This window comes from Petromyzon marinus, chromosome 58, assembly GCF_048934315.1.
Source record: "Petromyzon marinus isolate PM22_M1 ecotype Great Lakes invasive population chromosome 58, UKy_Petmar_22M1.pri1.0, whole genome shotgun sequence".
NCBI classification, from domain to species: Eukaryota; Metazoa; Chordata; class Hyperoartia; order Petromyzontiformes; family Petromyzontidae; genus Petromyzon; species Petromyzon marinus.
Genome location: NC_133724.1, coordinates 7,372,590 through 7,444,678, shown reverse-complemented (window position 1 = coordinate 7,444,678; position 72,089 = coordinate 7,372,590). Strand labels below are relative to the sequence as shown.

General features: G+C 49.8%; 3 protein-coding genes across 5 annotated transcripts in view; all 3 read right to left on the bottom strand.

Annotated features, from left to right (window-relative positions):
- Positions 1-2,450: 2,450 nt before the first annotated feature.
- LOC142905740 (uncharacterized) lies at positions 2,451-9,365 on the bottom strand. Of its 2 annotated transcripts, none has more exons than XM_076052893.1 (3): positions 8,614-9,365; positions 3,864-4,123; positions 2,451-2,877 (listed from the first exon to the last, which is right to left on the bottom strand). In XM_076052893.1, exons 1-3 carry the CDS (start codon positions 8,795-8,797, stop codon positions 2,560-2,562), a joined length of 762 nt encoding a protein of 253 aa, XP_075909008.1. In that variant the 5' UTR covers positions 8,798-9,365; the 3' UTR covers positions 2,451-2,559. The 2 variants fall into 2 exon arrangements, with proteins under 2 accessions (XP_075909008.1, XP_075909009.1); XM_076052894.1 differs by lacking the exon at positions 8,614-9,365 and adding an exon at positions 6,385-7,632.
- A 22,678-nt stretch (positions 9,366-32,043) lies between these two features.
- EIF3D (eukaryotic translation initiation factor 3 subunit D) lies at positions 32,044-55,048 on the bottom strand. The gene is made up of 15 exons (XM_076052891.1): positions 54,780-55,048; positions 52,004-52,049; positions 50,724-50,860; positions 49,681-49,772; positions 49,400-49,469; positions 47,699-47,814; positions 46,169-46,301; positions 45,172-45,319; positions 44,078-44,208; positions 41,481-41,566; positions 39,934-40,063; positions 37,536-37,678; positions 35,631-35,823; positions 34,242-34,341; positions 32,044-32,568 (listed from the first exon to the last, which is right to left on the bottom strand). Exons 1-15 carry the CDS (start codon positions 54,900-54,902, stop codon positions 32,543-32,545), a joined length of 1,674 nt encoding a protein of 557 aa, XP_075909006.1. The 5' UTR covers positions 54,903-55,048; the 3' UTR covers positions 32,044-32,542.
- A 7,710-nt stretch (positions 55,049-62,758) lies between these two features.
- LOC116955108 (ankyrin repeat domain-containing protein 40-like) overlaps positions 62,759-72,089 on the bottom strand; it is a 25,592-nt gene continuing 16,261 nt past the window's right edge. For both annotated transcript variants that reach the window (XM_032976091.2, XM_032976090.2), the window contains exons 3-7: positions 71,072-71,220; positions 67,486-67,703; positions 66,657-66,783; positions 65,882-66,075; positions 62,759-65,099 (exon numbers count right to left, since the gene is read on the bottom strand). In XM_032976091.2, coding sequence (XP_032831982.2) covers positions 64,941-65,099; positions 65,882-66,075; positions 66,657-66,783; positions 67,486-67,703; positions 71,072-71,220 — 847 coding nt within the window. In that variant the 3' untranslated portion in view covers positions 62,759-64,940. The remainder of the gene's footprint in view (positions 65,100-65,881; positions 66,076-66,656; positions 66,784-67,485; positions 67,704-71,071; positions 71,221-72,089) is intronic.

Below are 72,089 nucleotides of genomic sequence, written 5' to 3'. Positions count from 1 at the left end.
GGATCAAATACTTTTTTTCCCTCACTGTACATGTCAAATTTTTAGGTCACAACACATCTGGACCACGCTGCAAGATGCTGCCGTGGTTTAGCGCGCAGCCTCCCACGTCGTACTCACTCGCACGGCTTCGCTCCGCATGCGCTCTGAAGAAGGGCTATTGCCTGAAACGTCGCCTATTACATTGTTGTCATTTCGAGGCCAAGCACACACAGGGGGCTCAAGAGAGAAACGTTCAGGAAGTACAACATAAAATACTACACAAAGTACTACATAAAGTACTACACAAAGTAGAACATAAAGTAGAACATAAAGTAGAACATAAAGTACTACATAAAGTAGAACATAAAGTAGAACATAAAGTACTACACAAAGTACTACATAAAGTACTACACAAAGTAGAACATAAAGTACTACATAAAGTAGAACATAAAGTAGAACATAAAGCACTACATAAAGTAGAACATAAAGTAGAACATAAAGTACTACACAAAGTACTACATAAAGTACTACATAAAATAGAACATAAAGTAGAACATTAATTACTACATAAAGTACAACATAAAGTACTACATAAAGTAGAACATAAAGTACTACATAAGTACTACGTAAAGTAGAACATAAAGTACTACATAAAGTACAACATAAAGTAGAACATAAAGTAGAACATAAAGTGTTACATAAAGTAGAACATAAAGTACTACACAAAGTACTACATAAAGTACTACATAAAGTAGAACATAAAGTACTACATAAAGTACTACATAAAGTCGAACATCAAGTAGAACATAAAGTAGAACATAAAGTACTACACAAAGTACTACACAAAGTACTACACAAATTACTACATAAAATAGAACATAAAGTAGAACATAAAGTACTACACAAAGAACTACATAAAGTACTACATAAAATAGAACATAAAGTAGAACATAAAGTAGAACATAAAGTAGAACATAAAGTACTACACAAAGTACTACATAAAATAGAACATAAAGCAGAACATAAAGTACTACACAAAGAACTACATAAAGTACTACATAAAATAGAACATAAGGTAGAACATAAAGTAGAACATAAAGCACAACATAAAGTAGAACATAAAGTACTACATAAAGTACTACATAAAGTAGAACATCAAGTAGAACATAAAGTACTACACAAAGTACTACATAAAGTACTACATAAAGTACTACATAAAGTAGTACATAAAGTATTACATAAAGTAGAACATGAAGTAGAACATTAATTACTACATAAAGTACTACATAAAGTAGAACATAAAGTACTACATAAAGTAGAACATAAAGTACTACATAAAGTAGAACATAAAGTACTACATAAAGTAGTACATAAAGTATTACATAAAGTAGAACATGAATTAGAACATTACTTACTACATAAAGTACAACATAAAGTACTACATAAAGTAGAACATAAAGTACTACATAAAGTACTACATAAAGTACTACATAAAGTAGAACATAAAGTACTACATAAAGTACTACATAAAGTACTACATAAAGTAGAACATAAAGTACTACACAAAGTACTACATAAAGTACTATACAAAGCACTACATAAAGTACTACATAAAGTAGAACATAAAGTAGAACATAAAATACTATATAAAGTAGAACATAAAGTACTACACAAAGTACTACATAAAGTACTACACAAAGTACTACATAAAGTAGAACATAAAGTAGAACATAAAGTAGAACATAAAGTACTACACAAAGTACTACATAAAGTACTACATAAAGTAGAACATAAAGTACTACATAAAGTAGAACATAAAGTACTACATAAAGTAGAACATAAAGTACTACATAAAGTACTACATAAAGTACAACATAAAGTAGAACATAAAGTAGAACATAAAGTAGAACATAAAGTACTACACAAAGTACTACATAAAGTACTACATAAAGTAGAACATAAAGTACTACATAAAGTAGAACATAAAGTACTACATAAAGTAGAACATAAAGTACTACATAAAGTACTACATAAAGTACAACATAAAGTAGAACATAAAGTAGAACATAAAGTGGAACATAAAGTACTACAGGCATTGAGATAACGAAGAGCAGCTGGCCGGATGTACAGACGTTTGGTGGTGGAGAGCACAACCTAACGCAGGGCGCGGGGAGAGTAAAGGAGACGGGGGGGGGGAGAGGTCACCGGGGGGGGGGGAGAGGTCACCAGTCAGGGGGGGGGAGAGAGGTCACCAGTCAGGGGGGGGGAGAGGTCACCAGTCGGGGGGGAGAGGTCACCAGTCAGGGGGGGGGGAGAGGTCACCAGTCAGGGGGGAGAGGTCACCAGTCAGGGGGGGGAGAGGTCACCAGTCAGGGGGGAGAGGTCACCAGTCAGGGGGGGGGGAGAGGTCACCGGGGGGGGGGAGAGGTCACCAGTCAGGGGAGGGGAGAGGTCACCAGTCAGGGGGGGGGGAGAGGTCACCAGTCAGGGGGGGGGGGAGAGACTCGCATGGAGGAGGAGGAGGATTGTGAAACCTCCCGCACGCCGCTTTGTGCAGCGCCCCAACGCCCGTGCTGGGAGCTACGTCGGCAGCGCCACATTCGCCAGGGCGCACAGACTCACGAGGAACGCGTCAGAACGACGACGGCGACCCCCGCCGCCGCCGCCACCGCCGCCGCCATCATCGTCATCACCGAGTTGACGCCTCTTACTTTCGTCCGAAAATTTCCCCAAGGAATTGCCGCCGAGCGCAGTATCCGTGACGGCGTCTTCGTCTTCGTCGCCGCCATCACGCCCACCGCCACCACCACCGCCACCGCCACCACCGCCATCGTCGTCATCGTCGTCGTCTTCTGCGTATGGCGACGAGCGGGAGCTCGTGTCAGACGTGCCAACATTCTGCGTGAGAGAGAGAGAGTGGATTGGCGAGGTCACGATTCACACGCCTGGCGCGATTCACACGGGCGGCCCGGGGCTGGCCACCAAGATTAAGGCACCCAGGGCCAGTCACCACAGGCCGGGACTGGCCACAGCGGACCGAGGCCTCTGTGGGGAGGAACAATCTCGACAAAACGACTCGCTTCTCAATCTTTTGCAGTCATTTGTGTATTACTTTAGTATAAATACGTGCAAAATGTTGATTCATGTTGGTTTTTTCTGACTTTACGTGAACGAAAAGGGACAAATTCGCCCGTTTCCTCATGGAAATTTGGTAAAATTAAAAAATGTCGCTGTCCTGGTCACAAGAGCAAAGTTTGTAGGGAATAACTTCCATTTTATATACTTTAGAGGCATAAGCAATTAGTAAATAACACTTACTACCCAGGAACCACAAAAATTATGTTACATAGTCTGATCAAATTGATGATGCTGATATGATGATGCCGCTGATGATATTGATGACGATGCTCAAATGATGCTACTGATATTAATATTGATGATGATGATGTTAATATTGGTGATGATGCTGCTGCTGATATTAATATTGATGATGATGCTGATGATATTAATATTGATGATGATGTTAATATTGTGATGCTGATGATGTTAATATTGGTGATGATGATATTAATATTAGTGATGATGATGTTAATATTGGTGATGATGATGATGATGTTAATATTGGTGATGATGATATTAATATTGGTGATGATGATAATATTGGTAATGCTGATGATGTTAATATTTGTGATGATGATGCTGATGATATTAATATTGGTGATGATGATGATGTTGATGTTAATATTGGTGATGATGCTGATTATATCAATATTGATGAGGATGATGATGTTAATATTGGTGATGATGATGCTGCTGATGATGATGTTAATATTGGTGATGATGATGTCAATATTGGTGATGCTGCTGCGGAATGATGCCATCACCTCCATCCTCCGCACCAGGTCCTTCACCTTGCGGTCCAGGGTGTCCACACCCTCCATCCTCCCAGCACCACCACCACCACCACCCCTCTCTTCACACTTCCTCAGCTTCTCCAGAAGCTCCCTGACCGTGCTCTGCAGGTCCACGATGGCCTGCTCCTGCCTCCGCGCGGTGTCCCTCGACGCCTGGGCTTGCGCCTGCACTTTGGCAGGAGTCCCTCCGCCCGGAGAGCAGCTCCGGGCGGAGGGGAACGCCGCTGCTCCTGCGGAAGATCGAAATTCCAAATCGTCGGTTCGCATCGGGGCCAAAACGGCGGCGGCGGTGGGGGGGGGGGGGGGTGGCACAGGTTCGGTGCCCGAATCGTCGCCCATTCGCGTGCGGGTTGTTAGTGACGACGTCATCAGTTACCAGCTCGGGCGGGGGGGGGGGGGGTGACGGTGGGGCAATCGGGTTGAGGTGGGGGACCACAGTATTTGATCTCTTAGCACGGTGGTCGTCAATGGGGGCGGGACCCCCTGCCTGGCCCCACCGAGCACTGCGCCACTGCGGGAGGTCGGGACGAGCTCTCCCGCAGTGGCGTACAGAGAGCCGGGAGCGGCGTGCGAGCACCCAGCCAGCGACGACGCAAACTCGGTCCCGAACTCGATCCCAAGCTCGATCCCGAACTCGATCACGATCCCAAGTCCCGAGCTCGATCCCGATCCCAAGTCCCGAGCTTGATCCCGAACTCGATCCCGATCTCGAATTCAATCCCGATCCCGAGTCCCGAACTCGATCCCGAACTCGATCCCGATCCCGAGTCCCGAGCTCGATCCCGAACTCGCGGCCGACGCCTGTGAATGTTTGTAACGCACCGCGGGTTTCCCCGTGGTGGACCGGGCCATCACAACGCGGCGCGTGGTGAACACCGTCACTGGGGGGAGAGAGACAAAGGCGGCCGGGCGTGGTGGTGGTGCTGGTAGTGCTGGTGGGGGTGGTGGTGGTGCTGCTGGTGGTCATGCTGGTGGAGGGGTGGTGGTGATGCTGGTGGTGGTGCTGGTGGTGGTGCTGGTGGAGGCGTGGTGGTGCTGGTGGGTCTGCTGGTAGTGGTGCTGGTGGTGGTGCTGGTGGTGGTGCTGGTGGTGGTGGTGGTGCTGCTGGTGGTGGTAGTGCTGCTGGTGGTGGTGCTGGTGGTGGTAGTGGTGCTGGTGGTGGTGCTGGTGGTGCTGGTGCTGGTGGTAGTGGTGGTGCTGGTGGAGGGGGTGGTGGTGCTGGTGGTGGTGCTGGTGCTGGTGGTAGTAGTGGTGGTGGTAGTGGTGGTGGTGCTGATGGTGGTGGTGGTGCTGGTGGTGGTAGTGGTGCTGGTGGCGGTAGTGGTGGTGGTGATAGTGGTGGTGATAGTGCTGGTGATAGTGGTGGTGATAGTGGTGCTGGTGGTGGTAGTGGTGCTGGTGGTGATAGTGGTGGTGGTAGTGGTGCTGGTGGTGATAGTAGTGATAGTGGTGGTAGTGGTGGTGGTGGTGATAGTGGTGGTGGTGCTGGTGGTGGTAGTGGTGGTGGTAGTGGTGGTGGTTGTGGTGGTGGTGGTGGTGGTGCTGGTGGTGGTGGTGCCACCCCCGTCGTGTACCCTGCCGGCCTTCGCAGGTGCTGCTCGCTGACAGCTCTTGCCCCCCCCCCCCCCCCGCAGTCTGTTAGAAGGCTACCCGGGGGGTCTTTGTCTTTTGTGAGCTCTCCGGTTTCCTCCCAGAGATAATTAAAACAACTACACCCCACTAAAGACAAAGATCCCCCGTGTAGCCTGTAACAGACTGCAGGGGCAAGTGCTGTTAGCGAGCAGCAGCGCCTACGAAGGCCGGCACCGTGGCACACGTGGGGGCGGGTGGCCAGCAACCACACCCGGCCGCCTTTGTCTCCCCCCAGTGGCGATGTTTACCACACAACGCACCGGGTACTCGTTTGAGGCTGAGTCGACCTAGGGGAGGCCCACGACCGGTTCAGATAGTCGCCCGGTTCGTAGCGCACCACCACGGCTCCCTAGCGAGATCCACTTTGATCCTCAATCGTTAAAACGAACGTAAGAATGTTAATGAGCACGTAGGGGGTTGATGAAACGTGGCCCGTGTGCTTCATCTGCGTTGTCGATGATTCACCGTCTGAACAAAATCAATTCCGCCCGTGTCTCGCTACCACCCCCACCCCCCCCCCCCAGAAAGGGAATCTCGCAGCGCCAGGCGGTGCGAGATGCACCCCCAGGTGAAGAAGAAGAAACACTACAGTCTACGGAACGAGTTCAGACGCGGAGAGATGGAACCATCTGGGATTTGGCGTTTAGAACTTCCAGAGGAAAAAAAAAACAGTTTTGTTGAGCAAGAGTTTGACCGTCTAGAATACGCGTCGGAACTTCTACTGTGAAGGGTTAAGAAGATCCCCCACTGCTCCAGAGGGTGCTGAACAACATCAGGCATCTCGCACCTCCAGGCTAAGAACCACCACTCCAACTGGTACCGGCTCGAACATCCACAATGTTGAAAAAACAAAACTGACCTCGCTCATTACTCGACTGTGGATGGCACAAAGGAGCGGCAGCAGCAGCAACATCGCCCCCTCTTGATGCGAAAATGTGGCAAGGACCTTCCTGCACACCGTGTCCACCCATACGGTGTAACCCGTATTCTTGTACACTACACTATACACTACACTACTATACACTACACTACTATACACTACACTATACACTACACTACTATACACTACTATACACTACACTACTATACACTACACTATTATACACTACACTATACACTACACTATACACTACACTATACACTACACTATACACTACACTACTATACACTACACTACTATACACTACACTACTATACACTACACTACTACACACTACACTACTATACACTACTACACTCTAGACTACTATACACTACACTATACACTACACTACTATACACTACACTATACACTACACTACTATACACTACACTATACACTATACTATACACTACACTACTATACACTACACTATACACTACACTACTATACACTACACTACTATACACTACACTACTATACACTACTACACTCTAGACTACTATACACTACACTATACACTACACTACCATACACTACACTACTATACACTACACTACTATACACTACATTATACACTACACTATACACTACACTACTATATACTACACTATACACTACACTACTATACACTACACTACTATACACTACAGTAATATACACTACACTATACACTACACTACTATACACTACATTACTATACACAACACTACTATACACTACACTACTATACACTACACTACTATACACTACACTACTATACACTACACTACTATACACTACTATACACTCCACTACTATACACTACAGTAATATACACTACACTATACACTACATTACTATACACTCCACTACTATACACTACACTACTATACACTACACTATACACTACACTACTATACACTACACTACTATACACTGCTGCGATGGGCAAATCCCTCGCGCGAGTCCTCTTGCACGGTGGGCCCACCACACTGCCACACATCGGCCCCCTCGCTGCAATTGGCGCGTGCTTGCGGAGACCTTTGACCTCCCCCCGCGTGGAGCAAAAGGCACCAAGTTAATGACGTCACGCGATTTTGTACGATTTTTTGATCCGCCCCTCCCCACCTCTCTCTCTCGTCACGCGGCGTCACAAAAAGTCAGACCCCCACCCCTCTCAAATATGACGTCACAAAGCTCTGCTCCCCCCCCCCACCCCTCAAAACCATATTTCCATTCAAATCGCTTTAAACTATTGTCATTGTAGTGCGTATTTAATGTGGCACTGATGTTGTAGGAGAAAACATTTATTAAAAAGTATATTTAATTAAGTAGAACGTGTTGTCTGTATTTATTTAAAGTTGCGCGTTTTGATGTGACGTCACATTTCTCAAACCCCCCCCCCCCCACCTCGTCACACATCGTCACAAATATCTGACCCCCCCCTCCCCCCAGGTGCGTGACGTCATTTATGGACGGCCCTTAACACGACAGGGGTCAATACCAACAGTGCGAATAACCAGGGCGGCCTACTGCCATTGAACTGCAAAACTTCTGCGCGACAAGTGGAGGATACCCCCCCTCCCCCCCACCACTGCCACGACGTCGTTCAGCACCGTCGCAGTGCATCGTCGGCCCCGTAACCATCGCCACCACCACCACCATCGCCACCACCGCCACCACCACCATCGCCACCACCGCCACCACCACCACCATCGCCACCACCACCACCACCATCGCCACCACCGACACCACCACCATCGCCACCACCACCAACGCCACCACCACCGCCGCCACCATCGCCACCACCGACACCACCACCATCGCCACCACCACCAACGCCACCACCACCGCCGCCACCATCGCCACCACCGCCACCCCCACCACCACAATCGCCACCACCGCCGCCACCATCGCCGCCACCACCGCCACCACCACCGCCACCACCGCCGCCACCACCGCCACCACCATCGCCGCCACCACCGCCACCACCATTGCCACCTCCACCGCCGCCACCACCGCCACCACCACCGCCACCACCACCATCGCCACCACCGCCACCACCATCGCCACCACCGCCGCCACCACCGCCACCACCACCATCGCCACCACCGCCACCACCATCGCCACCACCGCCGCCACCATCGCCACCACCGCCGCCACCACCGCCGCCACCGCCGCCATCACCTTCATTTTCTTCTGCCGAGACGCAGACGAGACGCAGGTTTCCTTGAGAGAACTGCGCGCTCACACTGACGGCGGTCATGCTGGCGGCGACGATGGCGGCGGTGATGACGGCGGTGGCGGCGGTGGTGACGTTGCTCCTCCGTGACGATGGCGATGGTCGGGCAGCGGTTTCCGCGGCCCCCATCGTCAGCCGCGTTCCCTGCCGCGTGCCGACGTGTCAGAAGTTCTGCAAGCGCGGAGATTGTGTCAAAGAGGAGGCCCCCTCTCCAGCGGAGACAACGTCCACCAGCAGTGTCGCGAGCGAGCAGTTGCAGGGCTGCGCCTTCACCTGTCAACTCTGCCACAGCAATGGACTTGCCGTGAAGGTTTAACGTCACATTCACTCCACTGATTTTTTAATCGCGAAACAAAACAGCAAATACGAGAATATCTATCGTTGGCGAAGACTATCGACTGGACATCCCGAACGGATGGACTCCAAATTGTAAATTCCCCGTTTATTGTTCAGATGCTGACAATGAATGATCATCAACCCCCAACACTCCCAATGGGTCTTCACAGAACCGCGTGCAACCAGTCCAGCAGTGCCTACCTACTGATAGCGTTAACTATACCACTACTACCGGCACCGTTAAAAAGTAATAGTACTGCTGGTACTGTTCAAAAGTAGTACTACCACTGGTACTGTTCAAAAGTAGCAATACTACTGGTACTATATTCTTGGTTCTTTCGGTAAAAGTCACGTAGAAGGGAAACAATAAGATAATAATTTTTTTTTTATATAAAACAACAAAATTCTCACGTTTCGAGTGCAACACAAGCAATCATCATCAGGTGTGAAAACTGGTACTGTTCAAAAGTAGTACTACAACTGGTACTGTTCAAAGTACTACTACCACTGGCACTGTTCAAAAGTAGTAATACCACTGGTACTGTTCAAAAGTAGTACTACCACTGGTACTAAATTATTGGTTCTTTCGGTAAAAGTCACGTAGAAGGGAACAATAAAATAAAAATATAAAACAATAAAATTCTCACGACGTTTCGACTGCAACACAAGCAATCATCATCAGGTGTGAAAACTGGTACTGTTTAAAAGTAGTACTACCACTGGTACTGTTCAAAAGTAGTACTACTACTGGTACTGTTCAAAAGTAGTAATACTACTGGTACTATATTCTTGGTTCTTTCGGTAAAAGTCACGTAGAAGGGAAACAATAAGATAATAAAAAATTTTTATATAAAACAACAAAATTCTCACGTTTCGAGTGCAACACAAGCAATCATCATCAGGTGTGAAAACTGGTACTGTTCAAAAGTAGTACTACAACTGGTACTGTTCAAAGTACTACTACCACTGGCACTGTTCAAAAGTAGTAATACCACTGGTACTGTTCAAAAGTAGTACTACCACTGGTACTAAATTATTGGTTCTTTCGGTAAAAGTCACGTAGAAGGGAACAATAAAATAAAAATATAAAACAATAAAATTCTCACGACGTTTCGACTGCAACACAAGCAATCATCATCAGGTGTGACAACTGGTACTGTTTAAAAGTAGTACTACCACTGGTACTGTTCAAAAGTAGTACTACCACTGGTACTGTTCAAAAGTAGTAATACTACTGGTACTATATTCTTGGTTCTTTCGGTAAAAGTCACGTAGAAGGGAAACAAAATAATAAAAAAATAAAAATATAAAATAATACAATTCTCACGATGTTTCGACTGCAACACAAGCAATCATCAGGTGTGAAAACTGGTACTGTTCAAAAGTAGTACTACCACTGGTACTGTTCAAAAGTAGTACTACCACTGGTACTGTTCAAAAGTAATACTACCACTGATACTGTTCAAAAGTAGTACTACCACTGGTACTGTTCAAAAGTAATACTACCACTGGTACTGTTCAAAAGTAGTACTACTACTGGTACTGTTCAAAAGTAGTACTACCACTGGTACTGTTCAAAAGTAGTACTACTACTGGTACTGTTCAAAAGTAGTACTACCACTGGTACTGTTTAAAAGTAGTACAACCACTGGTACTGTTCAAAAGTAGTACTACCACTGGTACTGTTCAAAAGTAGTAATACCACTGGTACTGTTCAAAAGTAGTACTACCACTGGTACTGTTCAAAAGTAGTACTACCACTGGTACTGTTCAAAAGTAGTACTACCACTGGTACTGTTCAAAAGTAGTACTACCACTGGTACTGTTCAAAAGTAGTACTACCACTGGTACTGTTCAAAAGTAGTACTACCACTGGTACTGTTCAAAAGTAGTACTACTACTGGTACTGTTCAAAAGTAGTAATACCACTGGTACTGTTCAAAAGTAGTACTACCACTGGTACTGTTCAAAAGTAGTACTACCACTGGTACTATATTCTTGGTTCTTTCGGAAAAAGTCACGTAGAAGGGAAACAATAAAATAATAAAAAATATAAAACAATAAAATTCTCACGACGTTTCGACTGCAACACAAGCAATCATCATCTGGTGTGAAAACTGGTACTGTTCAAAAGTAGAACTTCCACTGGTACTGTTCAAAAGTAGTACTACCACTGGTACTGTTCAAAAGTAGTACTACCACTGGTACTGTTCAAAAGCAGTAATACTACTGGTACTATATTCTTGGTTCTTTCGGTAAAAGTCACGTAGAAGGGAACAATAAAATAAAAAAATATAAAACAATTAAATTCTCACGACGTTTCGACTGCAACACAAGCAATCATCATCAGGTGTGAAAACTGGTACTGTTCAAAAGTAGTACTACCACTGGTACTGTTCAAAAGTAGTACTACCACTGGTACTGTTCCAAAGTAGCAATACTACTGGTACTGTTCAAAAGTAGCAATACTACTGGTACTGTTCAAAAATAGTACTACCACTGGTACTGTTCAAAAATAGTACTACCACTGGTACTGTTCAAAGTAGTACTACCACTGGTACTGTTCAAAAGTAATAGTACTACTGGTACTGTTCAAAAGTAGTACTACCACTAGCTGGCTGTACGCCTCTGGATACCAGTAATACATTAATGATGGATTAATTGGTAGCAAATGAACAATTATACTCTGTAGGAACCTCCTGGTTACTACACCAGCAGCCCACAGGGGATCATTGTGTCCGTCTGTCCGTCGTGCATCCAAAAATGGAAGGGGTGGGGCTGGGTGGAGAGGGGAGGGTGGGGAGGGAGGGGAGGGGCTGGGTGGGGAGGGGCTGGGTGGGGAGGGTGGGGCTGGGTGGGGGGGTGGGGAGGGAGGGGCTGGGTGGGGAGGGGCTGGTCACCCCGTGGTGCCCTTATAAAACTCAACGTTTAACCTACTCACGCCGGCTTGTGCCCGCCCTCACAGTCGGCCATATTGTGCTGAATGCACCACGTGGTGGTGCCGCCGTTGTTGACCCTGGCCATTGACCGAGCCACCAAACGTTCCTACTACCAGCTCCCTCCGCAGGAACGTGTTCACTGCTATTTCATTGCCACTCTCGTGCTTTCTGTTGTTGTCGTGACGTTCGCAGCGTTGTTGTTGTTGTTGTTCTGAGCGAGCACCGGGGGTGGCTTCCGATGTTGAACAATGGCCGCCGCTGTGGGCGGGGGGGGGGGGGTTTGTGTCGCCTTGTGGAGGCTCCGCTTGAATGAGAGTCACGTTTTGTGTTTTGGGGCCGTCCATAAATGACGTCACACAATTTTGAACGATTTTTGACCCCCCCCCCCCCTCATCACACGGCGTCACAAAGTCAGACCCCTCCCCCCTCAAATATGACGTCACAAAGCTCTACCCCCGCCTCCCAAAAAAATAAAACACGCTTCAAATCGCTTTAAACTATTGTTGTCATTGTAATGCGTATTTAATGTGGCGCTGCACTCTGATGTTGTAGGAGAATACATTTATTAAAAAGTCTATTTAATTAAGTAGAACGTGTTGTCTATATTTATTTAAAGTTGCGCGTTTTGATGTGACGTCACATTTCTCAAACCCCCCTCCCCCCCTAGGTGCGTGACGTCATTTATGGTCGGCCCCTTAGTTTACGCGAATGAAGCAATAAAGTGAAGCAAACGAGACGAGGCGTTGTACGCACCGGATGAACCACACGTGGCAAGCTAACAGTGACATCGTCGCCTGATGATGCTCGGTGTAATTACTGGCGAAACGTCGGACTAGTACACTAGACTGTACACTACACTATACACTACACTATACACTACACTATACACTACTATTTACTACACTATACACTACACTACACACTACAGTATACACCACACTATACACTACACACTACACTATACACCACACTATACACTACACTACACACTACACTACACTATACACTACATTATACACTACACTACACACCACACTATACACTACACTATACAATAAACTATACACTACTATGTACTACACTATACACTACACTATACACTACACTATACACTACATACCACACTACACACTACACTATACACTACACTATACACTACTACACACTAGACTATACACTACACTATTATTGTAAATGTTGCAGTGGTTTTACTCTCCAACACACAACCAGGGTGTGTGCTAAACTAGTATACTACACTATACACTACACTATACACTCCACTATACACTACACACTACACTATACACTACACTATACACTCCACTACACACTACACTATACACTACACACTACACTATACACTACACTATACTATACACTACACTATACACTACACTATACACTATACTATACACTACACTATACACTACACTATACTATACACTACACCATACACCACACTATACACTATACAATACACTACACTATACCCCACAATATACACTACACTATACATTACACTATACACTACACTATACTTCATGCTACACTATACACTACACTACTATACACTACACTATACACTACACTATACACTACACTATATACTAGACTACACTATACACTACACTATACATTACACTACACTATACACTACAATATGCACTATACACTACAATCTGCACTACACTATACACTACACCATACACTACACTATACACTACACTATACACTACAATATGCACTATACACTACACTATACACTACACTATACACCACACTACACACTACACTATACACTACACTATACACTACAATATGCACTATACACTACACTATACACTACACTATACACTACACACTACACTATAGACTACACTATACACTACAATATGCACTATACACTACACTAGGCCCTACACTACACACTACACTATACACTACACTATACACTACACTATACACTACACTACACACTACACTATGCACTACACTACACACTACACTATACACTACACTATACACTACACACTATACTACACTATACACTACTACACACTAGAGTATACACTACACACTACACTATACACTACACTATACTACACACTACACTATACACTACACTACACTATACACTATACTACACTATACACTACACACTACACTACACTATACACCACACTATACACTACACACTACACTACACTATACACTACACTATACACTACACTATACACTACACTATACACTACACTATAATTGTAAATGTTGTAGTGGGTTTACTCTCCAACACACAGCCGGCGTGGTGCTCTGCTACTAAGCAGTTGGTCACGTGTTGTTGACGCGACAATCCCCTTACTGATTGGCTGTGTCGGGTGGTGGCAGCCTTTACGACACATTTATATTTTACGCGATCTAACTCATCAACATCATCAACATCATCATCACGACCTTCGTTATTGAAACCACCGCCACCACCACCATCGTCATAATCGATGTCCGATATCTTTAACAGGGACGATGTATTTTGTTATTAATTTCTCGAGATTTTGACAAGTCACGTCGGCGATTTTGCTTGAGCAGTTAACACCTGATGGCGGATGCTTGTGTCGCTACCGAAACGTCGCGTCATTTAAATTAGTTGTTTTATTTACGTTATATTTTATTTCGTTTTCACCCACGTGACTTCACCGAACTAAATCAAGGAGTATTCATTTACCGCAGCAGCTCTCTCAAATTTCTCTCCCCCCCCCCGCCGCCCCCCCAGGACCTTCCTCGACTCTCTGTTGTTTCTATTTTGTTGTTGTGATTGTTGTTGTGGTGGTGGTTAATCCCATCCACAAAAAAAATCCGCGGATTTTTGCTCTTCCACGTCCACGCCTAAACGCCTTTTCCGACTGCTGGCGAATTTTCACTCGGGGAAAACCCTACCCCCATAACGCCATCGATAGTGGTCTCGTCTCTTTCCCCAGACTCCCTCTTCATCCCCGACAGCGAGACGCCGTCACGGGATGAGTGACGAGCGCGCTGAACATTGATCCTGGGCTGTGACAGGCTGCAGGGGCAAGTCGCTGCAGTACCCTGTGAAGACTGTCGGCACTGTGGCACACGAAGGGGGGTGGGTGGCCAGCGCCACGCCCGGCCGCCTTTGTCTCCCCCAGTGCTAGCGATGTTTACTGCACACCGCACCAGGTACTCGTTTTGAGGCTGAGTCGACCTAGGGGAGGCCCACGACCGGTTCGGATAATCGTCACCTGGTGTTGGCCGTGAGCGGGGAATCGAACTGGGGTCGCCAGGTTCATAGCGCGGCGCGCTAACCACTACACCACCACTCCCCCCACACACACGCAGACACATACACAGACACACACAGACACTCACACGCAGACACACACAGATACACACACACAGACACACACAGATACACAACAACAACAGCCATTCGCCACTAAGTGGCGGTGACGTCACCACGACGCTTGTGCCAGGCTATGTGCACCCTGAGGCCACGTGAAGTGTCGAACGCCCGCTGGCAGGAGGTCACGGGGCAGACCCAAGTGCCACGGGTCGACTGACTGAGATGACTGGCTGGTGCACCACCTGTGCACCCTACTGTGCCAACCTGCTGTGCTTTAGCCACCCAGCGCTCCGTTCGTTGTTGTGAGCGTCGCTCCTCCGCCCTCCGTTGTTGTTGGAGGGCGACTACCTCCAACTGCCCAGTAGCGTCCTTCACGAGCCTCCTCCAAAGAGGCCGATCTTGACACCGCTGGTATCAGTCATCAGCAAGTCCACTCAGCTCCACGTCCTCCTGTACCACATCACTCCATCTCTTCTCTAGCCCGTGCCGCGCCCGCCTAGCCCCCTCAATCCGGCCGAACAAAAGCTGTTTCGGCATGCGGTGGCTGGGCATGCGGGCTACATGACCCAGCCAACGCAGCCTTGCCTGCCGGAGGAGCTCACCGATGGGACCTTGCCCAGATCTTTCAAGGATTTGTGAGCTCCTCACACAATCCAGCCTGGTTAAACCCAGGATGGATCGCAGGCAGGCTAACCTAAATGTTTCTAACCGGCGAAGATGTTCCATTAGGGGGGTCCACATTTCGCATGCGTAGAGAAGGGAGGGAATGACCGTGGCCGAGAAGACTTGAAGCTTAGTGCGGAGCGACAGACCAGGTAGCTTCCACACAGCGTTACGCAACCGATGAAAAGATATTGCCGCTCGACTGATTCGGAGTGAGACCTCTGCTGTTAAGCAGGAGCCGGTCATAAGCACACTGCCCAGGAATGGGAAACTCTCCACTCTGTCCACAACTGCCCCATCACCGATTGGGAGTTGTGGAGTGTCCGATGGTACAAAATACCCAGGCAGGTGCTTAGTTTTGGTGGGCCTGATGGTAAGGCCCCACCTCTTAGTGGCACGCTCCAGTTTCAACAGCAGCGTCTCCAACTCCTCCTCTGAATGAGCAGCTATTACCAAATCATCGACATACATAACGTGGTTGAGCAATAGGGAGCCATCCCTTGACCGCACCCGGGCATCGATCAGCCTCCCATTATATCTGTACCATATGGAGATTCCCCCGGTACAGCTCTTGAAGGCTTCACGAACTACGTGGTCAAAATAGATGTTAAATAATGTGGGAGCCAGAGGACATCCCTGTCGCACCCCAAGGTGTACAGGAAATGGCTCTGACTCCCGGCCACGTAGTTTTACCCGGGCCCGCTCACCATCATGAAGGTCCTTAATGATCGTGAGCAGGGGGTCAGGGACTCCAAAAGCACGAAGAACAACCCAGAGCCCGGGCCTACTGATGGTATCATAGGCCTTGACCAGGTCAATAAAGCAGAGATGTTGGTCTAGTTGGAATTCCCTACACCTCTGCTGTAGCAGACGGACAGAAAATGTGGCATCTGTGCAGGACCGCCCTTTCCTGAAACCGCATTGGGGCTCCGCAAGCCTCTCCTCAGCGTGCCTGGCAAGTCGATGTTGAATAATCCTTGCCAGGACCTTTCCCAGCACACTGAGGGGTGAGATGCCCCTGTAGTTGTTATAGTCTGTGCGGTCCCCCTTCTTAAAGAGGGGGACCACAAGTAGTGTGTGCAGTGTGTGTGTGTGGTCTGTGTGTAGTGTGTGTGTAGTGTGTGTGCAGTGTGTGTGTAGTGTGTGTAGTGTGTGTGTGTAGTGTGTGTAGTGTGTGTGTGTAGTGTGTGTGTAGTGTGTGTAGCGTGTGTGTGTAGTATGTGTGTGGTCTGTGTGTAGTGTGTGTGTAGTGTGTGTGTGTAGTGTGTGTAGTGTGTGTGTGTAGTGTGTGTGTAGTGTGTGTAGTGTGTGTAGTGTAGTGTGTGTGGTGTGTGTAGTGTGTGTAGTGTGGTGTGTGGGTAGTGTGTGTGTAGTGTAGTGTGTATGTAGTGTGTGTGTAGTGTGTGTGTGTAGTGTGTGTAGTGTGTGTGTAGTGTGTGTAGTGTGTGTGTAGTGTGTGTAGTGTGTGTGTAGTGTGTGTAGTGTGTGTGTAGTGTGTGTGTAGTGTGGTGTGTGTGTTGCTCAACCACGTTATGTATGCTGATGATTTGGTAATAGCTGATCAGTCAGAGGAGGAGTTGGAGACGCTGCTGCTGAGACTGGAGCGTGCCACTAAGAGATGGGGCCTTACCATCAGCCCCACCAAAACTAAGCACCTGCCTGGGTATTTTGTACCATCGGACACTCCACCCCCACAACTCCCGATCGGTGATGGGGCAGTTGTGGAGAGAGTGGAGAGTTTCCCGTACCTGGGCAGTGTGCTTATGACTGGCTCCAGTTTAACAGCAGAGGTCTCACTCCGAATCAGTCGAGCGGCAATATCTTTTCATCGGTTGCGTAACGCTGTGTGGAAGCTATCTGGTCTGTCGCTTCAGGTCTTCTCGGCCACGGTCATTCCCTACCTTCTCTACGCTTGCGAAACGTGGACCCCCCTAATGGAATATCTTCGCCGGTTAGAAACATTTAGGCTGGCCTGCCTACGATCCATCCTGGGTTTAACCAGACTGGATTGTGTGAGGAGCTCACAAATCCTTGAAAGATCTGGGCAAGGTCCCATCGGTGAGCTCCTCCGGCGGGCAAGGCTGCGATGGCTGGATCATGTAGCCCGCATGCCCAGCCACCGCATGCCGAAACAGCTTTTGTTCGGCCGGATTGAGGGGGCTAAGCGGACGCGGCACGGGCTAGAGAAGAGATGGAGTGATGTGGTACAGGAGGACGTGGAGCTGAGTGGACTTGCCGATGACTGGTACCAGCGGTGTCAAGATCGGCCTCTGTGGAGGAGGCTCGTGAAGGACGCTACTGGACAGTTGGAGGTAGTCGCCCTCCAACAACAACGGAGGGCGGAGGAGCGACGCTCACAACAACGAGCGGAGCGCCGGGTGGCTAAAGCACAGCGGGTTGGCACAGTAGGGGGCACAGGTGGTGCATCAGCCAGTCATCTCAGTCAGTCGACCCGTGGCACCTGGGTCTGCCCCGTGACCTCCTGCCAGCGGGCGTTCGACACTTCACGTGGCCTCAGGGTGCACATAGCCTGGCACAAGCGTCGTGGTGACGTCACCGCCACTTAGTGGCGAATGGCGGTTGTTGTTGTTGTGTGTGGTGTGTGTGTAGTGTGTGTAGTGTAGTGTGTGTAATGTGTGTGTAGTGTGTGTAGTGTGTGTGTAGAGTGTGTGTGTAGTGTGTGTGTGTAGTGTGTGTAGTGTGTGTGTAGTGTATGTGTAGTGTGTGTAGTGTGTGTGTGTAGTGTGTGTGTAGTGTGTGTAGTGTGTGTGTGTAGTGTGTGTGTAGTGTGTGTGTGTAGTGTGTGTGTGTAGCGTGTATGTGTAGTGTGTGGGTAGTGTGTGTAGTGTCTGTGTGTAGTGTGTGTGTAGTGTGTGTGTGTAGTGTGTGGTGTGTGTAGTGTGTGTGTGTAGTGTGTGTGTAGTGTGTGTAGTGTTTGTAGTGTGTGTATGTAGTGTGTGTGTAGTGTGTGTCTAGTGTGTGTGTAGTGTGTGTAGTGTGTGTGTGTAGTGTGTGTAGTGTGTGTGTGTAGTGTGTGTAGAGTGTGTGTGTAGTGTGTGTGTGTAGTGTGTGTGTAGTGTGTGTGTAGTATGTGTGTAGTGTGTGTAGAGTGTGTAGTGTGTGTAATGTGTGTAATGTGTGTGTAGTGTGCGTGTGTGTGTAGTGTGTGTGTGGTGTGTGTGTGTAGTGTGTGTGTGTAGTGTGTGTAGTGTGTGTAGTGTAGTGTGTGTAGTGTGTGTGTAGTGTGTGTAGTGTGTGTGTAGTGTGTGCGTAATGTGTGTGTGTAGCGTGTGTGTGTAGTGTGTGTGTAGTGTGTGTAGTGGCTGTGTGTAGTGTGTGTAGTGTGTGTAGTGTGTGTAGTGTAGTGTGTGTAGTGTGTGCGTGTAGTGTGTGTGTAGTGTGTGTAGTGTGTGTGTGTAGTGTGTGTATGTAGTGTGTGTAGTGTAGTGTGTGTGTAGTGTGTGTGTAGTGTGTCCCCAGCAGACTTGCCTGAGTTGAAGCGAGACAAACGGGGTGGGTGGGGGGGGGCTTTGCCCGATGCGTCGACTTTTGTCGACTTTAGATCCCGGAGGGGACCGCTGCCGACGCTGGGAGCCCTGCGGTGGAACTGTCCGATGGTCTCACGACGGCCCCGAGAGGGGGTTGATGCGACACGAGGTGATGGGGGGGGGTACCCAGTTCCACCCCTCAGTATCATCATCCTCCAGCCCAGCCACGGCAAGGCGATATCCCGCACGAGAATCTCATTAAAATTTCACGAAAGGCGTTTCAATAATTCACGACTTTTAAAAATAAAAATAATAAGAAGAAGCAAGTCCGTAGCCATTGTAGTCAACATTGGGGGGAGGGGGAGATAATTTTCAAGGGGGTCCCCCCCCCCCAGAAAAAAATCTAAATTTGAAAACGGATTTCCTGTCATTTCCTGATTTCCTGCCTAAAATATTTAAAAATTCACGAACCCATGGGATGTATTATTGTATTACATCGCTCTGTTTTTTTTTACTTTTCTTGCTTCGTTGTATGTAATGACAGAGATTAGGGATTAATAATGAAGTACAACCATAACCACAATCATATAAGCAGATATCTCTTTTATAGCGATATATGGGGGGGGGGGGGGCATTTTTAGCAAATTTGAATATTGGGGAGGAATGTGTCCCCCCCAATATCTCCATAAATATAAAAGGCAAAGTTGTGATTGTGTGTCTGTGCAAAATGTTTCGCGTACTTCCCGACATGCAACAAACTGGAAATTTGCCATGCGGGTACTTTCCAGACTGTACATCATGCAAACATTATAAAAATACACTTTTGGGTTTTTTTTGGGGTGGGGGGGGGTAGCTTAGTAATGAATTTATTTTTAGCACGGGAAGAGAGCTGTGACGTCACATCTGTCACGTGACCCGCGCATGTGGAAGCGTAACGCATGGTAGTGTAGTGGTTAGCGCGCTGTCTGTGTGTGTGTATCTGTGTGTGTATCTGTCTGTGTGTGTGTGTGGGGGGAGTGGTAGTGTAGTGGTTAGCGCGTTGTCTGTGTGTGTCTGTGTGTGTGTGTCTGCGTGTGTGTCTGTGTGGAAGCTACATGGTCTGTCGCTCCGCACTAAGCTTCAGGTCTTCTCGGCCACGGTCATTCCCTCCCTTCTCTACGCTTGCAAAACGCGGACTCCCCTAATGGAACATCTTCGCTGGTTAGAAATATTTAGACTGGCCTGCCTACGATCCATCCTGGGTTTAACCGGGCTGGATTGTGTGAGGGGCTCACAAATCCTTGAAAGATCTGGGCAAGGTCCCATCGGTGAGCTCCTCCGGCAGGCAAGGCTGCGTTGGCTGGGTCATGTAGCTCGCATGCCCAGCCACCGCATGCCGAAACAGCAAAACAACCCCCTACCTCCTCGCGGTGCCGGACGGGCAACTCTGTCGTGGACAGTGCTGTGGGGGGAGGGCCAATTTCGATTGGCTCCTCCCCTCATGGCATCTGTGTCCACCATAGGGGCTAAACGGGGGCTCTGGATGGGTGCGAGGGGCTGGTAACCCCTCCACCTTCAATTAATTACCACTAAACTATGACAGAAAAATATATCTAATAAGGTTGTGCCAGAGGCCCCGGGGGGCCAGGCGTCTATGACGTCTCCTGGCCAAACCCCAATTGGCGGAGCGAGGAGATTGAATATCTACCCTCGGGGCTCCTCCAGAAACAACGAAAAACCACTACGGGTGGCCACGTGGAATGTTCGAACGCTCACTGTGGAGGAGAGGCTGCCACTCCTCTGTCGGGAGCTGGACCGCTACCGCCTGGATCTATTTGGCATTCAGGAGGTCCGGTGGACTGGTTCTGGCTCCTGCCACCATGAGGGGTGGACAGTCCTCTACTCGGGGCAGCAGACTGCCAAACAACAGGGTGTGGCTCTTCTTTTGAACAAAAGAATGAAGGGGGCGTGGGAGCGTGGCGGTGAGGTGTGGGAAGCTGTAAGCCCCAGGCTACTTTGGGCTTACCTTCCCATCAACCGGAGGCGAGGAATGGTGGTCGTGGTTACTTATGCCCCCCCTAAAGATGAACATCCGTGGAGGGATGCAGGCAAAGCCGATGAGTCAGATGCCTTCTATGACCTCCTGTCACAGGTGCTGGCTAAAGTGGCCCCTCGGGATAGAGTCATCATGTTGGGTGACTTCAATTCCCGAGTTGGTCATGATGCTGGCACGTGGTCTGGAGTGATTGGAGGGCATGGGCCAGATCAGCTCAATAACAACGGTAGGAGGCTGCTAGATTTTTGTGCAGCCCATGGGCTTGTAATTACCAACACGCTGTTCCGACATCGGCGCATCCACACAACATCATGGATGCATGCCGGGTCCAAGCAAGAACATCTGCTGAACTACATAGTGACGGACCAGCGGATGCGAGCCCATGTCCTTGACACCAGGACCTACCGTGGAGCTGATCTGCCCTCTGATCATCGACTAGTCATCTGTAAGATGCGCCTGCCATTCTTCCACTCCGGTGGTGGGTGTACACCCAGGACCCCATTCCGACCTAAAGTGGCCTGGTCTCAGTTATCTGATGAAAGTTGCAAGCGAGAATTTCATCATCGCTTGCGGCTGGGTTTGGCATCGTCCCCGACTCCTCCTGATGTCGAGGGTAAATGGGCGAGGTTTAGGACTGTGACTCATGCAGCTGCAATGGCTGCTTTGGGTTTTCGGTCCAGACCTCCCCAGATACCCTGGCTGACAGAGGAGGTGTTCAGGATGGTTGAGAAAAGCGACAGGCCCACTGTCATCGGCTACAGAATCCCACGTCAGAGAATGAGGAGGCTTACCGCAGCCTTCGCTCGGAGGTTCGGAGAGCCGTGAGGCGCTGCAAGGATGGGTGGTGGTCGCGGGTTGCTGAGGAGATGGAGTCTGCCTCAGTGGCCCGTGATCACAAATCTCTATTTAACTTCATCAAAAAAGTAACCTGCAGCGCCACACCTATTACCATCATTAGGGGAAAAAACGGTGATCCAATCTCCGACCCCCAGGAACAGGTTTGCAGATTTGCTGAGCATTTCTGTGAGGTCCTGGGGGAAGGAAAATCCCTCAGCCAGGAAAACATCGTGGCACAAAGTGAGGATGACCCTGCTGAGGCTGCGGTGCCTCAAATATTGGAAGAAGTCACCCCCTGTGAGTGGCTGGCTGAGGTGCCATCTGTTGAGGAAGTACTGAAGGTGATCCAGAGTCTGAGACCAGGAAAGGCACCGGGCAGCGAGGATCTCCCAAGCGAAATGCTGAGGGAGAGTGGCGTTTGTGCACAGACTGCCCTATATGACATCATAACAACAGTCTGGACCACTGGACGGTCCGCAGGATTGTAAGGATGCCCTGGTGATCCCCCAATTTGAGAAGGGGGACCGCACAGACTGTAACAACTACAGGGGCATCTCACTCCTCAGTGTGCCGGGAAAGGTCCTGGCACGGATTATTCAACTTCTCCTCGCCAGGCACGCTGAGGAGAGGCTTGCGGAGCCCCAATGCGGTTTCAGGAAAGGGCGGTCCTGCACAGATGCCATATTTTCTTTCCGTCTGCTACAGCAGAGGTGTAGGGAATTCCAACATGACCTACATCTCTGCTTTATTGACCTGGTCAAGGCCTATGATACCATCAGTAGGCCTGGGCTCTGGGTTGTTCTTCGTGCTTTTGGAGTCCCTGACCCTCTGCTCACGATCATTAAGGACCTTCATGATGGTGAGCGGACCCGGGTAAAACTACGTGGCCGGGAGTCAAAGCCATTCCCTGTACACCTTGGGGTGCGACAGGGATGTGCTCTGGCTCCCACATTATTTAACATCTATTTTGACCACGTAGTTCGTGAAGCCTTCAATAGCTGTACCAGGGAAATTTCCATTTGGTACAGATATAATGGGAAGCTGATCGATGCCCGGGTGCGGTCAAGGGATGGCTCCTTATTGGTAAACCATGTTATGTATGCTGATGATTTGGTAATAGCTGTTCATTCAGAGGGAGGAGTTGGCGGCGCTGTTGCTGAGACTGGAGCGTGCCACTAAGTGATGGGGCCTTACCATCAGCCCCACCAAAACTAAGCACCTAATAAAGTATTAAAGCTTTCGTGACTGCATAAAATGACTCGTTTTTTTCGGTAAAGTCACGTATGTAGAAATACAATAAGAGGTGGTCCTTTTTTGAGCTGCCCCCTCTCTCTCTCTCTGCCTCCCTGTCCGTCTTTCCTCCCTCCTTACCTCTTGGTGGACTTGTATATGTATTTCTACTGACCGTGTACCTCGTATTTTTCATTCTATCTATGCAGGTATGTGCAATCCAAAGGTTGAACACGAAATTTAACACTCTTCTGAAATTCGTTGTCCGCCAGGTAGTGTCTGTGTTGTTGGCCTGACTGGATATGCTTTGTTGAATTCTCGTCTCTCATCTTTTTGTTGTATTTACCTCCGTGATTTGTTCTTGACACCTGATGAAGATCGCTTGCGTTGTGATCGAAACGTCGTGATTGTTTTTTGTTTTAATAAAATTTTATTGTATTTCTACATACGTGACTTTACCGAAAAAAACAATGAGTAACTAAGCACCTGCCTGGGTATTTTGTACCATCGGACACTCCACCCCCACAACTCCCAATCGGTGATGGGGCAGTTGTGGAGAGAGTGGAGAGTTTCCCATACCTGGGCAGTGTGCTTATGACCGGCTCCAGTTTAACAGCAGAGGTTTCACTCCGAATCAGTCGAGCGGCAATATCTTTTCATAAGTTGCGTAACGCTGTGTGGAAGCTACCTGGTCTGTCGCTCCGCACTAAGCTTCAGGTCTTCTCGGCCACGGTCATTCCCTCCCTTCTCTACGCTTGCGAAACGTGGACCCCCTTAATGGAGCATCTTCGCCGGTTAGAAACATTTAGGCTGGCCTTCCTACGATCCATCCTGGGTTTAACCGGGCTGGATTGTGTGAGGAGCTCACAAATCCTTGAAAGATCTGGGCAAGGTCCCATCGGTGAGCTCCTCCGGCAGACAAGGCTGCGATGGCTGGGTCATGTAGCCCGCATGCCCAGCCACCGCATGCCGAAACAGCTTTTGTTCGGCCGGATCGAGGGGGCTAAACGGGCGCGGTATGGGCTAGAGAAGAGATGGAGTGATGTGGTACAGGAGGACGTGGAGCTGAGTGGACTTGCCGATGACTGGTAGCAGCGGTGTCAAGATCGGCCTCTGTGGAGGAGGCTCGTGAAGGACGCTGCTGGGCAGTTGGAGGCAGTCGCCCTCCAACAACAACGGAGGGCGGAGGAGCGACGCTCACAACAAGGAGTGGAGCGCCGGGTGGCTAAAGCACAGCAGGTTGGCACAGTAGGGGGCACAGGTGGTGCATCACCCAGTCATCTCAGTCATCTCAGTCAGTCGACCCGTGGCACCTGGGTCTGCCCCGTGACCTCCTGCCCGCGGGCGTTCGACACTTCACGTGGCCTCAAGGTGCACATGGCCTGGCACAAGCGTCGTGGTGACGTCACCGCCACTTAGTGGCGAATGGAGGTTGTTGTGTGTGTGTGTCTGTGTGTGTGGAGGGAGTGGTAGTGTAGTGGTTAGCGCGTTGTCTGTGTGTGTGTGTCTGTGTGTAACGCATTGTAGTGTAGCGGTTAGCGCTACGCCGCGCTATGAACCCGGCGACCCGAGTTCGATTCCCGCTCAGGGGCCACCACCGGTGACGATTATTTCAACCGCTCCTGGGCCTCCCCTAGGTCGACTCAGCCTCAAACAAGTAACTGCTGCGGTGTGTGAACATCGCCACTGGGGAGACAAAGGCGGCCGCGCGTGGTGGATCCCAGTCCTGGGCGAAGCCGGCTAGTACAGCTAGTACAGCTAGCGGCGCCTTCCCGCCCGCACCCACTAGGACACTCTCACCAGGCTCACCACGCTCACCACGGGCTCACCGCTCTCACCACACACTCACCACACACTCACCACACACTCACCACACTCTCACCACACGCTCACCACGGGCTCACCGCTCTCACCACACGCTCACCACGGGCTCAACCACGCTCACCACGGGCTCACCACGGGCTCGCGCTGCCCGTGAATATATAAAAAAGAACATTCTCAAATCGACGTCGAATGAACTCCACGCTAGAGGGTTTTTTTGGAGGGGAGGGGGGTGGGGGGTGAGATCGCGTAAATATATAAATATATTATTGTGCCGTTAAACCCCGCCACCACCCGATACAGCCAATCAGTAAGGTCTGTCACGTGACCACAACGTGCCAATTCGTTACTAATACAGTAGTATAGTGTGTAGTGTATAGTAGTGTAGTGTGTAGTAGTAGTGTAGTGTATAGTGTAGTAGTGTGTAGTAGTGTAGTGTGTAATAGTGTAGTAGTGTGTAGTACTGTAGTGTGTAGTAGTGTATAGTTGTATAGTAGTGTAGTGTATAGTGTAGTGTAGTAGTGTAGTGTTAGTCGTGTAGTGTATAGTAGTGTAGTGTATATGTATTGTATAGTAGTGTGGTGTTAGTGTATAGTAGTAGTGTATAGTAGTAGTGTAGTTTATATTGTAGTGTATAATGTAGTGTATAATGTAGTGTTTAGTGTAGTGTATAGTATTTAATAGTCTATAGTAGTGTAATGTATAGTGTAATATACTAGTACAGCACAACATTTACAATCTGAGTACGACGTTTCGCCAGCAATTACAACTAGCTTCACGTGACAATCCTTACTAATTGGCTGTGTCGGGTGGTGGCAGGGTTTAACGACACAATACTTATGGATGTAATGTGCACCGATACACTACTTTAGCAAGGGCGATATTGGCAAGTAATATAAACACGGATTGAGTGAGTTATGGATGATAGTAATTGCTTGATGCCCAAATGAGCATTGATGCATTGGTGCTTATCCGCCTAGAGCCCTAGACTGACTGATCCAGCGGTGGAAATTCCACATTCTTTTGACGGCGGCGAGTCTATCCATCACAGGACTTCCCCTACCCCCCCCCCCCCCCCAGAAACATTGTCGCGATTTCATCGACCCCCCCAGAGAGAGGGACGGCGTGAGCCACTCGCTCGTTCGTGTGAATGTCGGGGTTAGCGTTAACCCTCGTGGTGAGGCTGAGTGGAGGTTTAGTGTGAATGTCGGGGTTAGCGTTAACCCTGGTGGTGAAGCTGGGTAGGGGTTTAGTGTGAATGTCGGGGTTAGTGTTAACACTCGTGGTGAGGCTGGGTAGGGGTTTAGTGTGAATGTCGGGGTTAGTGTTAACACTCGTGGTGAGGCTGGGTGGGGGTTTAGTGTGAATGTCGGGGTTAGTGTTAACACTCGTGGTGAGGCTGAGTGGAGGTTTAGTGTGAATGTCGGGGTTAGCGTTAACCCTCGTGGTGAGGCTGGGTGGGGGTTTAGAGTGAATGTCGGGGTTAGTGTTAACACTCGTGGTGAGGCTGGGTGGGGGTTTAGAGTGAATGTCGGGGTTAGTGTTAACCCTCGTGGTGAGGCTGGGTGGAGGTTTAGTGTGAATGTCGGGGTTAGTGTTAACGCTCGTGGTGAGGCTGGGTAGGGGTTTAGTGTGAATGTCGGGGTTAGTGTTAACACTCGTGGTGAGGCTGGGTAGGGGTTTAGTGTGAATGTCGGGGTTAGTGTTAACACTCGTGGTGAGGCTGGGTGGAGGTTTAGTGTGAATGTCGGGGTTAGTGTTAACACTCGTGGTGAGGCTGGGTAGGGGTTTAGTGTGAATGTCGGGGTTAGTGTTAACACTCGTGGTGAGGCTGGGTGGAGGTTTAGTGTGAATGTCGGGGTTAGTGTTAACACTCGTGGTGAGGCTGGGTAGGGGTTTAGTGTGAATGTCGGGGTTAGTGTTAACACTCGTGGTGAGGCTGGGTAGGGGTTTAGTGTGAATGTCGGGGTTAGTGTTAACACTCGTGGTGAGGCCGGGTAGGGGTTTAGTGTGAATGTCGGGGTTAGCGTTAACACTCGTGGTGAGGCTGGGTAGGGGTTTAGTGTGAATGTCGGGGTTAGTGTTAACCCTCGTGGTGAGGCTGGGTAGGGGTTTAGTGTGAATGTCGGGGTTAGTGTTAACACTTGTGGTGAGGCTGGGTAGGGGTTTAGTGTGAATGTCGGGGTTAGTGTTAACCCTCGTGGTGAGGCTGGGTAGGGGTTTAGTGTGAATGTCGGGGTTAGTGTTAACACTTGTGGTGAGGCCGGGTAGGGGTTTAGTGTGAATGTCGGGGTTAGCGTTAACACTCGTGGTGAGGCTGGGTAGGGGTTTAGTGTGAATGTCGGGGTTAGTGTTAACACTCGTGGTGAGGCTGGGTAGGGGTTTAGTGTGAATGTCGGGGTTAGTGTTAACACTCGTGTAGAAGCTGGGTAGGGGTTTAGTGTGAATGTCGGGGTTAGTGTTAACACTCGTGGTGAGGCTGGGTAGGGGTTTAGTGTGAATGTCGGGGTTAGCGTTAACACTCGTGGTGAGGCTGGGTAGGGGTTTAGAGTGAATGTCGGGGTTAGTGTTAACACTCGTGTAGAGGCTGGGTAGGGGTTTAGTGTGAATGTCGGGGTTAGTGTTAACCCTCGTGGTGAGGCTGGGTGGGGGTTTAGAGTGAATGTCGGGGTTAGTGTTAACACTCGTGGTGAGGCTGGGTGGAGGTTTAGTGTGAATGTCGGGGTTAGTGTTAACACTCGTGGTGAGGCTGGGTAGGGGTTTAGTGTGAATGTCGGGGTTAGCGTTAACACTCGTGGTGAGGCTGGGTGGGGGTTCAGTGTGAATGTCGGGGTTAGTGTTATCACTCGTGGTTAGGCTGGGTGGAGGTTTAGTGTGAAAGTCGGGGTTAGCGTTAACACTCGTGGTGAGGCTGGGTGGGGGTTTAGTCTGAATGTCGGGGTTAGCGTTAACACTCGTGGTGAGGCTGGGTGGGGGTTTAGTGTGAATGTCGGGGTTAGTGTTAACACTCGTGGTGAGGCTGGGTGGGGGTTCAGTGTGAATGTCGGGGTTAGTGTTAACACTCGTGGTGAGGCTGGGTGGGGGTTCAGTGTGAATGTCGGGGTTAGCGTTAACACTCGTGGTGAGGCTGGGTAGGGGTTTAGTGTGAATGTCGGGGTTAGCGTTAACACTCGTGGTGAGGCTGGGTGGGGGTTCAGTGTGAATGTCGGGGTTAGCGTTAACACTCGTGGTGAGGCTGGGTGGGGGTTCAGTGTGAATGTCGGGGTGCCGTTAACCGAGGGTGCGAACGTTCGGGCTGCAGACGCGGAACTGCCAACCGGAGAGCCGCCGAGCAATGGCTGAGCGTGGCGGTTCTCGAGTTGTCAAAGTGCAGCGCGGACCTGGGATGCAACATGAGCAGATTGTACACTTAAAACTTGCGGAACGTATCCAGTATCGCCAACGCACGCACACATACACACATGCACACACGCACGCACGCACCCACACACACACGCACGCACACACGCACGCACACGCACACGCACACACACACTACACACACACTACACACACTACACACACACACTACACACACACACTCACACAATGCACACACACACACTACACACACACTGCACACACACTACACACACTACACACACACTACACACACTGGCCCAGAGTTGATCACTGGCCAGAGTTGATCAGAGTTGGCGCTGATGGTGGTTGTGAGAATGATTGGCACTGTAGGGGGCACAGGGGGAGCATCGGCCAGTAGTCATCTCAAGTCAGTCGACCCGTGGTACCTGCTGGGTCTGCCCCGTGACCTCCTGCACCTAGCCTGGCACAGGTGGAGCATCGGCCAGTCGTCATCTCAGTCGGTCGACCCGTGGCACCTGCTGGGTCTGCCCCGTGACCTCCCTGCCAGCGGGCGTTCGACACTTCACGTGGCCTCGACGTGCACGCAGCCTGGCACAAGCCATTTGGTGACGAGTGGCGGCTGCTGTTGTTGTTAATGATTGGTGGTGGTGGTGATGGGTGGTGGTGGTGGGTGGTGGGTGGTGGATACCGTTATGCTTGTTGATTTTCATCCCACCGTGATGGTTGATTCAAGAGAACAACAAAAAAATACTTGACTGAGAAATATTTTAGTCACAAATTAAGTTACAAAAAACAAAACTGAACCCTGGACCCAAGACTCGGAACCATTGAATGACCACGTTTTAGGCCGAGTGGACCTACAGGAGGCCCGTGCCAGACACCAATTTCAGTCTGAGCGGACCTAGGGGGGAGGGAACACCCATTCAGAACGGGTAACCTGAAGCTCATTCAGTTTAATTTCCATTGATTGAATTGCGGAGAAAGGTGAATAATTAATCACACCGGCCGGGTGGAACTCGAAAGAAATACGCGGATCCCAAACAGAAATTCTGGAATGTCGTACGGGGGCCATCCATTGAGCAGTTACGCAAAAATCTGTAAAACTTGACCCTTCCCACCCCTCTCCCTGTACGCACGCGGACTTTTTACACCTCCCCACCTGCGTACGTACAGCCTGACGCCCCCCCCCCCGAATCCTATAGAACGGCCGATATTTAACTCACGCAGAAACGATTCAAGGATTAATAATATGAACGTGTTCAAGCAAACAGATAGCCAGCCCACCGCCGGCCGCATTGGAGAATGAAGTCGTGGACCGTGGCCACTGATGTTTGCCGAGCTGGGTGATAGCTGCAGTCAGGCGCACGGTGGGACACACGTGACACCTCACCCACAGTTCCACTTCTCCCGGCAGTACTTGTTGTGACGACACTGAACTGTGGCTCATTTGAAGGCCAATGTAGATAATTTATTATCGAGGCTTCACCCCCCCCCCGCCTTTCCTATGCGCATTGTCAGTAGACCCCCCCATACGCAACCTACGCATTTGGGTTAACCACCCCTCCCCCCCTCCATGCGTACGGACTAAATGGATGGCCCCTATGGGCAGGGTGGACCCGAAAGAAATCCGCGGATCTCTTTCCGAAATACGTGGAACCATTTAGATAATTCTAATGATCTGTGGCAGCTACACAATGAGATCATGATCGGTGTTTATTTTAAAAAAAAGCGCAGTTAGTGAACACCGCCTCTTTGGGGCTTTCGGTAAAGTCACGAAGATAGAAAAATAATAAATGATTTTTAAAAATTCTTTTTCTATTTACGCGAGCATGAATTCCTGCAGTCACGAAAGCTTTATTATAAGTGAAGATTTAGTGAGCACCTATTAAGGCTGAGGAAGGGGGTATGGCTAGCACCATGTTAGGCCTCCTTTGTATCCCCAGTGCTATTTACACACTGCAACAGTCGTTTAAGGCCGAGTGGACCTAGAGAAGGCCCAGGACGGTTCAGATATCGCTCCACTACTGGGTCGGATGTTGAAAGCAATGCGCTAGCCACTGCTCCTCCACTTCCTACACACAAAGTTCCCCCGTGTAGCCTTTAAGGCTTGTTGGGGCAAATGCTGTTAGCGAGTGGCACCTATGAAGGCCGGAACAGCACACGAAGGGGGTGGGTGGCCAGCACCACGCCCGGCCGCCTTTGTCTCCCCAGTGGCGATGTCTACTACACACCGCTACACCAGGTACCCATTTGAGGCCGAGTCGACCTAGGGGATGCCCGGGACCGGTTCAGATGATCGTCACCGGTGTTGGCCCTGAGCGGGAGTCGAACCCGGGTCGCCGGGTTCATAGCGCAGCGAAGCGCTAACCGCTTACACCACCGCTCCCCAGACACATTGACGCCCACACACACACACATCCACCTATACAGATGCACACCCCCAGGCACGAACAAAAAAAAAGCACGCACAAAATCACGCACAAAATCACGGGGGAGTAGGACCACTTTTCCTTTTTATTGATTTTAGTTTTTTTTTATGTAAGGAAAATGTCAAATGTCGCTGTTCACAACCGAGCTCCATCGCAGCGCGTCATTGGAAAGGTTCTGCTTTGGTAGAGAGAAATGTTCTGGATTAGGCCTCAGTGTTGGATGAGACGGGGATTTTGTATCGGAGGAGAAGAGGGGTTTTCCGTACTGGATTATTGTAAAGTTAAACTATTCATATTTGTATTTCACCGGGCAGGTGTGTGTGGGCCCCCACTGAGCTAAGTAGAATTTTTTTGTTTCAGATGCGACCTGGCCACAAATGAGAGCTCAACGAAGCGGCTTATATCATCACGTGGACATTTATAGCGGCCAAATACTTTTAAAACGCGTGCCGTCGATTCTATCCAAATGTGGAGGGGGAGAAACTGCAGGACCCGGAGAAAAATCCACGCGACCACCAGGGGGAGAGAGGGAGAGACACGAAAACTTAAAATAGAGAGGGCGTCAGGGTCGGGATCGAACCCACGACCCCCCTCCCCTGTACACCGGGCGAGGTAGTCAACATCTCACCAAATGTACGCCCTTCATTCCCCACCAAATTTACAGGGTGCTTAAAAAAAACAATGTGAACGCTTCCGCTAACTTGCCAACTTGCCGCGTCCGGGGGGGTCTGGAGACCACCTGGCGAAGACCCCAGGCCACGTGCGGCCAACAAGTGGGGGAGAGACTCTTTGATTTGTTGAAGCTGTTGACCTGAACATTTGTTACCATGTTGACAGCGGATCATCCCTTATTTTCCCATTAAAGGCGATAGTCCCGTGTAAGCGCCAGCATTTATTTTTTTAAGCACCCTGCATTATTAATCCACCGGCCACCACCGTAGGGGGGAGAGATCGCCGCGCGTTAACGGGATTGCTCCGTAAGCGACTCGTAGCTTGGGGCATCACAAAAACAGTACGGAGATTAAATTTTGATTGAAAGCTTTCGTGACTGCAGGGATTCATATTCTTGGTTCTTTCGGTAAAGGCACCACCAAGTAGAAGGGAAACAATAAAATAATTAAAAAAATATATAAAACAATAAAATTCTCACGACGTTTCGACTGCAACACAAGGAGTCGTCATCAGGTGCGAAAACCGCAGCAAGAAAATTGTCTATTTTTATTATTTTATTGTTTCCCTTCTACGTGGTGACTTTACCGAAAGAACCAAGAACAGTACGGAGATTACATCGTGACGATGCTGACGACGATGACGACGACGCTGCGGGCACAAGAGGTGACGCGGTGCCGGAGTCGGACCGTGACATTACCACCTTGGTCTAGGTAGTAGCGGCGGCGTCCTCCCCTGCAATGGCAGCAAACACAAACGACGTTTAACACGCGAGAGGGCCCCCTCCCTCGCAGACACGCGTCACCCATCGTTGAATTTCGAGTTTTTTTATTGGGCCATACTGCCGCCGGGGCCGAGCGCCAGGGTGCGTCGGACAAACCCCCCCCCCCACCGCCCCCCCTCTTCCGTCGCCGCCCGACGTCCGGTTAAACCAAGCGGTCACGTGATCAATGCAACACAAGCGCGTCGCGCCCCGGTCACCACGCTGTCCGTGACTGACCGTGCTCGGGCGGAGGAGGGCGCTCGGCACAAACGCCGGCATTGTGGCCGCACGCGCGGCGGATCCCAGCCCCGAAAAACTAAAACTAAAAAAAATAATCGACGACCGGCGGCAAACTCTCAAACACGACACAAACGCGTCGGCGAGTTGCCGCGGTTCACCTCTCCTTGGGTCGGGCCGCCGCGTAGCGACCGCACGTAATGTGTGTGTGTCGATAAGACACCCCCCCCCACCGCCCCCCGCTCCCACCGCCCCTCCTCCCCCTCTCCTCCCACCGCCCGACGCAGCCACGCAGGTTCAACGCAGAGCCTTCGAGGGCGCGGCAGTCGTTGAGCGTGTCAGCCTAGCCTCTCACCGGCGAATTGGAAGGGCGACTGTCGCAAACGAGTTTTGCAATCAGACTCTCACAACGGCGGCGGCGGGCGATGGTTTCGTGGCGATGGCGGTGAAGGCGTGTTAGTGGTGACTTGGCGGTGCGGGGTGACGGCGGTGGTGATGATCGCGGTGAAGACGGCGGCGGTGATGATTGCGGTGAAGACGGCGGCGGTGGTGATTGTGGTGGCAAGTCGACTCGTAATCAAATGATTACCCGGTGCGATGCGTAAACATCGCCGGGCGTGGTGCTGGCCACCCAACCCCCTCGTGTCCCGCGCCGGCCTTCATAGGTACCACTCGCTAACAGCACTTGCCCCGACAGTCTGTTCAAGGCTATACGGGGGATCTTTGTCTTTAGTAGTAGCGGTGGCAGTGGTCGTGATGGAGGTGGTGTTTTTGGTTGCGGTGTCGATGGCCGTGTGGGCCATGACGTTAATTATGACGGTGTGATGACGGTGATGATGACGGTGTGATGGTGGTGTGATGATGACGGTGTGATGGTGGTGTGATGATGACGGTGTGATGGTGGTGTGATGACGGTGTGATGGTGGTGTGATGATGATGACGGTGTGATGATGACGGTGTGATGATGACGGTGTGATGATGACGATGATGATGACGATGATGATGACGATGTGATGATGACGGTGTGATGATGACGGTGTGATGACGGTGTGATGATGACGATGATAATGACGGTGTGATGGTGGTGTGATGATGACGGTGTGATGATGACGATGATGATGACGGTGTGATGGTGGTGTGATGATGACGGTGTGATGACGATGATCATGACGGTGTGATGATGACGATGAGGGTGTGATGGTGGTGTGATGATGACGGTGTGATGATGACGATGATGATGACTGTGTGATGACGGTGTGATGATGACGATGATGATGACGGTGTGATGGTGGTGTGATGATGACGACGATGATGATGACGGTGGCGGCAACGACCCTAATAATAATGCTGCTGCTGGAGGTGGCGATGACGACAATGCTGATGACGATGGGGATGATGAGGACCTCACCGGCTTCTTCTTCCTCCTCATCCAAGTCATCGTCGTCCTCCTCGTCCTCCTCCTCAGAGCTGAAGGTCCCATCAGGGAGCGAGTAGACGCGGATCACTTGCTGCGAGACGAAATCAACATCGGCACCGCCGTCGTCAACATCAGCGCACCACCACCGTCGACCCGACCACTAACATGACAAGCGCCACCATCGCCACGGTCATCACCACCGACGACGTCACCACTAACACCCATCAACAACGTCACCGCTGCATCGGCACGATCACCGCTGCATCGGCGAGGGAGCGCATAAGGGGGGGGAGAGCATCACGCTCATAGCACATAGAGAGAAACGTTAAACTGGCACGGAGGCAAACACAACAGGAAGATGAGAGACGAAAACTCAACAAACTTAAGAAAATTAACGTGATGTAAAAATCACGTGATGTTGGCCGGCTGGTTTTGCATCACGTTAATTTTCTTAAGTTTGTTGAGTTTTCGTCTCTCATCTTCCTGTTGCGTTTGCCTCCGTGCCAGTTTAACGTTTCTCTATGTGCTATGAGCGTGATGAACCCCCCTATGTGCTCCCTCGCTATTGGCGTAATAACCTGATGATGATGATGATGATCGCTTGTGTTGCGTTCTAAACGTGCATGATTTATTTTAATAGAATTTATTTAGTTACATTTTATTTTATTTCTACATTCGTGACAAAACCAATGAGTAATCCTGATACTACCCGACAGTAGAAATAACAATCAAAAGCATCGCCGTGGCAGAACATAAATAACCAAATAAACAAGCTGACAATGCATGACCCATCGCTCCTCCACAGCCCCATCTCTATACAGGCGTTCCCCCCGGTTTACGACAGTCGCGATTTACGCCGTTTGTATGCCACCAAATATAACAGCGCGCACATAAACCCTATCGGCTGTAGGGCCTTCTACGCTGGAAACCACCGACGGCGACGGGGAGGTAGAGGGAGGGAGTGGCCAAGAGAGGGAGGCAGGCAGGCAGGGAGGCAGAGAGGGAGGGAGGGAGGCAGGGAGGCAGGGAGGGAGGCAGGGAGGGAGGGAGGGAGGCAGAGAGGGAGGGAGGCAGGGAGGGAGGCAGGGAGAGAGGGAGGGAGGCAGAGAGGGAGGGAGGCAGGGAGGGAGGGAGGCAGGCAGGGAGGGAGGCAGGGAGAGAGGCAGGGAGGGAGGCAGAGGGAGGGAGAGAGGCAGGCAGGGAGGGAGGGAGGCAGAGAGGGAGGCAGGGAGGGAGGCAGGGAGGGAGGCAGGGAGGGAGGCAGGGAGGGAGGCAGGGAGGGAGGGAGGCAGGGAGGGAGGGAGGCAGGCAGGGAGGGAGGGAGGGAGGCAGGGAGGGAGGGAGGCAGGGAGGGAGGGAGGGGCAGGGAGGGAGTCCCACCTTGTTGGGGTCCTTGAGGATGAGGTACTTCCCCTCAGGCAGCTTCATGCAGGTGTCGACGATGCATCGCAGGATGCCCCAAGCGTTCTCCAGGTTCAGGTTGATCTGGCTGGCGAACTCGCCCGGCTTGAACTGCTGCGTGCCCAGCACCACGTGGCGCGCCGAGTCCTTCACGTGGTAGCGCGACACGTAGCTGCGGTGGCGGGGGTCAGGGTCGGAGGGGTTGAGGCGCAGCTGGATTATTTCAAAGACTCCAAAGCCTACCCTTTAAAACAGGACCGTCACGGTTGGCGTCGGCTGTTTGCGAGCACCTACGAAGGCGGGCACGGCGCACGCCATGACGAAGGGCCTACACCGGTCCCGGCCGTCTTCGTCTTCCCAGTGTCGGAGCTTTACACGCGCCGTACGAGGCGCTCAATTAAGGTCGGCCTCGGAGAGGGAAGACCCAGGAATGGTTCGCACATTCGCCATCGTCACCGGCCGTGAGCGGGGGAATCAAACTCGGGTTGCTAGCGCGGTGCACTGGACCGCATGTTAAAAAACACCAAACTCGGGTTGCTAGCGCGGTGCACTGGACCGCATGTGTTAAAAAACACCAAACTGAAACCTTTTGCGAGGAGTCATGTCTGCATTGACCACACGCACTTGTGGTGAACTTGCAAATAAAAAACCAGAGACGGCTTTCTTTAGAGCCTGGTCTCAAACGGTGTTAGACCAGAGGACGACGCCAAAAGGCGCAGTAGCATCGTCAACCATGAGCAGCAGAATTAGTCAGTAACATCGCTACCTGTAGCAGTACCATCAACAACACCACCACCGGCAGTAGTAGCACTGTGTCACCACCGGCAATTATTATAAAAGCAAACAGCACAAAGACAATGCTACTATCAGGACACTAGCCAGTATGCAATCACTTTGCATACCGGTGGTCAAGCCAAGAAAACCGTGTCAGGAGCACCGGGGTAGTCGTGTATCATCGCTACTACTCCGCTGTGGATTGGGCAGCGAGTTGTTACATGCTGTACGACCTGTACAACACGTAACCACAGGTCACATCAATTCATCATAATCAGCCACGGTCAATCCACTGCTAGACGGAAGGTCACCACGATAACCCGCCCAGCGCCCGCATCACGCGCCGCCCCGCCGATTGCCGCCGTGCCGTGAAACAAAACCGACATCTTGGCACGAATCCTGCAAGCAACCGCATCCGCCGGGCCCTGGATGAGAGAACGAGAGAGCGAAAGGGAGAGAGAGGGAGAGAGAGGGAGAGAGAGGGAGAGAGAGCGAGAGGGGGAGAGAGCGGGAGAGAGGTAAAGAGAGAGCGAGCGAGAGAGAGCAAGAGGGAGAGAGAGGGAGAGAGCGGGAGAGAGAGGGAGATTGAGAGAGCGAGAGAGGGCGAGAGGGAGAAAGAGGGAGAGAGAGGGCGAGAGGGGGAGAGAGGGCGAGAGGGGAAGAGGGAGAGAGGGAGAGAGAGGAAGAGAGAGGGAGAGAGAGGGAGAGAGAGGGAGAGCGGGCGAGAGGGCGAGAGAGGGAGAGAGAGGGAGAGAGGGCGAGAGGGAGAGAGGGAGAGAGAACGAGAGAGAGCGAGAGAGAGCGAGAGAGAGCGAGAGGGAGAGAGAAGGAGAGAGAGCGAGAGGGAGAGAGAGCGAGAGGGGGAGAGAGAGCGAGAGGGGGAGAGAGGGAGAGAGGGAGAGAGAGGGAGAGAGGGAGGGAGAGAGGGAGCGAGGGGGAGAGGGGGAGAGAGGGAGAGGGGGAGAGAGAGAGGGGGAGAGAGAGAGAGCGAGAGGGGGAGAGAGGGAGAGGGGGAGAGAGGGAGAGAGCGAGAGGGAGAGAGAGCGAGAGGGGGAGAGGGAGAGAGCGAGAGTGAGGGGGAGAGGACGTTCCACAGGGCGAGCCACTGACCCGAGCTTGAGGTACTCGGAGCTGGAGAGGAGGGCGCAGCAGGTCCACTTGGCGAGCTTGTACGAGTTGTTCTTGAGCTCCGTGGCGAGAACCGCGCCCCTCTGAGAGTCCAGCTTCTGACGCCACTCGACGCCGTTACAGAACTAGCAAGGCGGGGATGACAACAGATACACCACACGCGGATTATAGGGAGATATAGATACACACCGATATATAGACACAGATACATGCACACAAAGAGAGATATAGACACAGATACAAACGCAGCTTCTGACACCACTCCCCGTTACAGATCTAGCGAGGCAGAGATGACAACAGATACACCACACGCGGATTATAGAGAGATATATATATACAACAACCGCCATTCGCCACTACGTGGCAGTGACGTCACCACGACGCTTGTACCAAGCCATGTATATACACACCGATACAGACACACACACAGATTATAGATAGCTCAAGCTAGCTAAAGATAACACCGATATATGCACAGATACAAACACAGATTATAGTTGATATAGATAACACCGATATACACACACAGATACCCACACACAGATTATAGACATAGATAACACGCCGATATACACACACAGATACACACAGCTTGTGACGCCAGTCGACCCCCCCACCCCCGTTACACAACTTGCGAGGCGGGAGGGGGGGACGATGGGGAGACACAGATTATGTGCGCCGCGGTGGAGAGATGTTAACTCCCTCGCCAGGTATACAGGAGGTCGTGGATTCGATCCCGACAGTGACGCCTGCTGTATGTTTGGAGTTTGCGTGTTCTCCCCGTGGTAGCGTGGATTTCTCTCCGGCTCTTCCGGTTATTCCCTCCACGTTGAGAATCAACGTGCGTTTAAGAGTACCTGGCTGCTATAAATTCCCACGTGATGAACCACTTTGTTGAGCTGTCCTTTGTGGCCAGGCCGCCTCTGAAAAAGAGCTACTACAAAGAGACAAAGCTTCTGAAGCCACTCGACCCCATTACAGAACGAACAAGGAGTGATGTTAGCGATACACATCTATAAATACAAAGAGATACACAGATAGACAGAGACAAATATACACAAACACAGCTCCTGACGACACTCCGCCCCGTTGCAGAGCTAGCTAGGGAGGGAAAGATGGGGAGACACAGATTATACATGCATAGAGATATAGACACACACCGATATGCACAACAGATACTGACGACGCTTGACCCTGTTACAGAACAAGGAGGAGATGATAGAGATACCCACGCAGCTATAGATACACAAAACACATTCTCCTGCGGAGGGAGCTGGTAGTAGGAACGTTGGGTTGCTCGGTCAATGGCCAGGGTCAACGGCGGCACCACCACGTGGTGCATTCCGCACAATATGCCCGACTGTGAGGGCGGGCACAAGCCGGCGTGAGTAGGTTAAACGTTGAGTTTTATAAGGGCAGAGTTTTATAAGGGCACCACGGGGTGACCAGCCCCACCCCTCCCACCCCCCACCCAGCCCCACCTTCCCCACCCAGCCCCACCCCACCCAGCCCCTCCCCACCCTCCCCACCCAGCCCCTCCCCACCCAGCACCACCCTCTGCTCCCTCCCCTCTCCACCCATCCCCACCCATTTTTGGATGCACGACGGACGGACACAATCATCTCCCGTGGGCTGGTGTAACCAGAGGTTCCTACCAGTATTAACGGATAGACATTACACAACTAACAAGACCCTCGTTAATTCTGTAACAGAGAGATAGATACACACACAGCTGTAGATACAAATGTAGCGGGTTCACTGAGAGACACACACCAACTCAGGAGGCAACACGTTTTTTCTATGGACCACAACGGGATAACGACATAAACCGGGTCAGGATAGTCGGCACCACTGCCTGACCCACAATGCCGAGCACTAAGACCCAGGGGAAGACGCAGCACGGAGGACTCCATTCCAACAGAGAGCCCCGACCCAGCCTCGGGACCTCCCTTCTATGCCCCTCAGCGTGGCCCGGCTCCGCTCTCGGCCACGGCCCCTTCCGGAACCTTCCAGAAGGGGCCGTGGCCATACCCCACGTGTCCCTACTATCACCTTTGGTCCACATCCTTACCCTGGCCTATCACGTGCCCTTGCCAGCCAATCGGGGTGCTACGTCCTCAGATGCCCCCTCTCTGCCAGCCACCAGCACTACGCCCCCTAGGGACACGTTCCGTGACATTGCACGCCCCCCACTAGCAGAGAGGGCTACTACACTCCCCAGGTCCGCTCTCAATCAGTAACTGGCGCCAGGCGCCGTAGTGACCCATTCTATATCAATAAACAAATAAACAGATAGAGACACACATAGTTACATAAAACACACACAACTCCTGACGACGCTCTGGCCCGCCAATACGAAGCGCGTGTCCACGCGTCTCACCCGGGAGTCCCACTCGTTGAGGGTCTTGATGTTGATGAAGGAGACCTCCCCGTTGGCCCCGGTCAGCACGGCGTCGTGCTCGCAGCGAACGATCAGTTCGATGTCCTCTCCCAGCTTCCACTTGCGGTACCTGCGGGAGGACGGAGGAAGAGGGCCACGTGGCCGCGTGAGAATCGGGAGGCTCGCGACGGACGCTGCTTGGCGGAGTTCGGGGCAGTCGCCCCTCCAGCAATAACAAAGGGCGGAGCGGGGGGGAGGGGGGCGACGCTCGCAACAACGAGCGGAGCGCCACGCGTCCGGAACAAAGCGAAGCGGCAGAGTGGGGAGCACAGACGGTGCCATCTGTCAGTCATCTCAGGTCGGTCAAACGGGTCCGCCCCGTGACCTCCTGCGCACAAGCGAGCCCTTAACAGCACACTTCCCAAAGTGCAAGTAGCCTGGCACAAGCGCTCCGGTGATACCCCTGCCACCTAAGTGTCAAATGGCGGCTGTTGTTGTGAGTGCGTAGGTGTGTGTGTATGTGTGTGTGTATGTGTGTGTGTGGGGAGCGATAGTGTAGCGGTTAGCGCGCTTGCGCTATGAACCTGGCGACCCGGGCCTCCCCTAGGTCGACTCAGCCTCAAATGAGTACCTGGTGCGGTGTGTAAACATTGCCACTAGGGAGACAAAGGCGGTCGGGCGTGGTGCTGGCCACCCACCCCCTCGTGTACCGTTCCGGCCTTCATAGGTGCTTAACAGCACTTGCCCCTACAGTCTGTTACAGGCTATATGAGGGATCTTTGTCTTTTTGTGTGCGTGTGTGTTGGTTAACAGTGGGGGGCGGTAGTGTAGTGGTTAGCGCTACGCTGCGCTACGAACCCGGCGGCCCGGGTTCAATTCTCGCACACGGCCAACACTGGTGACGATTATCTGAACCGGTCCTGGGCTTCCCCCTAGGTCGACTCAGCCTCAAATGAGTACCTGGTGCGGTGTGTAAATATCGCCACTGGGGAGAGAAAGGCGGCCGGGCGTGGTGCTGGCCATCAAAACCTCTCGTGTGCCGTGTAGACCGTCATAGGTGCCACTCGCTAACAGCACTTGCCCCAACAAATCTTAAAGGCTACACGGGGGAACTTTGTGTGTAGGAAGTGGTGGAGCAGTGGCTAGCGCATTGCTTTCAACATCCGACCCAGTAGTGGAACGATATCTGAACCGTCCTGGGCCTTCTCTAGGTCCACTCGGCCTTAAACAACTGTTGCAGTGTGTAAATAGCAGCACTGGGGATACAAAGGAGGCCTGACATGGTGCTAGCTATACCACACCGCCCTTCAGCCTTAATAGGTGCTCACTAACTGCAATTTTTTTAAACACCGATCATAATCTCACTGTACATCTGCCACAGATAATCTAAATGGTTCCACGTATTTCGGAAGTAGATCCGCGGATTTCTTTCGGGTCCAGCCCTGGCTACACGGCGCTTCAGAATTCTGTTTGGGATCTTTGTTTACGGTTAAACGTAAGACGCGCTCGCGTGCGCACAAACACGTAGGGGGAAGGATGGTTCTCACCTGTAGCCCACAGACGCCACTTCCGCTCCCTGGAGGTCGTCCTCCGTGAAGGGGTTGGGCTTGGGGAACTTGTACTTCTCTGCACCCTGAACACAGCACAAGCGCACACACACAGACGTGCTTACAAACGCGCACACACACACAGACGTGCTTACATACGCGCACACACACACACACACGTGCTTACATACGCTAACACACCGGCCATCGTCGTGGGGGGAGGGGGGGGGTTACATTCTTGAACCTAGCCACAAATCGGCAAATCCGCGATCCGCAAACTCAAATGGGATATAAATTGGTTTTGGTCCACGGTTCTGGACGTTTGTTTTCTGTCGTGATGGCGTGCCGATCTTGCGCCGATCTCGGGAGGGTCTGTACTGGTTCCACAGTCTCGAGTCGGCGTTGGCTGCAGCACCTCCGCTTCGCACGGTCGGCTATGCACGGCGCGAAAGAAGTTCAAACGCACGTGCGTGTGCGCGGGGGGGGGGGGGGGGGGAGTCCTCCGATTCGGGATAAGCTTCTGCCGGCGTGACCGCGAGGACATCCTTCACCCCGTTTGGCGATACGGAGCCACGGCGATGCGTCCACCCGCTGCCTCCCGAGGCGTTTGATGACGGAGGAGGCCGTCCCCTCCTGTCGCTGTGCAACAGTTTGGACTGCCCAACTTATTTTCTCTATCTTCCCCCCTTCCTTAACGTATCGGGACAGTGGACTTCGTTTGGTGTCACGTCTGGACCGCCCCCACCAGTGCGGCACCGGGCGCATCTCTCTCGGCAGGCCTCTCGAGAGAGAGAGACCGTTGCGGTAAAAAAAAAAAATCAGCGAGTTAAAAAGTAATAATCGCGCGGGCTGAAACCTCGCTGCCCCCCGCTGGGCTGCTGGGAACACGTGACCTGTGACCCCGCAAATAAGGCAGCTTGGGAGGCAAGATGGAGACAAGTTTGGCACGCCATCGCGCGCGGTGCAGTTGAGCGTGCAGCGTGAAAAAATTTACTCTTTCTGGCACTAAAACACCAAATATAAACTTTTTTTTTTTGCAAGGAATCAACTACCACACAACACAGTGCTTGTGGTGAACATGCCAACAAACATGCTATGGAATCTAGATTTAAAGTTTTCGTGACTGCGGGGATCCATACTCTCTGGTTCTTTCGGTAAAGTCATCGCGACGTAGTAGGTAGGAAAATAAAATAAATTTCATACTGTGTAGGAACTTCCTGGTTACACCACCAGCAGCACACAGGGGATTCTTGTGTCCGTCCGTCGTGCATCCAAAAATGGGAGGGGTGGGGCTGGGTGGGGAGGGTGGGGCTGGGCGGGGGGTGGGGAGGGTGGGGCTGGGCGGGGGTGGGAGGGGTGGGGCTGGGTGGGGGGGTGGGGAGGGGCTGGGTGGGGAGGGAGGGGCCGGGTGGCGAGGGGCTGGGTGGGGCTGGGTGGGGAGGGGAGGGTGGGGAGGGGCTGGGTGGGGAGGGGCTGGGTGGGGAGGGGCTGGTCACCCCGTGGTGCCCTTATAAAACTCAACGTTTAACCTACTCACGCCGGCTTGTGCCCGCCCTCACAGTCGGCCATATTGTGCCGAATACATCACGTGGTGCCGCCGTTGACCCTGGCCACTGACCGAGCAACCCAACGTTCCTACTACCAGCTCCCTCCGCAGGAGAATGTGTTTTACCTACGCGACTTCACCGAAAAAACCAAAGAGTAAACACGCTATGATAATCTACGATGCGTTGTCTTTGAAACTGATTGGCCTACACCAGGGACAGCAGCCATCTTCATGGCTTAGTCTCACTACGAGTGTCAGACCAGAGGACAGCGCCAAAAAAAAGGCGACCAGCACAAAGACAACGCACTATGTCAGAGCATTCATAGCTCGGGGTGAGCAGCAACGAGTGTGCACAGCACTTCGTTATAATGCCCACAGCAAACCAGCGGCCAGCCCGCGGATGGTCGAGCTACAGGGGGGCGCAATGGGGTGAACTGTACCTCAACATGTGTGGCGTGAATGGTCAAAGCCGGGATAAGGAAAAGCCACGAGTGTAGGTGGCGATCCGTTCGTACCCCACTGTGACATCTCCTCCCCGCGTCTCCCATCTGTCCACTGTACCCCCACCCTGCTGGTTATCCCCACGTGCCCATGTCCCCCGCCCCCATGTGTCCCTCGCGTGTCCGTGTGTCCCCGTGTCTCCCATCTCCCCCCCGTGTGTCCCCGTGTCTCCCATCTCCCCCCCGTGTGTCCCCGTGTCTCCTATCTCCTCCCCAAGTGTCCCCGTGTCTCCCATCTCCTCCCCGTGTGTCCCCGTGTCTCCCATCTCCCCCCCGTGTGTCCCCGTGTCTCCCATCTCCCCCCCGTGTGTCCCCGCTTATGCCTGTGTCCCCACGTGTGCCTGTGTCTCCCATCTCCCCTACGTGTGCCCCCGCGTAAGCCTGTGTGCCCGTGTCTCCCATCTCCCCCATGTGTCCTTGTGTGTGCCCGTGTCTCCCATCTCCCACCCGTGTGTTCCTATGTCTCCAATCTCCCCCCCACCCCCGCCACGTGTCCCCGCGTGTCCACCAGCCCCCCACCGTGTCCCTGCACGTGCCCGTGCGTGGCACACCATCTTGAGGCACTGCTGGGAGAAGTTGTGGTTGATGAAGGTGGCCTCGAGGGCGAGGTTCCGGGGGGAGTTGATGGCGTTCCCTTCCTCCTGCGGGGGCTCGTTGGCCGTCTCGCTCACCGTCAGCAGGTCTGACAGCACGCGGGATACGGCAAGAGTTGAACGCGCCAGCAGCGGTGGGTCGCTTTCGCGACCAACATTACCCACGAGCGGTTTCTTGGGGTTAGATCGTTGTGCATACGAATGCGTCGTTAAACCCGCCACCGCCAACTAGTAAGGTCTTTCACGTGAACAGAACGTGGCCAATTCGTCACTAGCACAGCACTTACACCGGTGTGTTGGGGAGCCAAGCCACAACATTTACAATCCCGAGTACGGCGTTTCGCCAACGACGACGACAACAACAGCCGCTAAGTGGCGGTGTCGTCACTGCGGCGCTTGCGCCACGCCGGGTGCACTTTTGAGGCCACGTCAAAGTGACCTCCGGCGCTCTGGATCGCGCCCTTCATACTCGCTCAACTGAGGGCGGCCTCATCCCGCCATTCCTAGAGGGTGGGCTACTTAATCCAATACTTGAGGCACTGCGGCCTCAGCAGGGGTCATTCCCCACCTTGCCCCGTGCAGTGTACTGAACCGAGGGATTTCCCCTCCCCCAAGACCTCGAGAGAAATGCTCTGCAAACCTGCAGATCTATCCCTGGGGGGGGGGGGGGGTGAGGGGGAGAGGGGGGGTTAGAGATTGGATCACCGTTCTTTCCCCTGATGGGCGATAGGTGCGGCACCGCAAGTTACTCTCTTTTGATGCAAATTAAAATGAGAGCGACGGCCCTCTCGTGTGCCGCGCAGGCCTGCATAGGTGCTCACTGATAGCACTTGCCCCAAACAACAGTCCGTTCAAAGGCTATAAGGGGGATCTTTGTCTTCGTGTATGCCAGCGTTCTTCACCAATTTTCGGTCGGGGGGGGGGGGGGGGCGGGGGGCGCCCCACTTTCGCCGATAAGACATCATCGGTGCGAGGAGGGCCGCCGCACATTTTAAACCATTGGCACCGCCGGTGCGTTGGAGAATGCGTGTGGGGGGGGGGTGGGTAGAAACCGAAATCGGAGTTGTCCCTCTTGTCGAAGAAGAGCTTGGAGCCGACACGCTGCACCAGGATGTCCCACGAGTAGACGGAGCGCGTGCAGCACATGAGCGTCGCCAGGATCGCGTCCGTCGCAAACACGTTCCCCTCGCTCTTAGCCAGCTGGGATATCACGGGGACACACACACACACACAAAGATGCACACGCACGTTAGGGTTGTTTAAACGATAAGCGGTAAAACGGTATGTTGTATCGGCACTTAGCGGAACATCGGCACAGCGTGTCCTGGCACTTTCATATTCCTACGCTGCAATGTTCCGCAGACGGGGAAACGGCAATGTGTGTGCGTCTACGCTGAACTTCTTTCGCACCGTCCGCAGCCAACCGTGCTAATCGGAGGTGCTTTGGAAGGACAGCAAACTGAACACAAAAAGTAGTTCTAAAGAAGTTCAGTGTGTGTGTGAGAGAGCGAGATCTGGTGAGCTCATTAGACAAACAAGGCTGCATTGGCTGGGTTATGTAGCCCGCATGCCCAACCACCACGTGCCCAGGAAGCTTGTATCGACGGATGGAGGGGGCTAAAAGAGCGTGGTACACACGCAAGAGAAGAGATCGGCTGATGTGGTCCTGGAAGATCTAAGTGGCCTTGCCAATGACCGGTACCAGCGGTGTCAAGATCGGCCTTTAGGAAGGAGGCTCGCGAAGGATCCTACTGGGCAGATGGAGGAAGTTGCCTTGCAGCAACGAGGTCAGAAGGAGCGACGCTCACAACAACGCGCGGAGCATCGGGTGGCTAAAACACAGCAGGTTGGCACAGTAGGGGGCACAGGTGGTGCATCGGCCAGTCGTCTCAGTCAGTCAACGCACTCGGGTGTCCTGTGACCTACTAGGACGCTTCGCGTGTCCTCAAAGTGCACCTAGCCTGGCACGAGCGCGCCGTGGTGACGTCGCCGCCACTTAGTGGCGAATGGCGGTGGTCGTTGTTGTTGTTGTTGCACTGAGGAGGAGACCTTGCGGATGACGGGATCATCGGTGGTGGTGACCGTGTGGAAGATTCTCTTGATGCTTTTCAGCGGCTTCTCGGAGCGCGTCGTGATGCGGTCAAACGCCTTGTCATAGTGCTCCAGCTCCCCCAGACACTCTCTACACAGATACACGCAGACACATAGGCCACAATTACAATCATATAGACAAAGACCACCCCCCCCCCCCCCAATAGACTGTTGGGGCAAGTGCTGTTCGCAAGCACATATGAAGGCCGGCATGGCGCGCGAGGGAGTGGGTTACCAGGACCACGCCCGGCCGCCTTTGTCTCCCCAAGCGGCAATGTTTACACGCCGCACCAAATGCTCATTTGAGGCCGAGTCAAACTTGGGGAGGCCCAGGACCGATTCAGATAATCGACACTGGCATCGGCCCGTGAGCGGGAATCGAACTGCGGGTCGCCGGGTTCATAGCACAGCGAGCCAGCCGCTACAAAGACAAAGAGCCCCCATGTATAGCCTTTAAAGACTGTTGTGGAAAGTGCTGTTAGCGAGCACCTATGAAGCCCAGCAGGCCGTACGAGGTGGGTCGCCAGCACCACGTTTATATTTACACGATCTCAGCCAAAAAAAAAACTATATTAGTGTTATATTCTTAGTTTTTTCGGTAAAGTCACGTTGAAGAGAAACAACAAAATAACAAAATATATATATAAAACAATAAAAAAAAATTCTCACGACGTTTCGACCATAACTCAAACGGTCATCATCAGGTGTGTCGGTTTGCATAAATTTATTTTGAAAACGGCATGTTTATTTATTTATATATATATAAATAACGTTTGCGTCACGCGCAACGATGGCAGTTTGCCAGGACTAGTCCATCTATTTTTTGAAAAGAGGAGGGGGGAGACGAAATTTGTTTTTATGTATGCTGTCTGAAAGGCACTGTAAGCGTGAACAATCAATCAAGAACTGAAATGATTTATCAAATCTTTCCAATGATTGCTAAGATAGAATCCATCTTCTCGGTTGAAATTGTCTCTGTGTTTGTATATGTGGATAGTCTCATGAACGAATCTCTCATGGAAGCCAGATGGCTTACAAAGAACCTCCGTCTTGGAAAAGTCAATGGCATGTGAGCCTACTGAATTAGAACAATGATCTGCTACGGCCGAGGTGTTGGTCCTACCGTGTTTAAGGTCTGCTTTATGTTCACGAATGCGGTCCGAGATATGGCGTTTGGTTTCTCCAATGTAACTACTACCACAGAGGCAACTTAGTTTGTAGACACCAGGGTATTGTATGTCCGGAATCACATCTTTTACAGACGGAACCAGATCACGGATTTTATGTAATGTGTTGAAACGGACCTGGATCTTGTGTTTATTCAAGATTAGTATTAGTGTTGTTCCTGTTGATACTACTGCCGATGATAGTGCTGATGATGGCGATACTGCCGTTGCTGCAACAGTGTCTGCCGGTAGCGCTGCTGCTACCGACGGCGCCGATTCCGACTGACGATACTGCCGACGCTGTGAAGTGGTGGAGCCTCACATGTCAACGGGCTCAGCCACGTCCACGTATCTCATCTTCATGAGGCGCGGGAAATCCATCTCCTCCTTCACGTCCCAGTCGCTGCGGACCTCCACGGAGGAGTCGCGTGGCTTCTGCTGCTCGCGCGCAGACACACGGACGAGGGGATGCAGGCAGAGAAACGCATTAGCGGAGCCGTAGATATGTAGTGGGCTTCCGGAGACACTTCGGGTAGGTAACTTCTTTATTGCAACACAGCACTCCGACAGTCCTCCTCACACACCGACACAGCCTGGGGGACACAGCCTACTCCTAGCGTGCCGTGACACTGGCAATGCTCTAGGGTCCTCGGGCTATAGTCACCCTAGGGGAGGCTACCCTGACCCCACCCAGCCAAGGTGCGGGTCTAGACTCTGGCTTCCTCGGCCCCGCGCCCTTACAAGGGCAGCGGGGCCGGGAGTCCCAGAGTCCCACCACCGGCCAGCGAGTCGAGGGGGTCCAGGGTCCTATCTAGCTGCTGGTATTCGGCTTTCAACTGGTCCCAGATCGGCTGGGGAGGTCCCCTTTGATGCCCCTTGCCCATCGAGGGGTGGGGCTGCGAGGGATCCTAGACCCCCCGCAGCCCTCCCGCCCCCGTTGGGGGCGTCGAGGGGCTTAGCTGTCTGGGGATCCCGAGCCCACAGCAGCCCCCAGCAGCCCCTCCCCTCTTGGGCTGGCGCTGCAGCCCCTCCCCCCTGACGGTACGAGGTGCCGTTCCAACTATGGTGCTACAGATATGTACAGGAACACACACCGAGATAACAGACAACAGGCGAGAAAGCACACACACGGATACAGACAGAGATAAACACGTCAGGATGTAGAGACACACACAGAGATGTACAGAGACGGATCTACATAGAGATACACGTGTACCAGAGATGTAGAGTATACAGCGAGAGATGCAAGCACACACAGATACAGTAAAACCTTGGATCGCGAGTAACTTGGCCTGCGAGTGTTTTGCAAGACGAGCAAAAAATTGTAAATAAATATTAATTTGATAAACGAGCGAGGGTCTTGCACTATGAGTAGTGTACGTGTACACGCTTTGTACTGCCGAACGTCACGTGATCACAACTGATGTACGAGTGCTTTGGATTACAAACACATTTCCGGAACAAAATATTCTCGCAATCCAAGGTTCTACTGTAAACACATTCAGATACACACACAGAGCACACTCACTGAGATACATAACAAAGACATATACTCCCCGTAGAGCCTTTAAACAGACTGTTGAGGCAAAGTGCTGTTAGCGAGTGGCACCTATCAAGGCCAACAATGCACGCAGGGGGGAGGGGGGTGGGTCGGTGGCCAGCACCACGCAAAAACAAAGATCCCCCGTGTAGCCTTAACAGACTGTAGGGGCAAGTGCTGTTAGCGAGCACCTATAGAAGGCCAGAACGGTATATGATGGGTGGCCAGCACCCCGCCCGACCGCCTTTGTCTCCCCAGTGGCGATGTTTACACACCGCACCAGGTACTCATGTGAGGCCGAGTCGACCTAGGGGAGGCCCAGGACCTGTTCAGATAATCGTCATGGGTGTTGGCTGTGAGCGGGAATCAAACCCAGGTTGCCGGGTTCATAGCGCAGCGCGCTAACTGCTACCCCACCGCTCCCCACAACACCACACACACACAAACAACAAGACAACAACGACGACCACTTGATGGTCTTACCTGCCCCTTCTGATCCCATCTTTGTCTCCCTCCAAACTGCTTCTGCAGTTTCTGAATCCTTTGCCGGTCTCTAACACACACACACCCGCCACGCGCACACACACGCACACACAAACGCCATGCACACACACGCACACACACACGCGCCACGCACACACACACACGCCACGCACACACACGGACACGGCCCACAGTCAACGACGAGTCCCATGAAGGGCGACAGCTGCGTCACGTGCAACAGAATGGCCACCGGGCAACGACGATTCGTAACAAGGGCGGACCTCTCCTTCTGCTTGGCGCTCTTGGACAGGGTCTGCATGTTCAGCGCCTGCATCTGCAGCCTGCGCTCCTTCTCACGGCGCATGTTCCGTTGCTGCAGAGAGAGAGACACACACAACAGCGTGTTACGGGTGGCGGTAGTGTTAGGCGTAGCGCTAGGGGGGAGTGTTCGAGGCAGGGATAGTGTTAGAGGTGCAAGGTTCAGGTTTGGGCTAGAAGTAGTGGTATTCTTGGCAGGGCTAGAGTTGGGGGTATGTTAGGGGCAGGGGTAGTTGCTAGAGGTAGTGTTAGGCGCAAGGTTCAAGTTGAGGCTAGAAGTACAGTAAATCCTTGGATTGCGAGCATAATTCGTTCCGGAAACGTGTTTGTAATCCAAAGCACTCGTATATCAAAGCACTCGTATATCAGTTATTAGGGCTAGTGGTAGGGGTTGTATTAAGGGTAATCGTGGAGTAAAAAGTAGTTGTGTTGGTCACGGGGCGAGTGCTAGAGGTGTTAAGGAGAAAAGTACGCGTGTGTATGCAAACACGTGTGGATGCATATACATAAACATGTATCAGGTTAACACGCAGGCTTTCTTAAATGTTGAAGTGTGTTTACTCTGGAACACACCGGTAATGCTGAACCAGTAACGAATTCACAAGGTTCGGTTTACGTGACAAACCTTACTAAAAGACTGTGTTGGGTTGTGGCGGGTTTAATGACACATTTATGTTTACGCGATCCTACCCCCGCCAACAAAACCTATGCATACAAATCTACGTACGTAGACACACCGGTCAACCCCTTATCAGTGCCCTACCTTATTACGGAGCAACTCGGACCTTATTGGTCACCCCGTGCCCCTTATCAATCTCAACGTTCATCCTCCAAAGTGCCATCACAAACGGCTGTACGCCGTGTGGACCTGAAATACTCAATTTCCCTGTACGAGAAAACGGCTAAACCGTATGGGTTGACAACTATGGGTAGATGTGTGTGTGCACACACACACACACACATGTGTGTGTTTACGTATACACGTGCGCGTGCGTCTGCACAAGACCTGCGTGAACTTCATCCGGTTCTTCTGGAAGATGGATTTCTGCACGCGGGTGGTGTCCACCAGCTGGAAGCTGCCCTCATCCTCCTCGTGGAAGTACGCGTACTGACTACCCCCGCCAAACTGGGACGAATATTTGTCTACTCAGACGCGCGCGCACACACACCACACACAGATATACTCCCACATAACACACCGACATATTCCGAGTCGCACACACACAGCAGTAATCTTGTACACATTAATTTTACGACCTTTTACGCAAAAAGCTGCGATGAGTCATTATGCACAGGAGCACTCCCGATTATCCGCGCTAATGACGGTGAGGACGGCCGCTCATAATTCCAAATCGCGGATAATCCAAATTTATTAACATTTTCCGCCGGATCTCTGTGCCAAAATCCACGAACATCGGCAAAAGTTTCGATTGAGAATGAATATGACCGACCGACGCGCGTGTTCAGTGATAACACTTTCCTGTTCCCGCCCCGCAGAAGGCTCGACCCACTAAGTGGAGAGCAGAGCCGCGCCAATCAACATCAATCAAACTATGCCCCACCGTCGTAAAGATGTGGCAACTACTGTACTGCAGGGGCGATCACGTGGATTTCGGATTAACCCGAGAAACATTTTTCTTCCGTTTAAGCGCGCGACTTGTAATAAACATTTTCAAGAATAACGATGTATAACTGCTTTAAGATTATTAATTTGGGCTCAAGTAATAATCCATGAGTTGTTAATGTCAAAATCTCAGGTGCACAGGTAATGCCGCAAATCAAACAAACCACTTGCGGATAATGGGAGTCCACTGTATTGCTGAGCCTCAGACAGAAAACGACCAGCGACAAACAGCACCATTAAAGCTGTAATCGTTGAGTGTTGACGCTTTTCTCGAATTGAGCAAAGTCACAAGAGCTTGGGAAAAGAAACGACGGGACGGAAATCCCAAGTGTGGAGTAGTGCGAGTAAATTAAGCGGATACGGCAAGTGGGTGTGACCTGCAGTGTGGCGAGTAAGTTCGTGGGTAAATTTGTGATTGAATGTATTTGTGCAAGCGGGTGAGCGAGTCCCTGCAGTGTGGGAAATGCCGCAGATACGACAAGTGATTGTGACCTGCAGTGTGGCGAGTAAGTTCGTGAGTAAATGTTTTTTTTTTTACAAAGCACTAATTTAATCGGTTAAAAGAATTAAAAAAATACAATTGTTAATGTTTTTTTTTATATATCCCCCCCCTCCCCCCCCCCCGCAATTTGTGAGTAAATGTAATAGTTAATCACACGCACTTGTGTAGCGCTTGTCCTGGTATGTGGATCCGGTCCAATCAGCAACCTGCAACAAAATCACAACGATGAGGGGGTTCATAATAGCCGGGGTCAGAGGTACTGAGGATTTAAACAATGGATCAGGGTGTCTCTCTCTCTCTGGGGCTCGTAATGGCAATGTTGAGCTTTCACCTCCGAGATCCTGGGTTGAGGGTTCAAACCCTGGGTGTGGGCGTCTCTCTCTCCAGGGATTCAAAATGGCCAAGTTGGAGACACTCAACTATCACTGCTGAGATCCTGGGTTGAGGGTTCAAACCATGGGTGTGCGCGTCTCTCTCTCTCTCAAGGGATTAATGATGGCCAAGTTGGAGACACTCAACTATCACCGCTGAGATCCTGGGTTGAGGGTTCAAACCCTGGGTGTGGGCATCTCTCTCTCCCTCTCTCTCAAGGTATTCATAATGGTCAAGTTGGAGACACTCAACTATCACCGCTGAGATCCTGGGTTGAGGGTTCAAACCCTGGGTGTGGGAGTCTCTCTCTCTCCCTCAAGGTATTAATGATGGCCAAGTTGGAGACACTCAACTATCACTGCTGAGATCCTGGGTTGAGAGTTCAAACCCTGGGTGTGGGCGTCTCTCTCTCTCTCAAGGGATTAATGATGGCCAAGTTGGAGACACTCAACTATCACTGCTGAGATCCTGGGTTGAGGGTTAAAACCCTGGGCGTGGTCGTCTCTCGCTCAAGGGATTAATGATGGCCAAGTTGGAGACACTCAACTATCACTGCTGAGATCCTGGGTTGAGGGTTAAAACCCTGGGCGTGGTCGTCTCTCTCTCCCTCAACGTATTCATGATGGCCAAGTTGGAGACACTCAACTATCACTGCTGAGATCCTGGGTTGAGGGTTCAAACCCTGGGTGTGGTCGTCTCTCTCTCCCTCCCTCAAGGGATTCATAATGGCCAAGTTGGAGACACTCAACTATCACCGCTGAGATCCTGAGTTGAGGGTTCAAACCCTGGGTGTGGTCGTCTCTCTCTCCCTCCCTCAAGGGATTCATAATGGCCAAGTTGGAGACACTCAACTATCACTGCTGAGATCCTGGGTTGAGGGTTCAAACCCTGGGTGTGGGCGTCTCTCTCTCCCTCCCTCAAGGGATTAATGATTGCCAAGTTGGAGACACTAATCTATCACTGCTGAGATCCTGGGTTGAGGGTTCAAACCCTGGGTGTGGGCGTCTCTCTCTCTCTCAAGGGATTAATGATGGCCAAGTTGGAGACACAACTATCACCGCTGAGATCCTGGGTTGAGGGTTCAAACCCTGGGTGTGGGCGTCTCTCTCCCTCCCTCAAGGTATTCATGACGGCCAAGTTGGAGACACTCAACTATCACCGCTGAGATCCTGGGTTGAGGGTTCAAACCCTGGGTGTGGGCGTCTCTTTCTCCCTCCCTCAAGGGATTAATGATGGCCAAGTTGGAGACACTCAACTATCACCGCTGAGATCCTGGGTTGAGGGTTCAAACCCTGGGTGTGGGCATCTCTCTCTCCCTCTCTCTCAAGGTATTCATAATGGCCAAGTTGGAGACACTCAACTATCACCGCTGAGATCCTGGGTTGAGGGTTCAAACCCTGGGTGTGGGGTATCTCTCTCTCTCCCTCAAGGTATTAATGATGGCCAAGTTGGAGACACTTAACTATCACTGCTGAGATCCTGGGTTGAGGGTTCAACTCCTGGATGTGCGCGTCTCTCTCTCCCTCTCTCAAGGGATTCATAATGGCCAAGTTGGAGACACTCAACTATCACTGCCGAGATCCTGGGTTAAGGCTTCAACCCCTGGGTGTGCGCGTCTCTCTCTCCCTCCCTCAAGGGATTAATGATGGCCAAGTTGGAGACACTCAACTATCACTGCTGAGATCCTGGGTTGAGGGTTCAAACCCTGGGTGTGGGCGTCTCTCTCTCCCTCCCTCAAGAGATTCATAATGGCCAAGTTGGAGACACTCAACTATCACTGCTGAGATCCTGGGTTGAGGGTTCAAACCCTGGGTGTGCGCGTCTCTCTCTCCCTCCCTCAAGGTATTCATGATGGCCAAGTTGGAGACACTCAACTATCACTGCTGAGATCCTGGGTTGAGGGTTCAACCCCTGGGTGTGGGCGTCTCTCTCTCCCTCCCTCAAGGTATTCATGATGGCCAAGTTGGAGACACTCAACTATCACCGCTGAGATCCTGGAGTCAAGGTTCGAATCCAAGGCTTGGATGCATCTCACAGAAGGTGAATTCTGGCCACGTGAGGGACACGGAGTAAGCAATTCGAACGAGTGCGAGCAATTAGACACGCGCAGTTCAACGAATCGTGAACTTTAAGACTATTTAAGTCTTGTTTAACAGCGGAATGTCGCATAATAAGCCGTGACTTTTTAACGCATCTCAGCCTGCGGCCTGCTGAGCTAGGCTTACGCAAATATCCCCAGCGACGTATCGAACAAAGTATTAAACGCTTCCAAGCAACCGCTTACCGCCCCGCACGTAATAATAATACAAAAAATCCCCTCATTGTTCGTTTGTTAAAATTGAAACTTACCTGACGATTATTTATTTACATTTAAAAAAAAAAAATCCAACTTTTTTTAGGCCTGGTCATTGTACGAGAAGCCTGAGCAAACCTAAAAATCCCCCCCACCCCGCCCCGCCCAAACGCGTTACAATGAACCCATTAAAAAAAAACAAAGACTTAAAAAAAGCGTTTAATTGTTGCTGCTGCTGTTGTTGTGTAATTATTGTGCAATTCCCCCCCACCTTGCCGAGGCGATCGGCCTTGCTGAAGGGCTGGTAGGGCATGTCCTTAAACTGTTCGGGGATCGCGCAGGGCCCCCATCCGTTGTGGTTGTCCTGGATCAACGGCGCCACGAAATGAGCCATGGCACACCCCGTCCCAGCCGCCTTGTCGAGACTTTCTTCGTCAGAGACGACGACAACGACAACAAAAAATCCCGATCGTAAAACAAAAAAAATTTCGACAAAACGAAAGACCGCTTAACCCACCACGTTGCCTTGAAAAGCTGGGATCGGTAGGCCGATTCGCGGAACGATTCCGGACCCGGAACGATTCCCATTGACCCCAAACCAATTATAATAGGAGAAATCGAGCGCCAAAACAAATCTATTAGAGTTTCGATTCCTCTTGAGCAACGGAGGAATCGAAATCTGTGCCCGATCCCGTTGAAACGATGCTGCGAGTGTTTCGTTCTTAAACGGCCATTTATCGATCCCCTTCGAGTTAAGCGCGAATAACGGACTTCCCCTCGATACTTACGAGGACAATTTATCGTTGACAATTCATAAAAAAAGATTGCACGGTGGAGAGTGGTGGTGGGGGGGGAAGAAGCAAAATTATTTCGATCCAGTCACCCATTCATTCGACAGGAATCGTTAACGTTGTTTTAATCGTCATCGATTACTTTAAATCGATACCGTCGACTGTGTGTCGGTTAACGTGGCCCGATTCGTGTCGGAAGATTGAAGCAACTTCAGAATTTACAATTTATAGTGTAACGTATATATTATATAGTATATTATATACTATAGTGTATATTATATATTATATTATATATTATAGTGTATATTATATATTATAGTGTATATTATATATTATAGTGTATATTATATACTATAGTGTAGTGTATATTATATATTATAGTGTAGTGTATAGTGTATATTATATATTATAGTGTATTATATATTATATTATAGTGCAGTGTATAGTGTATATTATATATTATATTGTAGTGTATATTATATATTATAGTGTAGTGTATATTATATATTATAGTGTAGTGTATATTATATATTATAGTGTAGTGTATATATATACTATAGTGTAGTGTATAGTGTAATGTGTTGTGTAGTGTATAGTGTAGTGTATATTAGTGTATAGTGTAGTGTATATTATATATTATATTATAGTGTAGTGTATAGTGTATATTATATATTATAGTGTAGTGTATATTATATATTATAGTGTAGTGTATATTATATATTATATTATAGTGTATATTATATAGTATATTATAGTGTAGTGTATAGTGTATATTATATATTATATTATAGTGTATATTATATAGTATATTATAGTGTAGTGTATATTGTATATTATAGTGTAACGTATAGTGTATATTATATTATAGTGTATATTATAGTGTATAGTGTAGATTATATAATATAGTGTAGTGTATAGTGTATATTATATATTATAGTGTAGTGTATTGTGTATATTATATATTATAGTGTAGTGTATAGTGTATATTATAGTGTATATTATATATTATAGTGTATAGTATAGTGTATAGTGTAGTGTATAGTGTAGTGTATATTATATTCTAGTGTAGTGTATATTATATATTATAGTGTAGTGTATATTATATATTATAGTGTAGTGTATAGTGTTGTGTAGTGTATAGTGTATATTATATATTATAGTGTAACGTATAGTGTATAGTATATATTATAGTGTAGTGTATATTATACATTATATTATATATTATAGTGGAGTGTATAGTGTTTATAGTGTAGTGTGTATAATATATTATAGTGTAGTGTATAGTGTATATTATATATTATAGTGTAGTGTATATTATATACTATAGTGTAGTGTATATTATAGTGTATAGTGTAGTGTATAGTGTTGTGTAGTGTATAGTGTAGTGTATATTATATATTATATTATAGTGTATATTATAGTGTATATTATAGTGTAGTTTATATTATATATTATAGTGTAGTGTATATTATATATTATATTATAGTGTAGTGTATATTATAGTGTATATTATATATTATAGTGTAGTGTATATTATATATTATAGTGTAGTGTATAGTGTAGTGTATATTATATATTATATTATAGTGTAGTGTATATTATAGTGTAGTGTATAGTGTTGTGTAGTGTATAGTGTAGTTTATATTAGTGTATAGTGTAGTGTATATTATATTATAGTGTATATTATATACTATAGTGTAGTGTATATTATATATTATAGTGTAGTGTGTAGTGTATATTATAGTGTATATTAGTTTATAGTGTAGTGTATAGTGTATATTATATAATATATTATAGTGTAGTGTATAGTGTAGTGTATATTATATTATAGTGTAGTGTATATTATAGTGTAGTGTATAGTGTTGGGTAGTGTATAGTGTAGTTTATATTAGTGTATAGTGTAGTGTATATTATATTATAGTGTATAGTGTATATTATATACTATAGTGTAGTGTATATTATATAGTATAGTGTAGTGTGTAGTGCATATTATAGTGTATATTAGTTGATAGTGTAGTGTATAGTGTATATTATATTATATATTATAGTGTAGTGTATATTATATAATATAGTGTAGTGTATATTATATATTATAGTGTAGTGTATATTATATATTATAGTGTAGTGTATATTATATATTATAGTGTAGTGTATATATATACTATAGTGTAGTGTATAGTGTAATGTGTTGTGTAGTGTATAGTGTAGTGTATATTAGTGTATAGTGTAGTGTATATTATATATTATATTATAGTGTAGTGTATAGTGTATATTATATATTATAGTGTAGTGTATATTATATATTATAGTGTAGTGTATATTATATATTATATTATAGTGTATATTATATAGTATATTATAGTGTAGTGTATAGTGTATATTATATATTATATTATAGTGTATATTATATAGTATATTATAGTGTAGTGTATATTGTATATTATAGTGTAACGTATAGTGTATATTATATTATAGTGTATATTATAGTGTATAGTGTAGATTATATAATATAGTGTAGTGTATAGTGTATATTATATATTATAGTGTAGTGTATTGTGTATATTATATATTATAGTGTAGTGTATAGTGTATATTATAGTGTATATTATATATTATAGTGTATAGTATAGTGTATAGTGTAGTGTATAGTGTAGTGTATATTATATTCTAGTGTAGTGTATATTATATATTATAGTGTAGTGTATATTATATATTATAGTGTAGTGTATAGTGTTGTGTAGTGTATAGTGTATATTATATATTATAGTGTAACGTATAGTGTATAGTATATATTATAGTGTAGTGTATATTATACATTATATTATATATTATAGTGGAGTGTATAGTGTTTATAGTGTAGTGTGTATAATATATTATAGTGTAGTGTATAGTGTATATTATATATTATAGTGTAGTGTATATTATATACTATAGTGTAGTGTATATTATAGTGTATAGTGTAGTGTATAGTGTTGTGTAGTGTATAGTGTAGTGTATATTATATATTATATTATAGTGTATATTATAGTGTATATTATAGTGTAGTTTATATTATATATTATAGTGTAGTGTATATTATATATTATATTATAGTGTAGTGTATATTATAGTGTATATTATATATTATAGTGTAGTGTATATTATATATTATAGTGTAGTGTATAGTGTAGTGTATATTATATATTATATTATAGTGTAGTGTATATTATAGTGTAGTGTATAGTGTTGTGTAGTGTATAGTGTAGTTTATATTAGTGTATAGTGTAGTGTATATTATATTATAGTGTATATTATATACTATAGTGTAGTGTATATTATATATTATAGTGTAGTGTGTAGTGTATATTATAGTGTATATTAGTTTATAGTGTAGTGTATAGTGTATATTATATAATATATTATAGTGTAGTGTATAGTGTAGTGTATATTATATTATAGTGTAGTGTATATTATAGTGTAGTGTATAGTGTTTGGTAGTGTATAGTGTAGTTTATATTAGTGTATAGTGTAGTGTATATTATATTATAGTATATAGTGTATATTATATACTATAGTGTAGTGTATATTATATATTATAGTGTAGTGTGTAGTGCATATTATAGTGTATATTAGTTGATAGTGTAGTGTATAGTGTATATTATATTATATATTATAGTGTAGTGTATATTATATAATATAGTGTAGTGTATATTATATATTATAGTGTAGTGTATAGTGTAGTGTATATTATATATTATAGTGTAGTGTATATTATATATTATAGTGTATAGTGTAGTCTATAGTGTAGTGTATAGTGCATATTGTAGTGTATAGTGTAGTGTATAGTGTAGTGTGTAGTGTAGTGTATAGTGTAGTATATAGTGTAGTGTGTAGTGTATAGTGTAGTCTATAGTGTAGTGTATAGTGCATATTGTAGTGTATAGTGTAGTGTGTAGTGTAGTGTGTAGTGTAGTGTATAGTGTATAGTGTAGTGTATAGTGTAGTGTATAGTGTAGTGTATATTATATATTATAGTGTAGTGTATAGTGTAGTGTATATTATATATTATAGTGTATAGTGTAGTGTATAGTGTAGTGTAGTGTATATAGTGGTGTAGTGTATAGTGTAATGTATATAGTAGTGTAGTGTATATAGTTCTGTAGTGTATAGTGCAGTGTATAGTGTAGTGTATAGTGTAGTATATAGTGTAGTGCATAGTGTAGTGTATAGTAGTATAGTGTAGTGTACAGTGTAGTGTACAGTGTAGTGTATAGTGTAGTGTATAGTGTACAGTGTAGTGTACAGTGTAGTGTATAGTGAAGCCGCTAAAGCATGTACAGTTGATCCCCACGGCGGTACCCTGGGGTACCAAATAATACAAAATGGCCGAGGCAATTAAATATTTTATTACTGGGACACTTTTTTTACCAGGGGTGAACTTCACTCCGTGACTCGGGTACCAATCCGAAATCCGTGCAACTCCGCAATGTCGAAACGCAGCGAGGACGATTACGCTGAAACCCTGAACGCTCGTGTAGTGTCTTGTTAAATCACTCACACCGACACGTTGTAACAAGTCACCTGCTTCCACTTTATTTCACCTGTTCTCACGCCAGTTGGAGGCACTCCTATAACTATCTGTGCGGTCACTTACACTTGACTTCTCCCCGCTCTTATCCATTCTGTACCTCACTTATCCTGCAATTGGCGACTCCTCACACAGCGACTCCGCACTCAGCGTCTCTACACTCAGCGTCTCCACACACAGCGTCTCCACACTCAGCGTCTCCACACACAGCGTCTCTCACACAGCGTCTTCACACACAGCGTCTCCACACTCAGCGTCTCCACACTCAGCGTCTCCACACTCAGCGTCTCCACACACAGCGTCTCTACACTCAGTGTCTCCGCACTCAGCGTCTCTCACACAGCGTCTCCACACTCAGCGTCTCCACACACAGCGTCTTCACACACAGCGTCTCCACACTCAGCGTCTCCACACTCAGCGTCTCCACACTCAGCGTCTCCACACACAGCGTCTCCACACTCAGCGTCTCCGCACTCAGCGTCTCCGCACTCAGCGTCTCCGCACTCAGCGTCTCCGCACTCAGCGTCTCCGCACTCAGCGTCTCCGCACTCAGCGTCTCCGCACTCAGCGTCTCCGCACTCAGCGTCTCCGCACTCAGCGTCTCCGCACTCAGCGTCTCCGCACTCAGCGTCTCCACACTCAGCGTCTCCGCACACAGCAGTTCCGTACTCGGCGACTCTGCATCTCCACCGCTGCCTTCACCTACGCTCCCCTGAGACCCTCTCACCCGTCTGTTCCGGGCGGGGGGTTCAGCCATCACCCGCCCGGCGACGGAGTGAGGGTTGAGGTCCCGTTGACGGCTGGAGCGGCAGCGGCGAGACGTCTTCGCTCTTCGTCCCCGGAAACAACAACAACTCCGCTTACGCACACTCCCCTCATATATGCCTCCTCATTCCGAGTCCTCAAGTGCTGCTCCTCGAGCCGCCGCCAGGCCAGCGCCTGTTGCTCCATTAATCCTTTATCATCACACCCCCATCTCTGACCTCCGGTCACAGCGTACCCACCTGTTCGACCTCGGCTGCACCCGCTTCTCCCCTTAATTACTGGCGGTTTGTCGGTGCAAACCTCGTGTTGCAACGCAAACATCTGTCCGACCTCAGTGGCATCCGCAGAAGAGCGCGCACCGCGTATATCTCTCCTCGACACTCGTACGCACCGTAGCGGCGCATCGTGAGTACAGCTCGTCGAGATGAGTCGATTGCCGCATCGCCGACCATCAACAGACTAAAAGTGACTGCATCACGGACATCGTGCGAGAGCCGGGGTACTGTGGAACCCCGGGGTACCGCCATGAGGTTCAATTGTAGTGTATAGTGTAGTGTGTAGTGTATAGTGTAGTGTATAGTGTAGTGTAGTGTGTAGTGTAGTGTATAGTATAGTGCATAGTGTAGTGTATAGTGTGGTGTATGGTGTAGTGTATAGTGTAGTGTGTAGTGTAGTGTATAGTGTAGTGTATAGTGTAGTGTATAGTGTAGTGTACAGTGTAGTATATAGTGTAGTGTATAGTATAGTGTAGTGTATAGTGTGGTGTATGGTGTAGTGTATAGTGTAGTGTGTAGTGTAGTGTATAGTGTAGTGTATAGTGAAGTGTATAGTGTCGTGTATAGTGTAGTGTATAGTGTGGTGTATAGTATTAAATAGTGTAGTGTATAGTGTAGTGTATAGTAGTAAATAGTGGAGTGTATAGTGCAATATACTACCATGTGTCACTCGACCGTGTCACTCAACCGTGTGTCACTCAACCGTGTGTCACTCAACCGTGTCACTGAACCGCGTGTCACTCGACCGTGTGTCACTCAACCGTGTGTCACTCCACCGTGTCACTCAACCGTGTGTCACTCAACCGTGTGTCACTCAACCGTGTCACTCAACCGTGTCACTCAACCGTGTGTCACTCAACCGTGTCACTCAACCGTGTGTCACTCAACCGTGTCACTCAACCGTGTCACTCAACCGCGTGTCACTCAACCGTGTCACTCAACCGTGTGTCACTCAACCGTGTGTCACTCAACCGTGTCACTCAACCGTGTCACTCAACCGTGTGTCACTCAACCGTGTGTCACTCAACCGCGTGTCACTCAACCGTGTCACCCAACCGTGTCACTCAACCGTGTGTCACTCGACCGTGTGTCACTCAACCGTGTGTCACTCCACCGTGTCACTCAACCGTGTGTCACTCAACCGTGTCACTCAACCGTGTGTCACTCAACCGTGTGTCACTCAACCGTGTGTCACTCAACCGTGTCACTCAACCGTGTCACTCAACCGTGTGTCACTCAACCGTGTCACTCAACCGTGTCACTCAACCGTGTGTCACTCAACCGTGTGTCACTCAACCGTGTGTCACTCAACCGTGTCACTCAACCGTGTCACTCAACCGTGTGTCACTCGACCGTGTCACTCGACCGTGTCACTCGACAGTGTGTCACTCAACCGTGTGTCACTCAACCGTGTGTCACTCAACCGTGTGTCACTCAACCGTGTCACTCAACCATGTCACTCAACCGTGTGTCACTCAACCGTGTGTCACTCAACCGCGTGTCACTCAACCGTGTCACTCAACCGTGTCACTCAACCGCGTGTTACTCAACCGTGTCACTCAACCGTGTGTCACTCAACCGTGTCACTCAACCATGTGTCACTCGACCGTGTGTCACAGCGGTGGGGGTACGCGCGCCGATTAAACACAGGCACATCGCTTCGTCACTCTTCGCCATCGGCTTCGGATTTCCTACAGCGCCGCCCACCTCTTCATATGCGAGGGCAAAAGCGCAGCCCTGAAACTGCTCGCTCATTCCTTGGCTCAGCACAGGCGTGAGGGGGGGGGGGGTGTAGAGGCCATGATGGATGACTTCAATATAAACCAATGATGAGTGCCTGTGACCATTATCGTTTCAGTACTTACATTTTATTGCTCCAGATGCAAATACATTTTAAAAAAATTACCCACACCGACATTCATAACAATTTACCAAATTCCATATCGACACGCAAGGAGACCGGGTCTCAGTGTCTCGAGACTCTGCTCCAGGAGACCGGGTCTCAGCATCTTGAGACTCGGATCCAGGAGACCGGGTCTCAAGGTCTTGAGACTCGGCTCCAGGAGACCGGGTCTCAGGGTCTTGAGACTCTGCTCCAGGAGACCGGGTCTCAGGGTCTTGAGACTCGGCTCCAGGAGACCAGGTCTCAGGGTCTTGAGACCGGGTCTCAGGGTCTTGAGACTCTGCTCCAAGTTCCAGGATATCCAAGTAAGAATACATGGCTTTAAGACCTCACCATCGTCAACATTTTCTTCACAGGAAACTTCAACTTAAACACACTCAATATATTGGAAAGATCCCAAGGCCATAATTTCAAAATAAGCATTCCGCCCAAACAATAAATTATAATGCCTCAATTTTATTTATATATGTATATGCATATATTACACTAACCGTCATTTATTTTAATATTCAAATAATTTCTATCTTGTGCTATCACCAGTGGCCAGGCTGAGGTTTGTAACCCACAGGCAGCTGAAACAGGGACTGAAATCAAAGATCTCAGCCTTGCTGGCTGTGTCTCCCCAACACGGCCATTAGGAACCATTGGAAAGGGAGAGAAAGACTGACCTATTCATCACTGCAATTGTCATTAAAAAATTGTAAAACTGCCCAAAGGCAACGTCTAATGCTTGTCATTAGGTTCGGGTCAGGGTTTTTATGATGGTGAATGTTACGGTTGGAGATGTGGGGTTAGATGTGGTGTTAACGGTGCAACGGGTTTAAGCTAGGGCTAAGGTTGGAGTTGGGGGGTATGATGGAGGTTATCGTTTGGGTTTTAAGTCTGGGGTTAGGAATAAGGTTAGAAGTGGGGGTGAGTTGTTAGCGCTAGGGTTAGGGATACGATGAGATCAGAGTTAATGTCAGGTGTTAGGGTGATGTTGAGGGTTAATGTTAGATTAAGGGTGAATGTTTGGGTTAAGGTTAAGTTACGTAACAACTTGTGGTTAGAGGGTGAGTTTGGGTGAGAGTTAATGTTAAGGGTTAGTTGTTGGAGCTATGGATATGTTTGAGGGCTATGGGTGGAGATAGGAGTTCGGTTTGTAGTTAGGGATTGTTAGGGTTAGGTGTTTGAGCTGGTTAGGTTTATGGGTTTAGGCTAAGGCTAGTTAGGGTTTGGGGTTTAGACCAGGCCTAAGGGTAGAAGTAGGGTTAAACTTAGGGGTATCGATCACAGTGTGTGTTAGAGGTTTAGGCTGAGGTTACAGTTACAGAGAGAGCTGAAGTGAAGATTAGGGCTAGGACTAGGCTAGGGTTAGGGCTAGGCCTAGGTTAGGACTAGGGTTAGGTTAGGGCTAGGGTTAAGGCTAGGGTTAGGATTAGGTTAGGGCTAGGGTTAAGGCTAGGGTTAGGGTTAGAGCTAGGGTTAGGGCTAGGGTTAGGGCTAAGTTAGGGCTAGGGTTAGGTTATGTTAGGGCTAGGGTAAGAGCTAGGGTTAGGGCTAGGGCTAGGGTTAGGGCTAAGTTAGGGCTAGGGTTAGGTTAGGGCTAGGGTTAGGTTAGGGCTAGGGTAAGGACTATGGTTAGGGCAGGGCTAGGCTAGGGCTAGGCTATGGCAGGGCAGGGCAGGGCAGGGCTAGGCTAGGGCTAGGGCAGGGCTAGGCTAGGGCTAGGCTAGGCTATGGCAGGGCAGGGCAGGGCAGGGCTAGGCTAGGGCTAGGCTATGGTTAGGCTAGGGGAGGGCAGGGCAGGGCTAGGCTAGGGCTAGGGCTAGGCTAGGGCTAGGATTGGGCTAGGATTGGGCTAGGACGGGGCTAGGCTAGGACGGGGCTAGGTTAGGGCTAGGCTAGGATTGGGCTAGGCTGGGGCTAGGTTAGGGCTAGGCTAGGATTGGGCAAGGACGGGGCTAGGCTAGGGCTAGGGCTAGGATAGGGCTAGGCTAGGGCTAGGCTAGGATTGGGCTAGGATTGGGCTAGGACGGGGCTAGGCTAGGGCTAGGCTAGGGCTAGGATAGGGCGAGGCTAGGATTGGCCTAGGATAGGGCTAGGCTAGGATTGAGCTAGGATTGGGCTACGATAGGGCTAGGACTAACGGCTAGTAGGTGAGTTTGGAGGCCCGCGCATTAAAACACGGCTTCTCGGCGAGCGAGTCTTGCGAGCCCACCACCGACAGCCCCCCCAATTCGCCTCCCACGCCCCCACCCAGGACGAGCTCCAGCTCCTGGAAGTCGGCGAGGCGGGTCAGGTCCTTGTCCTGAGACGTGGCGACACACGGAGATACGGCGAGACGGACACGGGGAACGCATTCAGTCCATGGGTCCATAGCCTATGGGTCACCAGGCGTGTCTGTGGTTACTGTTTCCCTGTCGTGGTCACAGCACCTTTGTTAGTAGCGGTGGAAGAGTGATGGGGAGGCGACTGACCGTTGATGCTGGATCGCCATTCGCTCGGTTTAACACGCAGTAGGCTTTTCGTGACCAATATAATCCATAATGTAGGCTTTTGGGTTAGATCGCGTGAATAAATATAAATGTGTCGTTAAACCCGCCACCATCCGACACAGGGACGACAGAGCTTCAATGTCGTCCCGACAGTTCTGTACCTTTCACCTGAAGACGGCCGCTTGCGTTGTGGCCGAAACGTCGTGAGAATTTTATCGTGTTATTTTATTACGTTATTCTCATTCTACGTGGCGACTTTACCGAAAGAACCAAAGAAGAAGATAAGCGTCCTCCTCGCGGGGGGCCCGAGGCTGCCCGTGTCAAGAATGAAGGACGCATACGCGAAGACGCCTCCGAAGAAGGGTCGAGCCTCCAGTCGGCGCACCCGCCGCTCAGTAGCGCACCTGGCCGGGTCACGCTCGTGTGTCCGAGATGCCGCCTTGGCGAGCGACGGCGTGCGTCAGTTAAGAGCGGGCCGGCGGTTACCGCCTCCACGCGGAGCGTAACGTGTTGGTGTTAACAAATAGCGTCGCCTCGCCGAGAAGTTGCGTGCGCCTATCCGGGCAACGTTACACCACCGGCATTTGTTCCGTACCTTGCGCAGCCGCGTGTTGGGCAGCTTGCGCACGCGCGTCACCTTGTCCGGATCCACCCCGAGCTCCAGGCTGCACGTGTGCACCAGCGAGGCCATGGTGAGGTCCCGCCGGCTCAGCTCCACCTCCACAAAGTCCACGTCCACGGGCGCTCCCGTGCATCCGGGCTGGAGTCGAACTTTCACCACCAGCTCCTCTGCGCCGTCGCCAACGTCAACAACATCATCGTCGGCAGCATTGCCACCGACAACGTCGTCGTCGTCGTCGTCGTACAAACGCGCTACGACTGTCAATCATAAGCGACTCCATGTCTGTCGGTGACATTCGCGTCATCGCCGTCGTCATTATTGTCGTCGTCGTCGTCGCTATCACCGTCGTCACCGTTGCCGTCACCGCCGTCATCGTCGCCGTCACCGCCGTCACCGTCGTCGTCATTATTGTCATCGTCGTCATCGCTATCACCGTCGTCATCACCGTCGTCATCACCGTCGTCATCGTCGTCGTCGCCGTCGTCACCGTCGCTATCACCGTCGTCATCACCGTCCTCATTATTGTCATTATCGTCATCACCGCCGTCATCACCGTCGTCATTATTGTCATCATCGTCATCACCGCCGTCGCTATCACCGTCATCACCGTCGTCATTATTGTCATCATCGTCATCACCGTCGTCGTCGCCGTGGTCACCGCCGTCATCATCGTCACCGTCATCATCGTCGTCGCCGTCACCGCCGTGGTCACCGCCGTGGTCACCGCCGTGGTCACCGCCATGGTCACCTTGGTTGATGAGGGGGTAGGCCGTTGGGAAGAAGAAGGGGTGGAACGGAGGCGCCATGCCGTGTGGAGCGCCGTTCGTGACGGCAGCCCCCTGCGCTGCCCTTGCCTGCGGTGCCGGAACCCCGGCCTGCATCAAAGACAAAGGTCCCCCGTGTAGCCTTGACAGACCGATGGGGCAAGCGGGTGGCCAGCACCACGCCCGGCCGCCTTTGTCTCCCCAGTGGCGATGCTAACACACCGCACCAGGTCATAATTTGAGGCCGAGTCGGCCTAGGGGAGGCCCAGGACCGGTTCAGACAATCGTCACCGGTGTTGACCGTGCGCGGGAATCGACTTTGGTTGGCCGGGTTCGTAGCGCAGCGCGCTGACCGCTACACCGCCGCTCCCGTGCCACGCCAGGTGCACTCTGAGGCCACGCGAAGTGTAAACAACAACAGCTGCCATTCGCCAGAACGCGGCGGTAATGTCACCGTTGTACTTGTGCCAGGCTATGTGCACTCTGAGGCCACGCAAAGTGCTGATAACTCGCTGGCAGGTCACGGGACAGACCCAGGTGCCACAGGTTCACCGACTGAGACGACCGGGAGATGCACCACCAGCTGTACCCCCCCCCCCGCACTGTGCAAACCCGCTGCATTTTAGCCGCCCGTCGCTCCGCTCGTTGTGAGCGTCGCTCCTCTGCCCTCCGTTGTTGCTGGAGGTGTGACTGCCTCCCAATTGACTAGGAGCGGTGTCATTCACGAGCCTCCTCCACCGCACGCACAACCACAACACACGCCACACACACACACACACAGCGCCCGTCACGTTGGCAGTCACCGTGACTCACGGGGAGGGCCGTGGAGTCGTCGTTGTCGTTGTTATTGTTGGAGGAGGCGGACGAGGAAGCGGAGGATGCGGAGCCCCGCGTGGAATCTCTCCGCATCTCCGCGTCCACCCTCCTCCCCGCGTCGCTCACGTAGGCCAGCATGGGGCTCTGCAGGTAGTTGGGAACGATGGGCAGCTCGCCCTCCGCTGGCGCCAGTTCACGGTGGCCGTTCTCCTCCACTGCGGCAAAGAAGATTCACCCCCCCCCCCCCCCCCGCGTCTCTGTAAGGTGGACCAATAATCGCCCGACGATGCCGGCCGCGTGCGGTTACCAGCGAAACGTCGTGCCCAATTGTTCGGTGCTCGCGGATTATGCTTCGACGGGCAAGGAGTAGAAATCGTGACAACTATGACGCAACGCAACAACCGCACGTCTGTGTAACAACCGCACGTCTGTGTAACAACCGCACGTCTGTGTAACAACCGCACGTCTCTGTAACTACCGCACGTCTGTGTAACAACCGCACGTCTCTGTAACTACTGTACGTCTGTGTAACTACCGCACGTCTCTGTAACTACCGTACGTCTGTGTAACTACTGTACGTCTGTGTAACTACTGTACGTCTCTGTAACTACCGTACGTCTGTGTAACTACCGCACGTCTCTGTAACTACCGTACGTCTGTGTAACTACTGCACGTCTGTGTAACTACTGTACGTCTGTGTAACTACTGTACGTCTGTGTAACTACCGTACGTCTCTGTAACTACCGCACGTCTCTGTAACTACCGCACGTCTGTATAACTACCGCACGTCTGTGTAACTACCGCACGTCTGCGTAACTACCGTACGTCTGCGAAAAAGGATATTTTAATGCTCATCAGATTCCTCCGGCCCAAACAAATATTCTGATTTCAGACTTGACCCACGAAAAAAAAACTATCGCGAACCGCAAAGATCCTGTGCAGCCGTAGCAGACTGTCGGGGCAAGCGCCGTTAGCGAGCGGTCCGGAGGCCAGTAACGGCACACGAGGGGGTGGCGTAGCCACCAACACGCCCGGCCGCCTCTGTGTCAATGCGATGGCGCTTTCGGTGGCAGATTTGTGCCGGGAAGGCTGCCTCCACGCGCTTAAGCAAACGTCAAATTGACTTGACCTGTACGTATGCACCTTGAAACTTCGTTGACTTGACCTGTACGTGTGTACCTTGAAACTTCGTTGACTTAACCTGTACGTGTGTACCTTGAAACTTCTTTGACTTGACCTGTACGTGTGTACATTGAAAGTTCGTTGACTTGACCTGTACGTATGTACCTTGAAAGTTCGTTGACTTGACCTGTACGTATGTACCTTGAAACTTCGTTGACTTGACCTGTACGTATGTACCTTGAAACTTCTTTGACTTGACCTGTAAGTATGTACCTTGAGAATTATTTGACTTGACCTGTACGTATGTACCTTGAAACTTCGTTGACTTGACCTGTACGTATGTACCTTGAAACTTCTTTGACTTGACCTGTACGTGTGTACCTTGAAACTTCTTTGACTTGACCTGTACGTATGTACCTTGAAACTTCTTTGACTTGACCTGTACGTATGTACCTTGAAACTTCTTTGAATTGACCTGTACGTATGTACCTTGAAACTTCTTTGACTTGACCTGTAAGTATGTACCTTGAGAATTATTTGACTTGACCTGTACGTATGTACCTTGAAACTTCGTTGACTTGACCTGTACGTATGTACCTTGAAACTTCTTTGACTTGACCTGTACGTGTGTACCTTGAAACTGCTTTGACTTGACCTGTACGTATGTACCTTGAAACTTCTTTGACTTGACCTGTACGTATGTACCTTGAAACTTCTTTGACTTGACCTGTACGTATGTACCTTGAAACTTCTTTGAATTGACCTGTACGTATGTACCTTGAAACTTCTTTGACTTGACCTGTACGTATGTACCTTGAAACTTCTTTGACTTGACCTGTACGTATGTACCTTAAAATTTCTTTGACTTGACCTGTACGTATGTACCTTGAAACTTCTTTGACTTGACCTGTACGTATGTACCTTGAAACTTCGTTGACTTGACCTGTACGTGTGTACCTTAAAACTTCTTTGACTTGACCTGTACGTATGTACCTTGAAACTTCTTTCGGCAACGTACGCAGACCAACCGTGCCAGTCGGAGTTTTCAATATTGTACAGTGGTATAGTGTATCGTAGTGTAGTGTATAGTAGTGTATAATAGTGTAGTGTATAGTAGTGTATAGTAGTGTAGTGTATAGTAGTGTAGTGTATAGTAGTGTAGTGTATAGTAGTGTATAGTAGTGTATCGTAGTGTAGTGTATAGTAGTGTAGTGTATAGTAGTGTAGTGTATCGTAGTGTAGTGTATAGTAGTGTAGTGTATAGTAGTGTAGTGTATAGTAGTGTAGTGTATAGTAGTGTAGTGTATCGTGGTGTAGTGTATAGTAGTGTAGTGTATCGTGGTGTAGTGTATAGTAGTGTGTATAGTAGTGTAGTGTATAGTAGTGTGTATAGTAGTGTAGTGTATAGTAGTGTGTATAGTAGTGTAGTGTATAGTAGTGTAGTGTATAGTAGTGTAGTGTATAGTAGTGTAGTGTATCGTAGTGTAGTGTATAGTAGTGTATAGTAGTGTAGTGTATAGTAGTGTAGTGTATAGTAGTGTAGTGTATAGTAGTGTAGTGTATAGTAGTGTAGTGTATCGTGGTGTAGTGTATCGTGGTGTAGTGTATAGTAGTGTAGTGTATAGTAGTGTAGTTTATAGTAGTGTAGTGTATAGTAGTGTAGTGTATCGTAGTGTAGTGTATAGTAGTGTAGTGTATAGTAGTGTAGTGTATAGTAGTGTAGTGTATAGTAGTGTAGTGTATAGTGTAGTGTATAGTGTAGTGTATAGTGTAGTGTATAGTATAGTGTGTAGTGTAGTGTATAGTAGTGTAGTGTATAGTAGTGTAGTGTATAGTATAGTGTATAGTGTAGTGTATAGTGTAGTGTGTAGTGTATAGTAGTGTAGTGTATAGTAGTGTAGTGTATCGTAGTGTATCGTAGTGTAGTGTATCATAGTGTAGTGTATAGTAGTGTAGTGTATAGTAGTGTAGTGTATAGTAGTGTAGTGTATCGTAGTGTAGTGTATAGTAGTGTAGTGTATAGTAGTGTAGTGTATAGTAGTGTAGTGTATAGTAGTGTAGTGTAGTATAGTAGTGTAGTTTGTAGTCGTGTAGTGTATAGTCGAGTAGCGTATAGTCGTGTAGGGTATAGTAGTGTAGTGTATAGTTGTGTAGTGTATAGTAGTGCAGTTTGTAGTAGTGTAGTGTATAGTAGTGTAGTGTATAGTGTAGTGTATAGTAGTGTAGTATAGAGTAGTGCAGTTTGTAGTAGTGTAATTTATCGTGTATTGTATAATAGTGTAGTGTGCAGTTTATAGTAGTTTATATTTATGTATGGTGAACTTCTTTCGCACCGTACGGACCCAACCGTGCTCAATCGTAGGTGCGGTTCAACTGTGCTCAAGTTTTACACACACCACGCCGGATCGGCGCGTGCGTGCTCGCCCTGCCCGGTTGCCGTCGCAACGACGCCGGCGCTGACCTCCGAGCAGGGAGAGGATGGCCACGTTGCTGGTGAGTTGCTGCGGCTTCTCCCCCTTGGCGGTGAGCGCCTCTCTGTCGGCGCCGGACTCCAGCAGGAAGGAAACGACGGACCCTCGGCCTCGCTTGCACGCCCAGTGCAGCCCCGTCCTGCGTACGCACCGAGACCAATGCACACACACACACACACAGCAAGAAAGATCCCCCGTGTGGCCTTCAGACCGCAGGGGCAAGTGCCGTTAGCGGGTAGCAGCACCTATGAACGCCGAACGGCACACGCGGGGGGTGGGTGACCAGCAACACGCCCGACCGCCTTTGTCTCCCCCAGTGGCGATGTTTACAACACACGCACAAGAACACGCGCACACACACGCACATACGCACACACGCACGCGAACACACAACAACCGCCATTCGCCACTAAGTGGCGGTGACGTCACCACGACGCTTGTGCCAGGCTATGTGCACCGTGAGGCCACGTGAAGTGTCGAACGCCCGCTGGCAGGAGGTCACGGGGCAGACCCAGCAGGTGCCACGGGTCGACTGAGACGACTGGCTGATGCACCACCTGTGCCCCCTACTGTGCCAACCTGCTGTGCTTTAGCCACCCGGCGCTCCGCTCGTTGTTGTGAGCGTCGCTCCTCCGCCCTCCGTTGTTGTTGGAGGGCGACTGCCTCCAACTGCCCAGTAGCATCCTTCACGAGCCTCCTCCACAGAGGCCGATCTTGACACCGCTGGTACCAGTCATCGGCAAGTCCACTCAGCTCCACGTCCTCCTGTACCACATCACTCCATCTCTTCTCTAGCCCGTGCCGCGCCCGCTTAGCCCCCTCAATCCGGCCAAACAAAAGCTGTTTCGGCATGCGGTGGCTGGGCATGCGGGCTACATGACCCAGCCAACGCAGCCTTGCCTGCCGGAGGAGCTCACCGATGAGACCCTGCCCAGATCTTTCAAGGATTTGTGAGCTCCTCACACAATCCAGTCTGGTTAAACCCAGGATGGATCGTAGGCAGGCCAG

Coding starts and splice junctions, on each gene's coding strand:
- EIF3D (XM_076052891.1), bottom strand. CDS start 54,902: ATGGCTCATTTCGTGGCGCCGTTGATCCAGGACAACCACAACGGATGG. Junction 46,302..47,698: donor GTGGCTGAGCCCGTTGACAT/GTGAGGCTCCAC, acceptor GTATCTGTGTAG/AGAGTGTCTGGGGGAGCTGG. Junction 34,342..35,630: donor TCCTCAAGGACCCCAACAAG/GTGGGACTCCCT, acceptor TTCGTCTCGCAG/CAAGTGATCCGCGTCTACTC.
- LOC142905740 (XM_076052893.1), bottom strand. CDS start 8,797: ATGGGGGCCGCGGAAACCGCTGCCCGACCATCGCCATCGTCACGGAGG. Junction 4,124..8,613: donor CTCGGCAGAAGAAAATGAAG/GTGATGGCGGCG, acceptor GATCTTCCGCAG/GAGCAGCGGCGTTCCCCTCC. Junction 2,878..3,863: donor ACCTGGTGCGGAGGATGGAG/GTGATGGCATCA, acceptor TCTCTCACGCAG/AATGTTGGCACGTCTGACAC.